General features: G+C 42.7%; 1 protein-coding gene and 1 pseudogene across 2 annotated transcripts; both read right to left on the bottom strand.

The window, feature by feature from the left end:
* Window positions 1-27,813: 27,813 nt before the first annotated feature.
* EGLN3 (egl-9 family hypoxia inducible factor 3) lies at window positions 27,814-57,296 on the bottom strand. Its single transcript, XM_081144534.1, has 5 exons — window positions 56,566-57,296; window positions 33,836-33,955; window positions 32,123-32,259; window positions 30,335-30,408; window positions 27,814-29,488 (listed from the first exon to the last, which is right to left on the bottom strand). The coding sequence occupies exons 1-5, from the start codon at window positions 56,920-56,922 to the stop codon at window positions 29,457-29,459; spliced, it is 720 nt and encodes a 239-aa protein (XP_081000660.1). The 5' UTR covers window positions 56,923-57,296; the 3' UTR covers window positions 27,814-29,456.
* LOC308563803 (intraflagellar transport protein 70B pseudogene) lies at window positions 45,197-52,684 on the bottom strand (annotated as a pseudogene). The gene is made up of 2 exons: window positions 52,502-52,684; window positions 45,197-47,255 (listed from the first exon to the last, which is right to left on the bottom strand). The product of its transcript is annotated as an intraflagellar transport protein 70B pseudogene (transcript).
* Window positions 57,297-72,089: the final 14,793 nt, after the last annotated feature.

Below are 72,089 nucleotides of genomic sequence, written 5' to 3'. Positions count from 1 at the left end.
CTTAACAGAAACTTTGCAGGCCAGAAAGGAGTGGCAAGAAATATTCAAAGTGATGAAAAGTAAGGACCTACAACCAAGATTACTCTACTTAGCAAAGCCAGCACTTAGAATTGAAGGTCAGATAAAGAACTTCACAAGCAAGAAAAAGCTAAAGGAGTTCATCACCACCAGACCAGTACTACATGAAATGTTAAAGGGTCTTATTTAAGAAGAAGAAGGAAAAAAATAGATCAAAAATATGAACAATAAAATCGCAATAAATACCTATCTATCAACAATTAAATCTAAAAATCAAAATAGACAAGGAATCTAATGAAAAAAATAAACTGATGAGTAAAATAGAACCAAAAGCATGGAAACATGGAACAGACTGAAGAATCTCAGAGGGAAGAGGGAGGGAGGCAGGAAGGGATTAACCAAAGACCTTATATGCATCCATTACCCATGGACACAGACAATAGGGTGGTGAAGGCCGGGAGTGGGAAGGGATCTGGGTGGAAGAGGGCAATGGGAGGGGAAGGGGACCATCTATAATACTCTCACCAATAAAGAATTTTTAAAAAAATGAATCCAAGAGCTAGGATATGTGGAGCCTCTCACAGATGCAGAAGCCAGAGCCTTCCAGGTAAAGCACTTCTACGGAGCATCACACAAACCTCTAACAACAGATGAGTCTAAATCTGTTAAGTTGTTTTCACCTATTAAGTGCCTTTTCAAATCTTCCTTCAAAAGTATTAGGAAAATGGAAAATTTCAGCAGTTTATGTCCTTCTAAACATGTTGATTTCCTGTGCTGGAGCTCCTGCCTAGTGCTCTTCATATCCAAGGTTCCCCATGAACTTCTCAGAATCCTGGGGCCACAGAAGAAACCAAGGCCCAGGAAAGTGATGTGACTTGCTCAAGGCAGAACCATGGCTACAAATAGGCTTCCTGTTTCTAGATTCAGTGTTAAGTTCATTTTAGTAATTGGCATCTGGGTTTTGTCCATTTGTGATCCACTGGACTAGGCGACAGCCACATAGAACACCCTCCAGTTCTTAGGTATACATCTCTTGGTCTGTCGGCAGAGCCATTTGTAACAGGATGACTCAGTTCAAACTTGGGTGTAAAAAGAAGTGCAATGTACTACTTTCTTTAAATCCTTCCAAATGCTCTACTACCTGAGCTATTATTCAGTCTCAGTAATTATTGGGGCTTCCTTCCCCACACTCCCACGCCATGGTTGGGCCAAGTGCTTGGGAGTTTTATACACCACCACAGCTTTCCTATTGCCCTGTAGTTATCAACCCACATTGGTTATCTCCACAACTGGAGCATCTTGGATGAGGCTGGAAACTCTCATGCCTGAGACCCAGCCTTCCCAGACTGTCAGCCAAGGTCCTGCAGGCCCCCTGGGACAGTGCCACAAATCACAGCTCCTGTCCTCTCTATCCACTGTACTCATTCACCCGCCAACCGTCTACTGCCCTCTGGGACACCTCACTCCCCAGCACTCCCTTCTCTCCCCTCACCGCTGAGATCCTCAGCATTTTCTTTTCAAGAAGCTTGGCATGTTGAGAAAAAGAGAGGAAGAGGCACTGACTTCAAGCAGCTTCTGCTTTTTGGGCCTGCAAAAACCCCTCAGGCAGAAAATACTAGGAGTCTAGCTACCTAATTAAAATTCAAGAGAAGAAAAAAATACTCAGCAAACGAAATTCAAGTTAGTGTCTCAGAACAGTACTCTGCCTCACCATCATAGGTCATGCTGCCTCCGGCTCCCTGGCGCTAGCATACTAACTTTTTAAAAAAACTAATGGGAAAGAGTTTTAGTTCGATACCCAAGATAATTTGATATAAAGTATGCATTCTTTGTGCGCGCACAGGGACACACACACAATTTTGGAACAATACACTATTTGTGTTTGTATATGTATAAAATATTTAAAGACCTGTTTCAGAGTTCTTTAGAATTGTTTCCCCAAAGTAAAGGTGATGCTATGTTTAAAATACTGCCCATCAAAATATATTCTATGCTATTATTTTATCTCACTCCAGAGAGTTGAGTTGGTTAGGAATATGCACCCCAGTTGCTGTTAGTTAAGCATTTCATCAAAAAAATGTCTATCCCAGAAGTAACTGTTAAAAGCTCTTCAATTATCCCTTTCTCATCAATATTAGACACTTTTCTAACACAATGCATGCTCAAATTGGGTTCTCATTAGTGAAAGAAATAATATCCAACATATGTGCAGTGGCTAAACTATCTTGGAGACATGCCTAACCCTTAAATGAATAGGATTGAAGAATCTGGAACTGTGCTGTCCATTATGGTAGCCACTAGCCACATGGGGCTATTGAGTAATTGTAATATTGCTAGTTCTACATGCTAAGATGATAATATTTTGGAGATCCCAGGTTATATAAACTATATTATTTCAATTATATGTTTTTACTATTTAAATGTGGCTCACATAATATGGCCATTGAACAACAATAGTTTTAAAGACCCTTTAACTGTGAGGACGGTATCCTGGGTTCAATCCCTAAATGGTCTTGGGTCCTGTCACTGGTTCAGTGGATTCTGTGTTCCCAGCAAAACTATCTGACATAGCCAAATCCTACCACTGGAACAGGGACCCATGTGACTCAGGCATCATGCATTGTTGCAGGGGCTAAGGGGATGAAACAGAGGTTGAAGCATTAACCTTCACAGAGCTTACAGTAGAGGTGCTTTTGTATCAATCTACTAAAAAGTGGCCATATGACAAAATTTCATCAGAAAACTTCCTTTCATTACAACCAGGTAGTAAAGTTGCAAAGAAATAGCTAAACTTCGCCTACTCCAGAATATTGCCTCCAGATCAGAGGCTCTGGCTCTGAACCCAGCGCTTTAAAGGGCCCTTGTCTGGACTTTTCCAGGCACATCCCTCTCCCAACACAGCTGTATGTGTCTGAGCCCTACTGCCTGGTGGGGCTCCATGCAGTGCTGCTTCAAGCTGATGGCAGTAGTGATGTAATGTAGGAGCCACAAGATGCATGTCAGTGACCAAAGCATCAAACGCCCCAGGCTGGATTACTGCCTGGTGCAGACCATTGCCCTGGTGACTGATAGGCATGGCTGCAGAATTGTAAATGGGCTGTCTCTTTCCACTAAAATGGGTTGGGACTTGAAGGCCATACATCCGTCTTCCCCATCATACTAAAATAAAGGTGCAGCAATTCCCAGGAATTGTATTTATATTACATATATAAACTGGAAGGTTTATAGTGATCTTTAGTGACATATAAATTATATTTATAATACACAGATTTATTCTATATCCTGTGAGAGACTCTTAATGTAATGACCCCCAATGAATCATGCCTCCTAGTATCTATGCCTTCGCTAGTCCCTTCCCACTTGGTCTGGCCTTGGCAGGACACTTGCTTTGGCCAATGAACATTAGCCAACGTGATGATGCAAACAGAGGCTAGGAAAGTGCTTGCACACTGCAGCTTGCTCTCTTGCTACCTCAAGACCACCATGCTATGAAGAAGCTCAGGTTTTTGGAGAGAAAGGCCTGGATTGTCTTAGCTGCACCCAGCACCTACCTCCTACCTCACCCACCAGTTGAATGAGACTGCACAAGTGAGCCCAGATGAAATTAGCAGAACTTCACAGAATTGTATGAAATAATAAATGTTGTTATTTAAATGTTTAAACATTTTAAAACGTTTTTTAAATGTTTAAAGCCACTGGTTTCAGGGGTGGTTTGTTATGCAACGATAGAAATCTCATATAATCCACGAATTAAAGACATGCATGTTCCCTGCACTGAAAGTTTTCTCTATATCCCACCAGCACCAGCAAAGAACCATGTGAGGTTAGTGTTAAGCATTTATGAATTGATTAACAAAAATGTTACATATAAAAAATCTAGATTTTAATATAAAATGAGGTTGATCATCTTTGCTTGATATAAAAATTTCCTGCTAATATTGAAAATATGATTCTAAGTGTAACACATTTGATTTCTAGAGCTTTCATAACTACTGAAGGAGGTTGCTGTTAGCTAAACTTACAGCCTATATGAACTGCTACACTAAAATATAAAATCTATCAAATGCTAATCCTATTTTTAAAATTTTGTTACCTATAGGAGACAGAAAGCCCTACTTCCTAAAAATCTACAAGCCATCCAAGTCAATTTAATATTTTGTCATAAAAGATAAGATCTACACCTTAGTTAGGGAAGCAAGGCCTCCCATGCACAAAACAGTTAGAAAACTAAGAGTGTATGAGTAAATGCAAAATTAATGAGTGCAGCCATGGTCGGTGTGGCTCAATGGCTAGAGTGTCAGCCCTCACACCAAAGGGTCATGGGTTCAATTCCCAGTCGAGGGCATGTACCTGGGTTGCAGGTTCACTCCCCCTCCCCAGTCGGGGTACCTGCTGGAGACAACCAGTCTATGTGTCTCTCTCATATCGATGTTTCTATCTCTCTCTCTTCCACTCTCTCTGAAAAAGCAATGGAAAAAATGTCCTCAAGTGAGGATTAACAACAACAACAAAAAAGTAAAAAACAAAATTAATGAGAGAAGAAAATAAGTGCTCTGAGACTTTAGAAAAAGGAGAGACTAATCTGGGCTGGAATCTGTAGAAAGAGTCTTAGAGAAAAGACGCTTCGAGTTAAATATGGCAAGCTGAACGCATTCATTCCCTTCTGATGCTGCCTAAAATGACAGTACAGAGAATTTTTAGAGGCATAAAATAAGTACAAAGAAAATAAGAGAAGAGGCAATAGCAACAGAATTTTTGTACAAACTAGGGAAAGTTGAAATGTGAGCTGAGAATGGGAGAAACCCAGAAGCTAACCAGTCCATTTGGCAGGACCACCGCCCTCAAAAACAGACTCAGGGAACCGAAGGCACCAAGTATCTCTGAAAGTAGGGTGTAGCACATAGAGCTGAAGGCAGGCATGCTTTCACCAGCCTGAATGTTGATATAGCAGCAGCCGGCCCCCTCCTCAGTGCTGACCACACGTGGGGGTGTTTTCCTAACCGTCTGGGTCTATAGCTCTGGATGGGGGCAACACCAAGTGCAGCTGAGGTCAGAGGTAGCATTCTGACAACAGGAGTATTATGTGGAAAACTCCACATCAAATCAGAGACCTCAGGTTCCCTTTTTCCTTGTCTCCACCAAGATCACTAGCAGCTGAGTATATATTTTAAGGCAAGAGATTAATGGTACCCTCTGGGGAAAAAAAAACGACCATTCCATAGAATAGGCCCCTAAGGATACTCAGAGCCAAAGAGCCCAGGCTACAAATAGAACTCTGGTCATATCTGATGAACTTTGCTCTTAAATAGGAAGGGATGGCCCAAGAATCACCAGACAGTTCAGGGAAGCTTCTAACATGAAAGAAAAATAGTGAACCAAACAAAGAGACAATGTAGGGAGCTAGTAAAAAAAAAAGTCTAAAATAGTACAGTTAATATCTACAGACAACCTTGGAAAATATTTCACATCCATTATACTATAAACAAGATGCTGGGGTGGGGAGGACATTCAGGGAGAAAGAAGCGAAAATTAAGTAATGGGAGAAAGTTTATAAATCCAAATAGAAAGTTTGGAAGCCAAAGTAGAAACAATGTCCCAGAAAACAGAACAAAATGAAATGAGATGGAAAGTGATAAAAACAAAATTTGAAATTAGTCCTAGAAGCCAATCATTGCAATAAAGAGTTAGAGAAAAGAACGGCGGGGAAGTGATGAAAGGCATAAGAAAGCATTCAATAAATAAAGGCGTTTCCAGACTATAAGTACATCAAACTGTAACAGAATGAATGAAAAAAAAGATATAATATGAAATTTTAGAAAAATGTTAGGCAAAAATTTCCTTTAAAATCTTCCGGAGATGGAAGGGAAGACCAAAATAAAGATTAAAATGGCATATGATATACAGTATATTTAACACTGGAAGTTCAAATAAAAGAGTGCATTTAAAATTCTAAGGAAAAATGACTTCCAGCCTAGAATTCTATACCCAGACTGATAATCAAGTCTGAGGGCAGAATCAAAGTACTGATGAGACAGATGAGATCTCAAAAAGTTGGGCTTCCTTGTAATTTTCTTCAGGAAGGTACTAAAGTCTGTGCTTCAGCAGAACAGAGTAAACCAAGAAAGAAGAAGATGGAAAAATCCAAAGAAGCCCGAGATCCAGCTCAGGGGAGAAGCACAGGGAACACTCAGGTTAGCAGCAAAAGCAGATCCCCTCACCCAAGGATGACCACTGCACTTCTGGCCTGAAGGGCGGCCAGTCCAGACAGGAGCCAAAGGATATGACTTTCAGGAGGTCTGTCTCCAAGAAAAAATAAAAATAAAAAATAAAATTACTTAATATGTTCAGACACATTGAGAGATTTTACCTTCTGTTGGAGTGTTTAGAGGTTCATAGAAAATGAAAAGAAACAATTATTGCCCTGGCCAGTTTGGTTCAGTGATTAGAGCATCAGCCCGCAGACTGAAGGGTCCTGGGTTCAATTCCAGCCAAGGGCACGTACCTCTCTTGCAGGCTTGGCACGTGCAGGAGGCAACCAATTGATGTGTCTCTCTCACATCAATGTTTCTCTCTCTCCCCTTCTCCCTCTGTCTCTCCCTCTGTCTGTCTCTCCCTCTGTCTTTGTCTCTGTCTCTCCCTCTGTCTCTTCCACTCTCTCTGAAAAGCAATGGAAAAAATATCCTTGGGTGAAGATTAAAAAATAAAAGAAGAAAAAAAGTAACAATTATTAACTCAGGGGAAAACAATGAGTTCTATCAGCAAGAAAATGCAATCACAGAACACTGCATGGCTTGGCTCAAATAACATTTCCATAGGCTTATTAATAAAAAACATTGAACACTGGGCTAATCAAAAGTCATGATATAAATTTGTTGAAAGGATGGGAGAAGGGGAAGTGTGAGGTATAATGGTGATGGTTAGTGGGAGGGACATGATGTAATCCTCATTTTTAAAGTATAAAGTCGACAATATTCCTAACTTAAATCAATCAGGAGATAGTAGTATAAGCAGTGATCTAGAAGTATAGAAATAAATATCCAAAGAAAATGTTTCAAAATTCAAAATATAAATTACCTGTTACATGAATGGGGATGGGGGATGGGTGTCTATTTGACTAAAAACTTTATCCATATAATCAATTAAATGTAGTTCTAATTTTTGAAAGAAACTTAAGAGAAACTGAGCAAGCTATGATCCAGCTAGGTGAAGGAAGACAGTACTGCTCAGTCCTGTTACGTTTAAAGTAAAATGCTTGATCACCCAGTGGGAGAGAGAGATCTCAGCTTGGAATGATGCCTATGAAAAAGGAAGACTTCTTTTGTTTGTGGTTTTTTGTTGGCTTTGGGGGGGGGGGTGCCTTAAAGAAGCTGGATTTGAGAAGGCTGGGAGGGGGAAAAGCAGAAAGCAACTCTGGAGAGAAAGAACAGCATGAAAGAAGAGTGGCTCGGCAACGAGCATGGCAAGTGGCCAGACCCTAAGCACCTCAGCCTGGCTAGAGGACCATAGAGTGGGGCAGTAACATTAGAAAGAGGGCGTAGGACCAGATTCCAGCCTGAGGAGCTTGACAACCCTGAGCCTTTTAGCCAGCATCTAATCTGTGGCTCCTGTGCTGGTATCTCAGAGCCACTCACTAACCAGAAAGTCATGAGCCTCTGAAAACAGACTTGCTGACACCGACCTCACTTTCCATCACCCTTACATTTTTGTGGTCTCCCTGTTCCCAAGCTCAGGACTTCATCATGAAACCTCCAAAATTCCAGTAGGATAAATTCTCAGTCCCAAAAAGTCTTCTACACCAAAGTCAGAGCCCTGACAGGGAAGGAGTAGAACCCTGAGGCTTGAGATGAGGCTATCTGGGTAAATACGCTTAGCAACTTTGAACCCTCAAATGTCCCTGAATCCTTTGGGCCTGTAAAGTTTGCTCATTTCCCCTTGTTTGAAGGCAATGCAGAATCTTCAGTGGAGGCAGGTACCTTACAAGACAATGCTTGTCCTCCTCAGGATTTGCTCCCACATCCCATCTCAGACCAAAAACTAGGGTCAAATCTCAGCATGGCCCAACAGCAACAGAACTTCAGATTTGATCACTCAGTTACTATTACGTGACTTCTTTATAAAAGGTATTCAGCTGGGTACTTTGTTTCCACAAAGAGATGTACGAAACCAAGGAAAATAAAGTGTGCTCGTTAATAGCTACAAAGGCAGTTTTGTGATGAGTTCCTTGAAGTTCATAGCATAATGTGATGGAAAATTAAGACAAAGGACAAGATGGAAGTAGTGTTTAACTTTGTGTTGAACAGGTAAGAGGACAGGAGAATCAAGTTCTCTGCTCCCTAAACCAGCTCGTTGGTTTTCAGATACACTCGAGTTGCTAGGTCAAGAGGAGCTAAGAGCAAACCCATCACCACAACTGGATAGACTGTTCAAAAAGACCGATCCAGCTGATAGCAGACCAAGGGTGTCACTGTTATACAAAGTTCAGCACTTCACAAGAGAAAGTCTGGCAGCAAATCAGCTCCTTCCACTGGCGCAGTACCAAAGCCTGCACGGAGCAGCCTCTGAAGTCCTTGGGTTGAGCGGGAAGGCATTCGAGGCAGGAGGTTCGGCACAGGGAGTTGACTGCAGAGGCTGTGCTCCCTTGATTGTGTAGCCTTAGAAAACCGGGCCATTCCGTTACTACTAATAATGTAGGCAGAGGAGCAAAGACGGGGTACACTTTGCTTTTAAAGAAAATTCCCCACAGGAAAGCTGCTTTGCTCGGTGTAGGTAGAAACACAGAGTTGCAAGAACAGTCGCATTCTCTAACCCCTTTATGTCCTAGCTGCCTAGCAACTTTCACAGATGGAGTGTGAAGAGGGAAAATTCTCATGGAGGCCCGGGAACAGGCAGGCACCCTGTCTGCAATGTCACCTCGTAGGAGCTTTAGTGACACAACCTCTGAGGGGCTGCCCCGTGAGAGAGCAGGCTGCCTAGACCAATAAGGTTTGGAAGAATGTTCTTACCTTTTCATGTGTCCTCATGTAGAATCTTTTTTCCAGCTGGTTCCCTGGCTTTCTATTCAGGCTGCAAAGAGGAAGAGGAAAGTTTCTGTATTGCTTGAAGCCAAAGAAATATTACGGTTTAAAAATAAGCAAGAGCATCTGTTTCCACTCCCCTCTCACTCCAGTATCTCAATGTGACAGTCCTTGCTTCTGCCAGTGCTGATCCAGTGACAGGGAGCACAGCTTACTCACTCCACCATGGCTCCTCCAGCTCCTAGAAAGAGCTTCCTAATCTTAACCCAAAATTTGGCTCTCAGGGATTCCGAGAAAACAGTAAGAAAACAAAAGAGGGAAAAGTATACTTGGGTAGAAAATTATCTCCCTGAGCAGACGGGAGAAAACTGCACTAACTACAGAGCAGTATCTAGAGATATTGTGGAGAATTTCTGATTTTCAGGTTGAGTAGACTAAAAAATATAGAAAATTAACACTAACAAAGGTGATTTAATACAGATCTTTATATATACAAATAACTGTATTCTTTAGAAAATAGATCTTCTCAAATGCTTCTGGAACAAAATTTGTTTAGGTATCAGATCACTGAAATCCTTTTAAGACTTATAATATACCATAAAACTGGAAATAAGTAAAAACAAAAACAAATCTGTATACAATAACTATTTGGAGATTTTAACAAAAATAATTAATAAATAATTCTTGATTCAGAAAAAAAATAAACCCTAAATATAGAGACTATTTAGAAATAATGAAAATATTAGTTACTAACAGCATGCATTCTATTATTACTTGCATGTCAAATACTTTTTTAACTACCTTATATTTAATCCTCCTATTAACACTATCAGGTAGATGCTATCATCCCCCCTTTTTCAGGTAAGAAAACTGAGGCCCATAGAGATCAAATAGCTGGCCCAAGGTTATACAGGCAATAAGTGGCAGAGTCAGAATTTGCACCAAGGCAGCTTAGTTCTAAAGCTCACATCTTTAACCACTACACTAGGCAACTTCATATAAAAACCCACAGGAGCCCTACCCAGTTTTGCTCAGTGGTTAGAGCATTGGCCCACAGACTGAAGGGTCCCAGGTTCAATTCTGGCCAAGGGCAAGTACCTCAGTTACAGGCTCAACCCCCGCCAGGGTGCATGCAGGAGGCAACCAATTGATGTATCTCTCTCACATCGATGTTTCTCTCTTCTCCCCCTTCCTCTCTCTCTAAAATCAATAATCATATCCTCGATGAGGATTAAAATACAATACAATACAATACAATACAATACAATACAATACAATACAATACAATACAATACAAACCCACAGGAATTGTCAAAGACATAAAGAGGAAAATTCATACCCTTAATAGCTTTTTATATTTAAAAGAGAAGCTCTGTGAACAACAGATTGCAACATGATGGCAGACTTAGTAAATGATCCTATTGCCTCCTTCCGCACTAAGTGTCTGGGGGTAGGGGGTGGAGGGGATAAAATGGTGATGCCCTGCCCAGGGATTTACCAATGTCTATGTTGATGGTGTTGAGCTGAGATGTGTAGATCCATGTACATACCTAGACACAAGGTAAGAATTGGTAGGAATCATGGCTTTGACTAGCAATGCCATGAGTGTTATAGTATCTGTGCATACTGAGTCAAAATTAAATTCTCTGATTATATCTCTAATGATTTTGACTCCAATAGCTAGTTAAACTGTTGTAAATGGGGAGTTCTAGGATGAAGTGTTCAGAGGCCAGGCTGTGGAATCAGACCTTGGTTTGGAGCTATGGCTTGGCCCCCTGCTAGTTCTATGACCTTGGTGAAGCTACTGAACCTCATTTTCTTCTCACATAAAATGGGGAAAACAATAGCCACCACCACTCTACAATCTTCTGGAGTTGTTGGAAGGACTAACTCTGCAGCACTTACTGTGGTTTCTGGCACAGAACAGCTTTATTCTCTCATTTCACATCGGTTCTATACACATACATCACTGGAACTAAGAAACGGCTGTTAGCCAACAAAAAAATTGAAGAATATCCACCCTCCAAAAGTCAAAAATAAGGAAGAAATAAATTGTCAGAGGAACCTAAAATTTCTGGATAAAGTGTTTAAAAATAAAAGAAAATCAGACATCTTTCTTAAAAGTTACAGGAGCTAACAATGTAGTTAGAAGTAACCAGAACAAAAGGAACTTCAGAGACAATGAACACAGAAGCCACTTTTGTCTCTGAGACAATCTGTTGCTCTCACTAGACTTGAATTTGCATGTGAAAACATCTGCAGGGGACAGAAAATTCACCAAGCATATAAGAACCAGCCCTGGCCACTGCAGCTTAGTTGGTTGAGCAGGGTCCCATGCACCAAAAAGTCCCTGGTACGATTCCCGGTCAGGGCATATGCCCAGTTGTGGGCTCAATCGCCAGCAGGGAGCATGCAGGAGGCAGCCAATTCTCTCTTCCTCTTTCTCTAAAAAAGTCAATAAATATATTTTTCTCTTTTTTTTTCTTTTCTCTTAAATGCATTGGGGTGACACTGGTTAAAATGATCATATAGGTTTCAGGTGTGGGTTTCTATGTTACAAGATCTGTATATTGCACTGTGCACCCACCACCCAAAGTCAAATCTTCTCCCATCACCATATATTAGGCTCCCTTCATCCCCCACCCCCTTCCTTCTGGCAGCCACCACACTGCTGTTTGTGTCCATGAGTTTCAGTTTTTTATCCTACACATGAGTGAAATCATATGGTTCTTAGCTTTTTCTGACTGACTTATTTCACTTAGTGTAATATTCTCAAGGTCTATCCATGTTGTTGCAAATGTCAGTATTTCTTCCTTTCTTATGGCTGAGTAGTGTTCCACTGTATATATGTACCACATCTTCTTTATCCAGTCCTTTATTGCAGGACACTTTGATTGTTTCCATGTCTTGGCCACCATGAATAATGCTGCAATGAACATAGGGGGACATATATCTTTAGGATTACATATTTTTGAGTTTTTTTGGTATATAGCCAGGAGAGGGGTTGCTGGGTCATATGGCAATGAGATCCCACCTCACACCCATTAGAGTGGCTATGATCAACAGGACAAGCAATAACAAGTGTTGGAGAGGCTGTGGAGAAAAGGGAGCCCTCATTCACTGCTGGTGGGAATGTAGGCTGGTGCAACCATTATGGAAAACAGTCTGCCAATTCCTCAAATAAATAAAAACTTTTTAAAAAAAATTTTTTAAAGAAAAATAAACGGAACTTCTAGAATTGAAAAAATGTGATAACCAAAGTTAAGAACTCAGTGGATAAGTTAACAGTAGATCAGGCACATTCATAAATAGGGAAAAAAAATCCAAAGAAGTTATCCTAGATGTAGCCCAGAGAGACCAACACAAAGTACAGAAGAGCTGATAAAAAGTGGGAGTTACAGATATAAAGTCAAGAGTATTCGGTTGGGCTCCCCAAAGAACACAGTGGGACAGAGACCACATATGAAGAGTTAAGGGCTGAGAATTTACCATAACCAATCTAGATTCAAGAAGCTCAATGAACTCCAAAATTCAGAATAAATAAAAATAAGTCGACACCTCAGCAATTCATAATAAAACTACTGGAAACCACAGACAAGGAGGATGCTCACACATGAAAGCTGAGGAAAACCAGCAGATTTTCTTAAGAGTGTCAAGCTGACAGCAACGACAGAAAACAATAGAATGCTCTTTTCTTGTAGTATGTCCACCTAGAATTCCATTCCCAGTGAAAATATTTTTAGAACCAAGGTAAAATACATTTTCAGAAAACAAAATTAGAGTTTGTCATCCAAATACAGGCAACTCTAACAGATGCCCTGCAGGTAGAAGCAAATATAACCCAAAATTGAAGATAGGAGATGTGAGAAGGAGGTGTGAGTCCATCTAAATAAATACTGAGTACATAAACTAGGTCTTGCCAGTTTAAATATAGGAAGGTCATTGCATTTTCCAGAAGGAGGGTAAGTTAACTTTAGACTTTGATACATGGTGTAATTTTTAGGATAACATCTAAAAAGGAATAGAAAAAAGAATGTATAATGCCTAAACTAGTAGGGAAAACAGAATTATAAAAATAACTTTAAGGTGCAAGAAAGGAAAGAGTGCAACAAAACAGGATAAGTACAGAGCACAAAATAAAATGTTAGATTTAAGCCCAAATACAACAGTGATCACTCTTAACTGAAATGCACAAAAGAATGAGGACAGTCTCCGTGAGCTGATGATAGAGGGTGATTTTCAGGATTTATTTTTAAGTGAAAAAGCAAGACACAAAAAATTGTATGTCATCCTTTGTGTAAGAAAATAAAAATAGGAATGCAAACATTTATTTTTGTAAAATTAAACAGAAAGGATAAATGAGAAATAAGATCAGTGGCCTATGTGATGGAGGGGTTGGTATCTGGGTCGAGGAAGGGATAGAGAAGGGAGGGAGACTTCTAAGTGTATCTTTTAATACAGTTTTGGCTTTTGAATCATGTTAATGTTTTATGCATGCAAAAAAATGAAATTCAAACAAGAATGGGGAAAACTTTAAAACTGAATGCAAACAGAGACAAAAGAACCCAACCATAGCTTTGTTCACATTGATACATAATTACACAGAAGGAAAAATTAATCTAAATTTCTGAACACAGTGCTCTGACTATACACCCTCAATGGAATACAGTTTTGTCTAAGAACAAAAAGCAAAACGCAAGAAAACCTTAAACTTGACTTAGTAAGTTTGTTGTCAATGAAGCAATTGTGAAATATTCTGAATTTATTGCAGGACTGAGCAAATATATTGTTAGGACCCCAGGTTCTCACTGTGGGAGAAGAGAGGTACAAATATCAAATGTGAATAGGAGAGAGAAAAATCCTGCAGTGTTAAAATGGAATTAGAGACATCATCAGTATAAACTCAGTATTTCTTAGCTCTTTCCACAGAAAGAACTCGGAAGCAACTACATCTCTGTGCCAAGGAGCACACCTAGCATCCAGATCTTAGTTTCAAATACTATTCTACTCTAGTGGGACACTATGATGTCTTGGAGATATGGCTGATTTCAGGGCTGAGACAGGGAAAATAAAAAGGAAGCCTGGAAGGTTGTGCTGTACCAGAGAGTAAAGAAGTGCTTGCAAACTAATGGGCATAGTAAAAAAGGGCACGGGAGTGCCCAGCCCGTGTGGCTCAGTGGTTGAGCGTCAACCCATGCACCAAGAGGTCACCAGTTCAATTCCCAGTCCGGGTACATGCCCAGGTTTCGGGCCTGATCCCCAGCAGGGGGCATGCAGGAGACAGCCAATCGATGTTTCTCTCTCTCTCTCTCTCTCTCTAAAAAAGAAAAAAAACAAAGAAAACATTTTTTAAAAAAGGACACAAGAGTGTGAAAGCTCACAGTGGCTGTCAGGGATAATTTAAATCTCAAAATGAATAATAACAGGAATAAATTATAACACTAAATAAACAAAATAATTCATGAATCCACCCTGATCTTAAATTTTTATTTTAAAAGGATGGGGCAAGAGAAGAGAGAGGAAAAACTTTCCCTTGGAGTAGAATGACTACTAATAAGTGTAGAAGAAATGACAGAAATAGAAAGTCATTACTTCACAACAGGAAAAATCACCAATGGCTAAATATTGGGTAAGAGATTGCTGAGGAGCAGATTGTGGAGAACTGTGACAGACACCCACCTTAACCAAGTGATCAAAAGTGTCATTAATAATGGGACAAACTGCATCATACACCCCTAATACACCGCAGTTAGGGGAACACAATATAGCCCATCTGTGTAGTACCAAAAAATGTTTACCTGACCTAATCATGAACAGGGAGTCAGACAGTTACAAATAGAGAGATATCCTGCAAACAACTGAGCTGGATTCTTTAAGAAAAAAAAAATCAGGCTGGGGACCTGTCCTACCTTACAGTGAAAACAAAATGCAGTTCATGACCCTTGGTTGGATCCTGGGTGGGAGAATTGTTTTTAAAGACCTTATTGGAACAGTTATGAACTATCAAAATGTGGACAATGTAGTAGATGATAATATTGTATCAATGTTAAAATTTCAGAGTGGACATATGTGAGATCTAATGAACAAAATAAACTGATGAACAAAATAGATCCAGAGACATAGAAGCATGGAACAGACTAAGGAATCTCAGAGGGAAGACAGGGGTGGGGTTGTGTGTGTGTGGGGGGGGGGGGGAACGAGTCTATGATTACATGGTAGTTGCACAACATTGTGTAAATGCACTAAATACCACTAAATTGTATGTTTAAAATAATTGTACGATATGTGAATTTCATCTCAATTTAAAACATTAATTTAATTTAAAAGATCTTTCAAAAATTAAAAAAAGTTTCAGAGTGTAATATTGTGGTAGGAGAATGTTTGTGTTCTTGACATACATGCTCAATCCACCTTCATCCAGTTCAAAAAGATGCATGGCAGGGGTGGTGTTACAGTTGTGAGTATGTGAAAAACAGAGTTTATTCTTTTTTTAAAAAAAAATTTTATTTATTGATTGATTTGAGAGAAAAGGAAGGGAGAGGGGGAGAAGGAGAGAGGGAAGGAGAGACATCAACCTTGGTGTATCAGGACAACACTCTAACCAACTGAGCTACCCAGTCAGGGCCAGAGTTTATTCTTTTATTATTTATTCTTGAAGTATATATTTTTCCATGTGAACTGTAAATGTACTTTTGCCAACCCCAGTATACATATATTTATGAATTTTATGTATATATACATATGCATTTGTATATACACACATTCATAGAGAGAGAATATAGCAGAGTGTTAATATCACTGAGTGTAACTGCTATTTATTATTCTTCCAAATTTCCTGTAGATTTGAAATTGTTCAAAACAAAAAGTTGGGGAAAATTTAACTGAAACTCTTAGTTATTTAAAAGACGAAGATTATTATACTAGATTTTTTTTAAAAAGGAAGTTCCACTATATGCAGTATATAAAAGAGCCGCATACTAAAAGATTGGAAAAAAAGATTTCAAAAAGAGAGCTCAGGTGGCTCTATAAACATTAGACAAGACAAATTTTAACCAGAAGCATTAGCAGAGAGTTCTCTTAATGAGTTTTCAAAAAGTTCAACTCACAAAGGAGGTAATTAAAAGTCCAAAATTGTGTATATCTAATAAAATGGTTTCAATATATAAACCAAAATTGCCATGACTACCAAGAGAAATAGAAAAATCCACATTCATAGTGAGATACTTTACCCTAAATCTCAGTTATTGACAGATCAAGCAGCCAAAGGAGCATTCAAGTGAGTGGAGGAAAACTCCAGACATGCGAGGACCTGAAGTTCAGCACTGTGAACCCCTGAAACACTACAGGATGTTCTCTTGCTAAAGAAAAAATAAATAAATCCAAAAGAAAGACATGAAATACAAAACACAATGACAACCAAGGAGACAAACAGAAAACCTCTAAAAATTCATTAGCAAAGAAAAATGACCCTAGAACTAATAATACCTGAGATTATCTTAATGCGAGAGGTAGATGGAATAGAGGAAGAAGGGACTGTAAACGTGATTATTTTGTGCAGGAGGGAGCTGTGGATTCTGATTAGAGGATAGATACACATACAAAATTTAAGGTTAACCATAAAAACATATAGTATATTGTTTCTAAACCATGAAAGTAAAACAGGAATAGGAACAAAAGCAAACAAAAACTTGATCAAGGACAGGAAAGGAACAAAACAAGAACACAAGAAGCATGGCAGATTATGGCGCGCCAACCCGAACACCACGCTCACTGCAACGGGTGGTTTGTATGAGGGAAAGCAAAGCTGTGGGCTATTTACAAAAGATAAGCCTAAAATAAAACGACACAAAAAGTTGAAAATAAAGGGATAAAAAACCTATACCAGAAAAATGCTAGCTAAAAGGAGATGAGTAGAACACTATCAATCTGAGACAAAACAGAGTTCAAGGTAGCAATCACCAAGAGAAATCAAAGAGGGATATTTTTACTTTTGAAAGTTACGATCCACAAAAATCATTAGAGTCACAAAGAATTGTCCATTATCCCCAGAATTTCAAAGTGCACAAAGCAAAAAGCTTTATATTTTATATTTGTAGAAACATAGAGGAAAACCCGTAACCCTAGTAAGTCTGACACCCTTAGAATCCGCTCCAGTACATCTTCTCCAGGTGTCTCTTGATATATTAGCAAAGTGTTACAATTCGTTCAGTGTGTGAGTTATTTCTTCTCGGGTCACAGTACGTTCCAGTCCTGGAGCTTGCTGAGAATTGACCCTACCTACAGGGCTAATTACTGGTGACAAGGGATGGTTGTGGCAGGTCTCGACAAGCATGAGCATCTCCTTTCAAGGCATCTGCTCCCAAATAAGGTTCTCACAGGGTTTTCAAGCAAAGAAAGGTTTGTCTCTTCTGATATCAGAGATCAAGATACTTCCACCAGGTAGGGAAGCTTGAGGGGAGTTGGGGGGTCTCAAGACTGTTAGTTTTATCAAAATCTAACCACATATTCTCATTCCAACTTTCAGATTCCCTTTCTTTCCCAGTCAATACCTTCAACTTCAATGTAAGAAACCTGGCCACACTGTGAATTTCCCAATCATAATTCAACAACCCACACAAGTAAATTTTGTATCTGATTTCAGCAATATCAGGCCTGTGGCTACTGACATTCTATAGTCAGACCATGGCTTGAGCCGTGTTAAGTGGCCTGAGTGTCATTTTCCCTCTGGGCCCACTCCTCGTACCAATTCTATATCAGTCAAGGTCCAGGTGGGAGATAGAAACTCCGTAGGAATTTCAACGTGGAAGGTTAACAAGCAGGACCATTTACAGGGGGCCGTCACAGATAGATAAAGAGTAAAGAATACCCTAGAGCTGAGAGGAGTAACCACGGAAGGAACAAGCTTGGCAGGTTGACTCCTTCCCCAGGCTGAGATTCACATCCTTCCAGAGGACGAAGCTGCAGCCACTGGATGATGGAGAAGCCCGCTAGGTACCCGGGGATGTGCTCCTCCAAAGCGGGGAGGGGAGGTGGCTGGTCAGGAAGCCTCCCGCTGGGGGCCACAGGCAGAGCCTCTGCATGGGCTGGGGACTGGCAATAAAACTTGCAGAAGGATAAGGCCACTCAGTCCCATAACATATTCACAGGCGACCTTGGGGCAAGCAGAGAGGAGAGCACAGCTAACAGGAAGACCCCCCTTTCCTCCAGCAGCCTCCACTAACGAAATTTAGCATGTGCCCAGTGGCAAAGGAATAATGTTTCCAGTGGCTAGCTTCATTATCAAGGCAATGAAGGGAGGATTTGGAGCCGAGAGGCAGTAAATTGGTAACTGTCTAACTCGTTTGCTTTCCGCTGCACCCCTTTTTCTTTCAACCAGGTCCGCAGCTGTCCGGGGCTCTGTACCTGGAACAGTACCCTACACCCTCCTTCCCAAAGGAACCGAGCCCCGGGCAGTGCCGTCTGAGGAATGCCGCTAGAGCTGCCTGCTAACCTTTATTCCCGGCACGGTAGTCCCAGAATAGACCCCAGGGGAACCCCTGGATACGTGCCACCGTATTGCTCTGAATATTCCTTAGGCAGCTTCAGCAATCACTCCAGTCTACATTAGGCTATGCTGTTGTTATTCATTCTTGCCCATTTACCTGGCAGTGACTCCTGAAGCCACAAATGGCCAGGCAGCTCTCTCAACATCCAAATTCAATAAATGTGCATTTGTCATTTGGGCACTAAAACCTGAGTTAGCAGAGCCCAGATTCACGTGGACAGGAAACGAATGCCGTGTGAGTTATATGATCATTAAAGGGAGTCGAGGCAACCGAGGCAGAGAAAACAGAGGCCCAGACATCTTACAGAGGTTACGCAGTCAGAAGCAGTTCAACTGAAATTCAAAACCGGACCCGACTCCAAAGTCCATGTTGCTTCCTATAAACCAGGTGCCTCCCTACCATCTGCCAAGCTGCTCTGAAGTCCTGGTGATGAAGTGTCACACGCCAAGCAGCCAGTGCTCTCAGCACCTAAGAGAATCACCCACATCTCACAGACACACAGCACCCTAGTTGTGTTTAGCGGCCCACAACATTCTCTGCCTGTTATACTGTTTAACAGCCCCAAAGCAACACCATTTACCCGTGTGTTCAAAGTGTCTCACCTGTGTAGCTAGAATTTCCTGCCCTGATCTCAGCCTTTTCCAAGCTTGAAGATACTACAACGAGAACTAGCTCCTGGGTCCAGACCTTCGGCAGTGTATCACCCCGTGGGCAGGGGCACAGTCTGGTTCAACTGTGGTCTTGCAGAAAAACAGCATAACTGGTGGGGAGGAACTCAGGCTTCTGGGGGAGGAATGGCCGCCCTTTAAGGGCACCTCCCAGCCTGGCCTTGGCCATTTAGTCGCAGGAGCAACAGCTGTGAAGGAGCTCACAGCTGTTGGTTACCTGCCACGAACGCCTCTCCTTCGAGAGGTGGTGGGGCATGGCTAGCACAGCCTTGAAACAGCTTGACTTCACAAAGATGCTACCTCTGTGGCACACTAAGGAGGGAGGGAGCAACACGTGGCTGGGATCTGGGGAAACTACTAACTAGTACCTACAATAAATAGAGTAGTATTTTTCCTAAGAAGCCCTTGGCCGTAATCTAATAGGAAAAAAATGACCATGATATAATTACTCTCCTTGAAGCTGAAACTTCATAATAACATTACGTTCATTTGTATAGGTCGCCCCCACGAGCAGGCTCCGATGTGGGTTTTAGACATGATCTAATCTGTACAGCTCAAGGGCTCAGTCCGGTCGGGCATTGCTCATCCCCTCCCTCCGTTTTCTCAGCGAGGCAGAACCCACCTGGGTAAATGTGACACGAGAACAGGTGCCTTTGGCAGCTGCCACCAGCAGGGTGCCACCCCCTGCACCCTTCCGTCCAAGCTGGACCCCCTCCTGCCCTGCTTTCTCCGCTGCCTGGACTGACTTCCTGTGTTTCACGTTCCTTCTCGGAGCCGGGATAGCAGTAAAGCTGACGCACAGTCAGTGCACATGTGAGGAGGCACACAGGCAGCCTACCGCTATTTAAGTACATTTTTAGTAAAACACAGCTTTCACCTTTTGGGTTTTTTTGTGTGTTGGGTTTTTTTTCCACCTTTTGTTAAGTGAGACTAATTGCAATTACTTCACTTCACTTTTTAACGAGGACCAGAAGACTGAAGGTGACCCCGTGTGACCTGGAGGGGCCAGCCCCACCCACATGCCCTTGGGACAGAAACAGCTCTAACAGCCCTAACAGCCCCGTGGGAAACTAGGTGATGCGCTGCCCTCCCCTCCCCCATCCAAACACGGCTCAGCACCTGGCCACAGGGCCGTCAGCCCGGACTTTGGGTCTGGCCTAAAAGATAAACTTCACAAATCATATTCTTTTCTTGGGAATTAGAAAACTGAAAACAGCTGAAATATCACGTCACTGGAAAATGACATAGAGCGTCACATAACTAGGGGATCGTGGTCCAAAAGAAACCCTTCAGCCAGGAGCAGGAGCAGAGCAGGAGAGAGGTGGGCGGCCGCCTGGAGAGTTTCCTCAGTCCCTCGCTGCTGCCCTCTCGGTTTCCGTTGCTAGTTCGGTGAGGTGTCCCCTGTTCTTGGCCATGACATTTCCTCTTGAATCCAGACACTACAAGAGCACTAACTAGGATGAGCATGGTGGCTGGCCAGGTAGCAGCAGAGCTCGGAGCAAATTCCCGTCCTCCAAACCAAAACCGGTATGTCTGTCTCAAAAGCAGGGGCGGCTATGAAAATCCTTAACAGTTGTGTGGCAGAGGGCCTACTCGTCACAATGGAGGTCTGTCCTGTCAGAGGCTAGCAGGTGGCTGGCGGCTTAAGAAAGTCATGGCAGTTGCAGGAAGGCCATCAAGAATGGCTTCACTGCCCTGGCAGCTGTGGGTCAGTGGTTAGAGCATCGGACCATGCACTAAAGTGGCATGGGTCCTATTCCCAGTCAAGGGCATGTACCTGGGTTGCAGGTTCACTCTCCGCCCCTGTTCGGGGTGTGTGGGGAGGCAACCAGTCAATCAGTCAATATGTCTCTCTCACATCGATGTTTCTGGCGCGCTCTCTCTGCCCTCCCTCCCTCCCTTCCACTCTCTCTGAAAAGCAATGGAAAAAATATCCTCAGATGAGGGTTAACAAAAAAAGAGAAAGGTTTCACGTCCTTCCCTAAATAAGACTAGGCCACAAAAGCTCACTGTAAATGACCAAGTGTGATCCAGTCTTTAAATTGCTCTGACTGAGACTTGGCTCCTCAAGCCTCCCTCCCTGGTCAGTGGTGCCTGTCAGGAGTGGAGTGGGGCTCTTCTGAAAGACCAGGGAAATCGCCCTGGTCTGGCACACACACCAAATCCTTGGGTGGAACTAAAGCAGTCATTTCAAATTTTGGTTGCTCTGCATCCACATAAGTTAGAATGAGTCAGGGTGTGCTCATTAAAGCAGTGAGAAAATCTCTCTGAAGTTCTTGGGGGAGATTTTGTAGGTCCCTGTAGATGAAGAACTGCAGTGCTTGTGACCATTGTAAGCAACACAGGCCGCCACACCCCACTAGAGCAGGAGGATCACTCATTCCTCAGGCAACCCCTGTTGAGCTCTTAGGTATCATCAGGGTCCCACAGGTTCAGTGCAAAGGCCCCAGCTCCTGTTTGGACATTCAAAAATGTCCAAACATTTTTGCACACCCCAAATAAAATTCATAGAAACAAGTACCCCTTGCAAATTTTTAAGCTGATATCTAAATATTTCATCGTAAGCTTAAACATTTGCAAAGAATACAACTTCCAGTTAAATATCAACATTTTAAAATTAAACTTCCATTACTCTCTTCAATATAAAAGTAAAACTGGAGAGTGAGATAGAATATGACTGGAGGATAAGAGAGGGGAAATCTTTGAGGAGCTGAGATCTAAGCGACCCATAATCATCCTTGCAAAGCAGTAAGAGAAAAACACTTTAGGCCCAGGGAACAAGTGTAAAGGCCTTGAGGCAGGAAAAACAGAAAAATGCGAGATTAGTGGAAATGTAGCAAACAAGGGAGAGCAGTAAAAGATAAGCTGTGAGGGGTAGGAGGGTCTGGGTCATGTAGAACTGGGGAGGTCATTTGTGTTGACTGCCTTCTTTATGACCCTCCACTTTCCAGCTCTATGCCCCCCGCACTAAGCCATGGGAGCCTGACCTTTGTCTCTGTCAAGGGGCTCAGTTGACTGGCGATTTCTAGATGTACTTAGCCAAGGGTACACTCCAGCTGGTCTGAAGAGGGAAAAGCAGGAGGGTGGGGGGTTTTTCCCCTGGCTCCCTTCTTGCAGGGCCCCATAGGTTCAGTGCAAAGGCCCCTCGACCCAGCCTCAGTTCCCGGTTAAGCTTCTTTGCCCTCCTTTCCTGCTCCCCTTCATGCCTGGGGTGTTACTGCACTACCTCTTGTGGTTTCCCTATACTCTCCCAACCTTGGTAAAAAGTCCCTTTATTTAACTGTCCTCCAATTACCTTAATTTGTATGTATCATCTGTTTCATCCAGGGATCCTGGCTGGTACATGATAAAGTGCTTACATCTTAGTGGTAATGCTCTTAGATCCTTCGATATTAGTCTGCCTGTGAAGTGACATCATAGCCCTCGTTTTTGCTTTTTAGCTTTTGTTTCCAAGTGCCTATTCCAGTATTATAGGAAATTCATAGCAACTATACACAGGATGCGTGACAGAGCTAAGTGATACTTGAGAGACGACTGCTCCACTGAGAACCACATGCAGTTGGAGGCCATGAAGTTCAAGTCTCGAGCACGTTCCCATGCACAACTCTCTCTGGGGAATGCAGCCAGTCACTGCAAACTCCATTCTCCTCTCAGGTTAAAAACTTTCTCTTCACCCTAGTGTTAGTTGGAAAACTTTCAGCCATAACCATATTTAGTCATATTTGGGGAGGGGGCGTGTCAGGGCAAAGGCAAAAAAGAAAGAAAAAAATGTATATGTACTTAACTGTAGCTGGGATCAACTTACTCCTAACATACTCGTCTGGGAAAGCCTCAGTCAGAGGTCACATGACAAACAAAACAAAACAAAACCCTTTCCCTTCACTTGGGTGGACGCTGGCTGCTTTCATTCATCTCAATCCAAGAATCATCGTGTCAAGTCATGGCTCAGTCACACTGTGGGAGCCCTAAGAGGCTGCAAAGCCACTGCTGGTGGGAGACTCAGTCCCTTCTAATCACTGCAAGCCACAGCTGTCTTGTTTTTTTTAAAGCATGTTTCCTTCATCAAGATAAGATAAATTTACAGACAAAAGGAAATTAACAGATAGCCCAGAGGGGAAGGAGAAGATAAGAGTGAATTGCCCAATTTAAAACAGGAAGGAACATGGGCAGGGGAGAAAGTTTCCCTGACCTCAGAAGCCCGGGCAGGTTCCCAGCACCCTGAGCAGCTGCTCCGGACAGAAAACCCTGGCTCAATATACTGTAGCCGGATGTTCTGCTCACACCTTCTGAGGGAAGCCAGGAAAGGCAGAGAAAAAAGGCAGAAAAGGCTCACGAAAATAAGAAGCAGAGAGGAAAGGATGCGGAGGCTGGTTAAAAATAAAATGTATCAGATGAGAATTAAGTCCTGAGAATGTTATCTCTCCCCACAGGAGGGTGGAAAAAAAACAGGCATGTCACGGAGAAGGCAGGCCACAGGACGAACCAGCATAAAAATAGGAGGAAATGACCAAGCGAACGTGCAACGGGCAGGGCGGGGCCTTTCTCAAGGTGCTAACTTTCCAGGATTAGGCTCATAACCAAGGGGCTGTTTTTGGTAGAAAGAGACATTTTTCCCCTCTATACATTTTTCAAACTGTTTGCTTTTGGTTTTCCATGTGCATGTATTACCATTTTGAGAAAAATAAGGGTCTTTGGAAAAGATTCTTGGGAATTCCTACTTCCCAGCATTTTTATGGCAGGTAAGCTGGTCCCCAGTGAATTCTTTAAAATGCAGACAGTGGGCAGCTACTTCGCTGCTGCTCGCTACTGTTCCCCTCATCCTCACGGACAGCTACCCACCCCCAACACACCCCCCCCCCCGGCCACCCCCAACAGCTTTTCTGAGATCTGACCTGAGTTTGGGCTGCTCCCAAAGCTCTCTTCAAAACAGGCCCACCACACCCAGACCCTGTTTTAACTCGTTTCCCTGGAAGCTCAGGAATGATAAATGAAATGCTCCTTCCATTCCTCAGTCCCAAGTCACCTTTTACATCTACATCTGCCGGGCATCCACCATAAGGGAAGGGATATGCCATTTCCCCTAAGTAGGCACAAAACAAAGACTATTTGTTAAATTAATTTTTAATGACCCAGTGTTTATCTGCTCCTAAAATAATGGATTTCTCTCCACAACTGCTCCTTAAATTCATATGCATAATTGTGACAATAAAACACAACAGTTCTGAGATGTGTCTCTAACTTTAAAAAATGAATCACAAAATGGTCTTTATAAATTTTCTGAAAAACCTCAGCACTCAGGAGCATGAGCAGAAAACTAAAAGCTGACTTTTCTAAGTGCTAAGTTTATCAAAGGTCAAACAAACAGGATTCAAGAAAGAAATCTGGTGCTTTTTCAACTCTCAGTCTTTCGTAGTATTTAAGCAAAAACACTGCTTTTTTTAAAGAAATTAAAGTGACATCCTTCTACACACCACCTTAAAAAGATTAGGTAGAGATCACCCAAGTGCTTTTGAGAATTAAAAATGTTTGTAAATCTCCACTAAATATCACTCAGAGGTGATGAAAGTATTCCCTGAGATGACAGGACCTTCCTCGGTCTCTTCCCTTAGTTTCCATTTATCAGGTATTTTCATTTGTCAGTAACAGAGCTCCACTGACATCTCAGCTCTACCTCAAGCCCAAACTGGAATGTTAGGTGTATCAAGAAATGTTTCCTTTCCTCTCCTCGGACTGCATCTGATACCATTGTAATTAACCTAGTTATTAATAACAGGAAAGGAACAAAGGGAAGGCCAAATATTGTAGGCCTGTCCTTTGGGCAGCTTTGTTTAGCACTCCCCAGGGGGCCACAGGTCTATTGGCCACGATCACTGGGGGAAAGGGCTAGACAAGGGGAGAAGAGACACATGCCCAGTAAAGCCTGGATGAAATAGAGAAGATACTTATCAGTCACACCTGGGCACTGGGCATTGGCCAGAGTAGACGTGGCCACTGCAAGCTCAGGAAGATTTGAGATACTTAAGCTTCTAAACAAAGGAGCGAGCTCGCGTGCATTCGCCCGCACGGCTCACAGCCACGTGGATCCCACACACAATGGACTAATGGGTTGCAACTAGCCTAATGCTAAACCGGACCCAATTCCAACATGGAACGGAAACTCTGGACACTGGCTTTGCTTCTAGCTCTACTGAATCCCCGGCTGTACTTTTTCCAGGACTGGATTAAAACAAATGGGATTTTGGAAACCCAGGGATGTAAGTCCACACAAATAAAAATCGCTCATCCTCCTGTGCGTGTCTCAGAAAATTCTTTTTCTCGAGATATTGTAAGGACCCTACCCCCAGTACTCAGTGAGGAAAGGAAGACCCCACTTCCACCAACGATACAACAATAGCCTATACACTGTCTAACTGTCCTAATGCACTGTGGCCTGCTGGGAGGTCTCCAAACTGCACCCAGGAAATCCAAATCTGTTTTCACTTCCAGGTGGCCCACACTGCTTAACTCTGTCAAATTGGTGACAGCACACCCCATACAGCTCATGCCCAGCATTAGCCCAAGAGGCCAATGTGGGACATATACCCAAAGTTCCTCCACAGTCCTGTTATGCAGGCAGGAAAGATCCCATTGCAAAGTCAAGAGAGAATTCACAGGTGAACTTGGTGTTTTCTGCTCATATGGTTTATGTTGAAAAACTGACCTTCCTTTAGGATGTCGGGCATGAGACCCTTGTTGATAATCAAAACATTATATAAAAATATCAACTGGCAAGCATTTATTTAATGCTCCCTCTCCCCCAATTCCACTCATTCCTACTCTTTTGTTTGGCATCTCCTCTGCGGGTAGGAGACACCAAAGACAATAAGGAGGAGTTGGAAGTCTTAAGTCAAATCCTGGTGTGTTACCTCATCACCGTGTAACCTCTGACAAGCCACCTAACCACTCAGAGTACAGTTCCTTATCTGTAAAGTGGATGAGCTGTCTCAGAGGCTGCAAAGAATAAATGTGAGAGCACGCATGGCATAGAGGTATTCTCTGAGTACTTAAACGTCATCTTACCAATTGTTTTACATCATGACTCCTTAGCTGCTGAACTTGACCTTGCAAATGTAAAGGAGATAGGCCATGGTAAATTCAGCCTCTCAAAGGGCCTAACCTATCGACGTGGTGCAACAGCAGCATATTTTAAAAAATCACATTTGGACAGTAGATTGGGTCTTTAATATAAGGCAGCGTATATTATCCAACAGACTTCAACTCTAGCCAGCTTCATTTTGAAAAGAACTATTTATTTCCACTGTTTTGACAATTGTCTCTAACCACCTAGCTAATCAGTATTCTTGTCATGCCATTCAAAAGATTCAAGACTGAAGCGAAGTCAATTTTGTACTCTTTTCATTTGAAATAACTTTACCAAGAACATCCCTTGTGCTTGTCCTCATAGTTATCAAATATAAAAGTACCTGACATGTCCAGAATCCTATTTTACACAAACTGCTGACCCAGCATGGCATTTCTCTTCATTGCTTTCTGAAACACAGGAAATTTGAAGACTGAATGGCCAAAATAAATTAGGATGACCCAGTCTCTAAAAAACCTGAGTTAAAGAAGTAAAAAACAAAATCATGTCTGAATGGATAATTCGTGATTCAGACAGCCTAGCATTTAATTGGTATTAACTACTCTACTGAGGATCTATTTAATGCACTTAGGTAAGACCTCTTATTTCCACGAAATTGGATCTTTGGTTCAAAATTTAATCTCCTGCCAAGGACTCTGCACTATATAGGTGATGTAACACTGAGGTAGGCTCTTAATATTTCATTGCCAGGAATATAAAGGAAATTGATTAGATTATTTGCCAAATAATATAGCTTTAACAAGGCTAAGTCCTCTCCTAAGTGGGCTGTCAAAGAGGGAAGCTAAATAGCAGACACTATTATAGTTGTATTTTCCAGGTTAATCTTCCAGAACTCAAATTCAGCCATGAAAAAAATCAGTGCATTAAAAGTTGATTTGATATATAGTTTATTAGTTTATCAGACCTTTATTTGGAAGGAGTAAGCAAGGCCTAAGAGGTCCGATATTTTCGCAAGTCAAAATATTGACCAAAATAAAAGATACAAGACATATACTGGAACATGATATTCCTTCAGAATATTCTCACTGTCATTCTCATGACATTAGTAATCATGGGAAAAAAATCTTAGTTACAATTTTATAGAATATAAATTCCTAAGAAACAGCCTTCTTTTTCTCTCTCTTAATGACGTTTTTCAAAATTGTTCCGAAGGAGGAATGTGCTTTGCCCTGTCTGAATCTATTCATGTAAGTTACTCCTGCAGTCCCAGGATACCAAAGGGCAGAATTCTCTGTTCAACTTTCAGGTTCATAGTGGTCAATGACCTGTTCAAACTGGTAAGCAAATATGAAATGACACGATGACCAAAGCTTTCTAAAACTCTTAGCCTAAATTTATAAGCCCACAATGAGAGATGTGTGTACAAAAATTCTAGCCAGTCCTTCCTGCCAAAGATGAAGGAAATTAATCAAACCATTGACACATGCCATGGTAGGAGAGCAAGTTTATTCAAAAGTATTCACTGAGCCCTTACTGTGTGTCAGGCACTATTTTAGGTGCTGGGAATACATCCCATTGATTAAAAACATACAAAAATCCCTGTCTTTTTTGTGTTTACACTCTAGAAGATACAAGATAATAAACACATAAATAAGAAAATTAAACAATAAGTTAGAAGGTGATAAGTACTATTTTAAAAAAAAAAAAAAAGAGCAGTTATGAGAAAGAAGACATATCTTTGCTAGAAATTTCCTAAAACCAGAAAAGGAAGAAATAAGCTTCTTTCTTGCAAAGTCTATAAATGACCAAAGAAAATATTCCTGGCTCTTTAAAGTTCATGGGATTTTCAAAGAAGTAATCAAGGGATTTAAAAAATATAAAAATGGAACTGGAAAGTAGGAAGAGTAACTTTCATAAAGCAGGCACTCATACGGAGTTTGTGAGGAATCTGTGCTTACTGCAGCAGTAGAGGCCTTCACAGTTCTAGCAAATTCCATGATTCTGGCCCCACTGCCAATTACTGTGGATCCGGAGAGTCAATTCTGTTCAAAAAGGCAACTCAGGACAGAAAACATGAAAGAACTCAAACAGCTTCTCAGGATTTTTTGCTTTATTTTCATTTCCTTTTTTAAATACAGCACCCTATTTTTTAAAATTATTTTCTTATTTTGTTAAAGAAGGAAAACAGAAAAATGAGAATGTCCACATTTCCAACTCCATTTCTCTCTCAAAATGTTCAGGACGCACACATGTTTGTTGTATATGAGAACACTCAGGTCTTTCCACACCAGTATCCGAGGTTACCAACTCTAAACTAACAGGTAAACTTTTTTCCCTTTGCTTTAAATTCAAATTCCATTAAAACAAAGCAACCAAACAGTTAATGTCTAGTTTTTGCCTCTGAGGAACTAGGTTCCCCAAGTAAGAAGTGAAAACAGAAAATAAATGGTGTTGTTATTTTTGATCAGAAAGTCATATATGCTCAGTAAAATGGGGCAGAGGCCAAAAGTCCAGGTTAAAGGACCAGGAAAAAGGAGTGTCTACCCACAGGACACTTATAAATGGATGACTGTGACAGCAGCCCTTTCTAGAGGTAAGAATGTCACTGGGTTGTGATAATTCTCCAGAAACTCCAACAGCCCTGGATTAAAAACATCTGGAAATTGTTCAGATGACACAGATTCCTGTTTCTTGCTGTCAAGGTTTCAGTGACGCCTCTCTGTGGCACCTGTCACCACTGTTTCTTCTTTGTAAGCCGCCTCCTTTCAAATCAGGAAGTGTACATAAAGTGCAAATAAGATTTACTACCTCGCCCACGCTTCTGGGCTCTCATTTTGATAAACAGTATTAACAAATCTAGCAGTTAAACCGCTGGCCGGAGGGGTGGTCTGCAGGGATTTTCGGAGTTAGATAATGAGTTCATCTGGCAAAGAAAAGTGTCTGAAGGTGGATGCAGTCTTGGCAAGAAAACACAAAGTACCATTCGCAAGACAGGGATGTGAACGATGCAAGCAGCAGGGGGGTGGCGCGTCACCAATTCACCGAAGTGGCCTTCTCTGGGTTGCGACTCTTAAAGAGAATGCAGGGACTGTTGCGAAAATGAATGAGGCCAGCGGATTTTGGAGCACCGTCAGTCTTCAGTGAGGGCAGACTCCGTTTTCCCTGGATTGGGGACAGAAAAGAAAATGAAGAGGGTAAGGAGCCAGATCTGATGAGTTTAATATCACAAATGTCATCCAAAAAGCCTCTAGTAAGTACTTCCCATCTTATGGAACAAAACTGAACAGTGCCTCCTGATAGGACTTAGCAAAATGTTTTTTCTTAGGTGTTTGATAGGCCTATAATCCAAATGGGTCACGAGTTAGACAATGTTACATATGTAAGAAAACTGCAAGATTTCTTAAGATTAATTTTTCTTGGTTAATATGCCAAAGAGCATTGTGATTCTTCAAGAAAGGGATACAGTATGTAATGTTTCCCATATTTTGAGGGACAGAAATTTACCTTCTCTTAAACCACATTGGCAACATGTTTTGGAAAATGCTGCTTTACAATACTAGCTGGAGGGGACAGGGGTGTTATTAAGTCATATTCAGTTTATATTATATGAGCCCAGTTTTTATGTTGGGAGTGACAGTCTCACACCAATATAATAAATTAACTGTCCTAGCTGGGTTCCATTGTGTTTCCTTTACAAACCAAAATCATGGGCAACATTTAATGTTATGTTGGATGGGTGAATATTAATAATAAAAACTTAACAATTTCTATCTATTATAAACTCTCATGCAATCAGTGGCATTCACAAAGGATGTCCTTTGCATTTTTCTGATTTTCCCAGCAGAGCTAAGGCTAAGGTTTCAGGATTAAGCCCATCAAGATGTCATTATATATGAAGCTAAGCCATAGCTGAGAATGAATAGAGTAGATGAGAATAATTTTAAAAATATTGAATAAAAGTCAGGGATTGACTTGATCAAAAGTCACAGAAAATTATCAAACACATACTAGTTAAATTTCTGAACTTCTTTTTGGCTTCTGCTCTTTCATCAGCATCAAAGTACCAAACAGTCATGGCGTATCTGTGAAAGATAAGCAATATAAGAAAAGAGGTTTAAAAATACTACCAAAAAATAAAAAATTCATACTACAAATCTCCCTTCAGAGTCATTTGTAAAGCCAGCATTTAAAGTTTTCCCTATTATTAGAAGTCCATACCAATTTTAATTTAAAATAAACTTCTCTGGTTTCAATTCTATTTAAATGTAATAAAACATGTATGGAATTCCAAGTATGTACCAGGCATTAATGTGGGCAATGGCAGTTCAGATGATCATGTGAATATCTGCCTTTTCCTCACGGGGCTCAGCCTCTAGCGGGGGAGACAGGCAATTTAACAAATAATGTAACGGCTGTGTAACGATCTACACGGAAAGGACTAGAAGGGAATCATTCTGCTAAAGACTGGGAGACCCAACTTGGTGGGGAGAGCACAGAGAAGGGGAGGTGATGCTTTGAAGAATAGCTTATTTAAATCACAGGACACCTGAAACTCTTGGCTTGCTTTCTTTAGTTTTGGACACCGAGGCAAAGATGCAACGGAATAATGATGCCCTCAAGCTTTCTACTGTGTTCTCATTAATCAGCTTTATCCCATCTATGGGCTAGACTGGAATAGGAATCATTTCATGCATGAGTTTTCGAAGTTTCATTTTATAACTATTATTAGCTACTCAAATTTCTATAGCACTTGATTTTTTTCCAGGGCATCCCATCAACATTCACTAATGTTTCCTGTGACTCCGGCCATCAAGGAACTGTGGGATAACGAAGGAATTCTGGCACAAACGACAGGGTCCAATTATTGTACCCCATTAAACAAGACACGAGCAGGCTTTGGTGGTAGAATTAGTTACCTGCTCACCTGGGGCACATTCCAATTTGACATTTAATATGTGGCTCTGTGTGGGGCTCAGATCTGTGATTTCTGGAGGGGACACATAAATCTTAAGAACTTTACACGTGTGAATTTAATTCAATGAATTTAATTTAATTAGGCTTGTTAAGGGTTAGTCAATATCCTTCTACCCGTGTTCTCACCCCTTGCCCCCAGTTGCTACTCCCAATTCAGGCTGCACCCCACAGCACTCCAGTACTACCCGGTTTCCAACTTTGGCCATAAAACAACGGCAAATAAAAGGCAGAACCCAAAATTAAGATTATCATCAAGCATTTCTAGATTAATACTAAACAACACTAAGTTGTTCAGTTACTCTGGAAATCTTCCCATGGATGATCTAAGGACACGATTCTTTTAAATCCAATTGCTGGGATATGGTCAGTAGAGTGAGCCCAAACCAATTTTATGCTAAGGAAAGGGAAAGAACAATAAAAGCCTAAACAATTCCTCTTCTTTTTCTCAAGATTCTTTCTCTGCTTTCAACTGGCGACCATAAGCTCCCCCGGAGCCGACCAGCCAGAGCTCCTGGTGTGTAACAGCCAACCTTCTTGGGGGCTCCCTCAACATTAGGTGTGTGAAAGGAGGGGGAGGAAGGAGGGAGGGAAGCGGGAAACTCTGGGAAATGCAGAATCCAATAGGCTCACCTAATGCGAAACAATCTGCAAATAGTTCAAACTGATGTTAGGGTTCGTATGCTAAAGAAGCCAAAGCTTCTCTAAGAAAAATGAAAATGGACTCCAAACAGGTTTGCTATCAGCTCGGGTGTGGTTACTCCCTCCGAGGCACAGGACACAAGCTTAGGGAATTCTCTGAGGAGTCGCGGCCCTGGCTGGTACCTGGTTGCATAGGAAGGCTGCACCTCATGCGGGTTCCTGCGGTCCGACCAGAAGAACAAGAGTCTGTCAAAAATGGGCTCCACATCCGCCACAAACGATTTCCCTTCTGGAAATATCCGCAGCACCCCGCCGTGCAGCTGAGGGCCACAGAGAAGGCAGGTTGGTTAATGGCCTCACACAGTTAATCAGCAATGATATTCAAGACTTGTCTAAAAACAAAGCCATCCTCCAACCTCCGCTCCAAGCACATATTACTCCCAAATTTTTACTTCAGCTTCATACTTTGTATTAAATTCTATTTCAAACGTGGCTAGAACTACTTCCTAATTCACCTCATGCCAAAGGAAGCCTCCCCACCCCCACGACCATGAAGCCCATGGACACGAAATGGAGCTCTATCAGGTCCAATCACACAGAATCACCAATATTCGACAGATTTTGACCTACAAAAACCCCCAGCAATTTCATGATTCAATCTAATACTAACAGTTTCTTAGGCTAATCATCCCATATGATGATTATTCCCCTTCAGTTAGAATTTACAGCTTTCCTCTGAACCCCACTAACTCCTGTGTGACCTTGTGAGTTGGAAGTGAGATGCTCTTTTTTCTGAACTCTCAGACAGCCTTATCTGTACCTTTTATTACACGTACCTCTCTTTTCATTGAATTTCTTTTTCATTTTACGTGTACGCCCAATCTGTCCTACTAGCATAACCACAGCAGGATAGAATTCAGGCCTCACACATCAGTGTTTCCCCACAGCACAATGCCTGCACTAGCAGGCACTCAACTATTTGTTGAATGATTTCACATTTTGCAATGTATTATCACTGACCTGACAACTTTACTCGCTTGCCTATAACACCACCTTTCAAGTTTTTAAAGAACTAAGGGATAAATTCTAGTCATGTTACCAAATAGGGAGAAGACACGAGCCTAGCCACTGACACACTGGTTTCCCAGGTTTAGTTTCCCTGACCCCAGATAAAGCACCCCAGCCCAATGGCAGCCAGCATCTGCCCTAATGAACAGGAAATGGAGATGCAGAAGGTTCAAAAGCCAAATAAGCTTGCAAAGTTCTGACTTCTCAGACTCCTAAATCATCCTTAACTTTCAGAAAGCATACAGATTCCAGACAAATGTTTGTAAGTGTGGGACTAGACTTCATATCTCTATCTATCTATATGTTCAGAAATATAAAAATAAACCATAAAGCCTTTGGCATTCAGAAACCATAGTAAGCCATGGCAGGCAGCCACCAATGAGATATATCACCCCGAGAGAGAGGGCTGTGTGGGAAACCTCACTCAGGGATGGTTTTATATCCTATGGTTCTATTTTTGTGGAATTCTCTCCATGTTATGCTGGAAGGGAAAGGTGTATATCTTATATCTTATTCAGCACTGAGAGTCATAGCAGCTCTGGATCACACTAAAAAAGTCAACCCCTAAAATAACAAATCACCTTCTCTTCATCAACCGCTCCTGCCATAACCTAATAATGACCCCACCTACCCCCATCAAATTAACTTCATATCCATTATTTTCATCTCATCAACTTTAGCACTAATACCATGGCGGGGAGGGGGGTATATATGAAATAGAAAAGATTCATCAGTGGGAATTACGAGCTCCAGACTCTCCTTTAAGTCACCTGGCTTCTCTTCCTTTAGTTTCTAACCCCACACTCGACTCCCATCATTCCAAAGTACCTTGGAATCCCAATTCTTGTTCAGATAGTAGATGCAGGTGATGCAGCGGCCATCACCGTTGGGGTTGTCTACATGTCGAACATAACCTGTTCCATTTCCCGGGTAGCAAGCCACCATTGCCTACGAAGAAATCCCGAGAAAGACGGTTAACAAAGCTGAGACAATCTTCTCCCACTCGTGAACAGCTGAGCAGTATAGTCTCTTTGGGCGCTACGTAACATTTACAGGCAGCTGCTGGCTTCTCAATTGCATGTACAGTACACAGATTTGGACTCTTCAACATCCAAGATTTAACGGCCAAGTCATACCTACCGTTCTGCCCAGTAGAAAGTGTTTGAACAATATTCCCATGGTTGTAGAACATTTTAGACAGTAACCCATATTCATCTCATTAGGGTGCCCGCTCTTCTTCAATCCTTTTTAAAATAGCAGGTTCTGGGTTCCCACCCTAGACCCACAAAATCAAAATCACAAGGTACGGAATTCGGGGATTATGCCTGTTTCACAAGTGCCCCTGAATCACAGAATTACCCGCTGTCTTAGAACTAGCGAGCAACATATTTGCACCTACAAAGAGGCAGAACCCAACCTCCAAGGAGGCAAAGGTCAGGCTGACTCAATAAAATGCTTAGGAAAGCGGGAAGAGGGCAGGTCCATGGGGAGCCAGTGTCCTCACTTGTCAGCAGAGAACCAGTCAGGCCTGGTCCATAGGAAAAGCCACGGACAGATCTTACGTTTCTCAATTGTCTTCTTCCTACTGAAAGTGATCAAATCAGATGATAGCCTGAAGTTCTTTTCTTTTTGCCAGGTGCTCCCCATAGCAACCAAGCGTGGGAACAATGCCAACAGCCACACAAAAATTCTACTGACAGTTACTAGTAAGTTACAAGACATTCTACTGAGAATTTATATTAAGAGGCTAACAAACCTCTAATTGTCCCATGGAAAAATTATAGCAAGGAATAGAAAAGCATAGGCAAAGTGCAAAAAGCTAGTTCTTTTCATGGACACTGCCATATTTCTAAAACACTTTTATAGAGTTGAGATATATGCAGAGAAGATCCTGGAACTGGCAACATAAGATGAGGGAGGGATATTTTTCCTGTTTTGGTCACTGATGCATTCTTAGTGCCTAGAACACTGCCTGACACATAAAAGGTGTCTGTTTAAAATCTGATATAAATAAATGAATGAATTAGTAAATGACCCTTTCCTCTAAAGAGTATGTTTGCATTCTACCTAGATCATTATAGACTTCTGTCATTTTAAAAACCTATCTTCCAACACGCACGTAGCAATCCAGTTCCTACGTTCTCTTCTAAATGGCAGGATTGTTCTGTTAGTAAAATAATCGGTTGGGTAGAGGCCCAAACTAATGCACTAGTGTAGTGCAATGAATCAAATTCAATGCTATGGGTGTCAAGTCACTCCCGGTGGTAACATAAAGACATGAACTGGGCAGGTAGCTTCAAAGGCTTCACGCACATTGCATACTGACTTCATAAAAAACCATACCTCTAGAACAATAACAAGGCTGAATGGCAACCTGGCTTTACAGTGATCTTAAAGCTTAAATCACTATATCTATCAAACTTTATATCCCTATGCAGCTAGCAATCCCCATACCCTGCCCTTTGAACATCTAAAATGTCAATGCAATGTCACCTTAGGGGTAAAGTTAGGCTGTTAGCTTGAACATCTTTCAGAATGGAAAGGTGTTCAGAATGGAAGGTGGAATTTTGAGGCTACTGCAATCAAGATTTAACAAATGATGGTACCACCAAGCAAAGAATGGCTTGGGGAAAGGTGACCGGTAGCAAACAGAAACAATGGGCCTAGCAAGGGAAGAAAAGATAAATGAAGTCACCCATACTGACTAGGGAATTACCCATCCCTGGAAGCAGCTATTAGGATTATAAGGGACACCCCTGAGCCAATAAGGAAAGTCATTTAAACCACAAATAATTATAGGCTGGATTCCCTACCACCTCAGCCTCTCCCCGCTGTGAAGCCCTGAAAAGAAAAAGCACGCCATCAATACTACATCAACTTAGATTCTCGAACAGCTCAACTCTAGGGAAGAGGTCAGTGGTCTGGATGCCCGCCATCTAATTCACACTGGATGCAACTAATCATGTGATCCCAGGCTTGGTTTCTTTTCTATAAAGAAGAGCTTGGGTTACATGGCCTCTGACAGTCCAAGATCTAAGACTCGATCTAAGCATCAACACCCCAAAAAGCAAGAGGGAGTCCTTCGGAGCATTATGAAGTGCATATCTGCACAGGGCTCAGCTTAGATTCAAATATTGAAAAAATAAATATTAACTCACAGAAGTACATCCTTTACGAATTTCTGCACCTGTAAAACGCACACAGAGAAAGAGCTAGCACATTCCAGGGGACTTACCAGTTGGACAAAACCTCTAAGTGTCAGCAAAGTATCTGATTGCTCAAAGGAGAGGAACAGAGAGGATTTCTCTGGCCAGAGTGAATCTTCACCCTTTCTCCTGGTTCCTGAAGCCACTGCATCAAGTTAGAAACAATGCAAGGAAATCACTGTGGGCCTCAGTGGGCCTGTTGAAACTCCATACCGTCAATTTTATCAGTGTTTTCTGGACAACAGCCATAGGACATGGGCCTTGGCTTGGGCACATTCCCAGCTATTTGCTGGTCTTTGGCACATTATAAAACAAGGAGGCTTAGCACGTGCTCAGATGCAAGGATCACGACATTAACGAGTCACTCATTTCTGTGCCAATTTGTGCACGAGGCAAGGAACAAACCCTGGAAACTGATTGGGTCAATTGAGTTGCTATCTAAACCTCATCAAGCCCTGAAAGGGATTTAGGTTGTATAAAGGGGGAGAGTGCTTCAGAACAACAGGGCCAAAACACTTTAATTATAATGTGACAAATAGGCCAAGCAATGACACTGACACAGATCAGGAAGATGTCTCATTTATTAAAGACTTTGTATTTGCCAAAACTTCCTGACTGGATTAATATTTGAAACGTCAGTGTAATCTACAAAAGCGTATACAACATAGTCTTACAGTTCTATTGTTGGATGTGCGCATAAATCCACATGTCCCCTTATGCATTCACCATTCCTTCCTCTGACCCCAGTGTGGACCCCCTCCCACCATCCTCGGAGGCCTCTCCACAGCTCTGTAGCCAAAGGAAAATGAGCCGAGGGATGAATCCCTCCCTGGCTCCCAGGCTGGCTCCAGACCAAAGAAATGTACTCTAGACACTGAGGCGGCCACGTTCAGGCAGGAAATGTGTATGTATTCTTTGAAGATGTACACATATATATAAACTTGAACAGCCAAATACAAGTAACAAAATGTGCTCCCCAAATGCTACAAGCGGAAAAGAAAACAGTTGTTCTATTAGGGTTATCGGTAAGCTGACTTCATAAAAAAATAGATCTCATCAATCCCAAAGGTAAAGTTGAAAAATGCAAGTCCAGGATTTCCATTCCAATGCCTAGAGTGTTCTTGATTGAAACCAACTACAGCTTGATTGCACGAAAAAAACCATTTCAAAAAATTGGCATCGGTGACCTCCACTGTCCATTCAGCACTGATGATCATTTTAGACCCCTGAGTAGCAAGAGGGTGTATCTTCTCCACCCCAGCCTCCAGTTAGGCTCACTACTTCTCTAATACCAATCAACAACACAGATTTTTATAGAAATGTATTTTACATCACTCATGACATTGGAGTCAGATTCAGTAGTTTGATGTGATCTTGAAAAAGTTATAGTAAAGTGGCATTTTACATAAATTTTAGATCAGCGAATTGAAATTATTAATCAATCTCACTTTATTTGCAAAATTTGTAATAAATGGGAATCCATTTTTTAAAATGTGTCAAAACATAGCATAATTTCAAAGCTGGCTGGCTGAGTGACCTTTAAACTGGTGCTTTGGTCCACTGCCAAATGCTAACACCCATCTAACTGCTATGCAGAAATACCAGCCAATCTTTGTAAGGATTTGTTTTGAATTATGAATGGTCTTGAACACAGCATACTTTGAATAAAATGCAACCTAAGTACAAAATAACCTATATATAACCTCTTTATATCTGTTTTCTCATCTGTAAAATGGGTTTATGAGGACTGAAGAAGATACTCCTAATGCTACTTAATGTTAGCTATATTTCAAGCTGATAATATACATGTTTCTGTTCCCCTCAACTGGGGTTTCAGCATGTCTTCCCCATCAGGGATCTGATTCTACTTAAGGGCTTCGTAGCTTCAAATCCAGGGCTGGCAAACTCAAATAGATTTTGGAGCTTGTGAGTAACATAAATAATTGAAGCCAATCATGTATATATGTATGTGCCAGAACTCTGGGGTGCATGCTGTGTTACCTACACCAGGGAATTTCCCCTCATTTGCAATGAGGGCCCAGTATTACAAAATCCTCAGGTTTTAGGCTAGTAGCAGACAACCAAACTGGATTTGTGGATAAATGCTCCTGAATATTTTTATGCCAATTTTTAAATTAGGGCCACAAAAATATATATCATCCTATATTTTGAGATCACTGTCTGAGATCTCCTAAGAAATCGAGCCACCCTGCATTAGCTCCTGGGCTATAAGTGGGCACCTTCCCTTCTCTCTTCACCTGATTCAGAGGTTTGCTGTTCAAAGGCACAGCCTCACCCTTCAGTGCCATCCACATTCCACATGCCTCCTCCATACCTCCCTCCCCTCAAGTCCCTCCCCGTGTCCAAAGTGAAGGGGACCCAGGATCCTTCCTTCTCCACCAAAAGGCACTAACTACATGGAGAATTACATGTGGAAAGAGTTGAGAAGAAACACACAAAACTATGCACCTTCTTTAGCTTGTAAAACCAGCCAAGCAACTCATCGTAGTGGAGCACGTAATAGCTGAAGTTTTCTGGCCAGAAATGGATCTAATTTATATTTGGATGACAAAAGCCTAGGTGACAAACTTGCCAATGTTTCTAGTCAGCTGCGGGTGGAGGTGCTAAAGGTCATACTCCTGGGGTCATTTTTCTGGATGCTTTGTGTTCAGCACATATTTTAACACATACATTTCATGTGGACAGTGAGCAGGGCAGCCGTGTGGTTGTACACTTTATGTCCTATATTCATAAAGGAAAGGCGCCTGAAGGGGCCCCATTGCTAATTCACTGGGGGAGAGAGGGCTGTTAACAATTCAAACAAAGGCATGGCATGTGCTAGGAGCAGCTCTAAAACTGAAATTTCCCTATTTTAAAAGAAAACCAAAAATAAAAAAATCTTGACGTATTCAAAGTGCTATATGCAGGCACACCACAGAAAGGCTGGCGTGAGAGAAAAACTGGAAGACGCATGATCTTTGCAAGTTTTGCTCTCTAAAACAACCTAAAGATAAACTAAGCCTAAATGTCATTTTCCATTCTTCTCCATTTGGCTGTGACAAGGTGTGAGAGAAGAGAACCCCAAAACTCCTCTGCAAGGGGAAGCAACTTAAATCCAGGGGCCGCGGAAAGCAAACTGGGGTTACTGCGAGTCTTCTCCCGTCCTCCTCGTTCAAAGACACCTCATGGGACCCACCGCTGTCACTTAAATTACATTACTACAGTACAACATTCACAAGGCATCTTCACAAGATAATGACAACTCTTTCCCCAAGAGTTTCAAGAAAATGTCATTAAACAGTTCACATCGCTGCCAGTCCCCTCCTTTGTAGGAAGCTGAACAAAAAAGTAATCTCTCAGGAGGGTAACAAACAACGCATCGGCTTAAAAAGTGCATTAGGATCTTTTATACTCATGCTAACGTCATCCAGATTGGCATAAAGAAATTAGCTGTACATAATGTAGGCGCTTTTTTGCAAACTGTCATTAGTTATCTCGGCATCTTGTTTGTCAGCTATCTTGTTGGTTAGGAGAGGCCTAGCTATTTCCTTCCTCCTAGCGCCTCCAGTTAAAGATTAATGTAACAAAATGAGGAGGAAATGGGAAATATGCTCTCGACGGGCACAACATGAGCTGCGCCCAGTCCCCACGTTCCCCTTGCCAACGTTTCAGCACCTGGCCGGACAGCTCCGGAGATTCAGACAGCAGTCCAGTGTCTGCCAGGTAAGCACAGCAGGTGCCTGAATAACCTCGTTTTGTGATAACATTGATGAGATGCCGCAGGAACGTAAAAATGTGTTTATATTAATGAGCCTATGGTAAAATTGGTTTCATTATACATAGTTTCGTTTAAAGCCGCAGAACCTATTGAAGACATTAAGGACTTACTGTAATCCTTTCAATAAACCTTAAGTGACGCATTGAAATATTTTCTACTGTTTTGTTTCGACACTGAGAACTACCCCTGCCTTACCATCCACCCTAAAAACTCCTCTGAACCTACACACCCAGAACACTGCTTGACACACATAACCTCACCTCCAATTTAGAGCAATAATCATCATGACCCCATACCTGAATTTTATTGTAATGCAGCAACTTCAGTAATTCTGAAAATGAAAAGTGAGGCGTTATAACCAACTTCCAGTGGCTCTGGGGAGATGGGTCTCCCAGCCCCTCCTGGTCGGGCCAGAGCATCCTGAGCAGGGAATGTACTATCTTCACTTGAAACCTGTCCCCAGGTAGCCCTTCTCACCAGTGCCCTTGTTGGACTCTCCTATGAACTCAGTCCTAGATTCAGGATCATCTGAGCAACCATCAACAATTGCCAAGACTCCAGAACCTTCTATTTAGTTCTCCTAGCTCAGTGAAAATAGTGCCATGAGATTTTTACATTAAAGAGCTGGGCCCCCACCCCCACCCCACCCCTGGAAATGTGCGCACATACACACAGGATCTCAGAGGACTCACAGCCTGCAAAGTCTAGCTGTTCTAGATCAAGATTCTATTCCAGGGGATCCTGCACTTTGTGCATGAACTTAAGTGAATCGCCTTTCCCCAAGAAGTCACTGAAGCTCCCTGAGAGGCCAGGAATTTAAGAGACTATTCTCATTCCTCCCTGAATTGTGGTTAATTCCTCCTCTTGGAGGGGATTCAGCCAAAGCCCTGCAATTAAGCACAGTAAATAGGCCGAGGAACATCCACATATCAATACAGGCTGCTTGGGTTTGGGAAGGCAGCCCTTCCCCAGGCGGCCTGGCTCTCGGCCAGCAGGGTGACTGCTGAGTGACAGGGCTACGTGCGCTGCGTGAGGGTGGCAGCCAGCCCACACCCGAGCACAGCGCCAGGGACCGCAGAGAGAACAAGCACAGGAGAGCAATCCTCCTCCCCCTGTCACTACCCCAGCCACCAGAGAAATGTTTTGAGTAAGGACTTCCTTACAATTATGAAATCAGTAAAAGTCAGCCAGGCTCAGAGTTAAGGACATTAAGAGGGGCATTTAACCACACCCATTCTGAGACCTCTCCCAAAATCGGGTCAGCTGCCATTTCCTGAGGACCCATGTAGCCAGGTGGCACTTTAGGGTGGCACTTTACACGTATCATCTCATTTAATTTCCTGGTTTTTTGGGGGGGGAGGGAGCAGCAGTCATCTGCATGAGTCACACTGCACACTTCTCAGAAGTCATTAACCCTGAAAGTGATCATATGGACCTAGAAGTTATCTTTCTATAGAAAAACAAATTCATGAGTAATTCTTGAGGCTACATGAGGATAGGGAGTCAGTCACAATATTTAACTTCCTTTGATGTGAGAAAGCCTTATCTGAAAAATAAAACTTTACCTGTAGCTCTCTAAAGGCTCCAAGTGTAACAGAAAGAATGTTTGTGACTATAGGATTCTCAGAATATGGTTGTCTTTAAATTCACATCTGAAACAAATCCTAAAATATTTTAGGGAATCTGATAACTTAAATATAAATGGTAAGACAAGATTTTATTAATGGGTAATCTACAAAAAATACAGTTACCAATCAAAAGATGTCCTGAAATATGCCTGGAAGCAATATTTTTAAGAGAAACCAGGAAAACACTTTACCTGCAATTCTCAATGGATTTAAGACTATTAACTTGAACACTGCAACTACGCTAGAAAAAATAAGGTAAAGAACTTTCTAGAAAATCAAATCTTATATTTATATTTGCATTTCAGCACTTGGAAAAATATATCTGCTGAATGAAAGAAATGACACACAGAAAATCAGTTAGAATTAGAACTGATGAAATTCAGTAGGCATATTTATTTATTGAACAAACATTTGTATAGTGCTTACTCCGTGCCTGCCACTGGTCTATGTGCTTCACAAAAGCACTTCACATTCAGTATCCATTGTAACCCCAGGGGGTAGGAACCATTACTGCCTCCACTTTACAGATGAGGAAACTGAGGCAGAGGGAAGTTAGGTAACTTGTCTTTTCTAACAGTCAGTCTGGCTGCAGAGTGGGAGGACTTAATAAACAAGTCATACTCTATTAGGGAGGCTTATCTAATCTCTAACATTAACCAATTCATCCCATTTTTGAGGGAACTAAGATCTTTAGTTCTACTTGAAGTATTTGACTCCCTCTCACCCTAGCCTATCATCCTTTCCATAATGATAGAAAATCACAAAATTAAAAAAAATAACAAAAATATGGAAAATGAGTGTGCTTGGAATTGAGTCTGTGAACTAAAAGCTCGGGGGGCAAGGGTTGGGGGGGTAGCAAAAGCAAAAAGCAAAGGAAATTGACACTGAATCCTGTGGCAAAGCACTAGTTGTCCAAGTTGTCTTTGCTTCGTTTACTTACACTGCAGAGCAAGAGCTATCCCACTGTGTACTCTCTGTAGCCCCTGCAGGGCCCATATTTACTTCACACACATTTGGTCAAGTCCGCTCAAGTCTTATCCCCAGGCTGCTCTGCCCCCACCAGGTTCAATGGAAGGAAAGCAGCCTCTCTAGGACATTTCTTTATTAGCTCAGGTCAACAGCAGACAAGGATTTCAGACTCTTTTCAAGGTCAGAAGATAAATTACCAATTAAGAAAAAAATTTAACCCAGCCTGTGTGGCTCAGTGGTTGAGCATGGACCCATGAACCCAGAGGTCATGGTTCGATTCCCATTCAGGGCGCATGCCCAGGTTGTGGGCTCGAGCCCCAGTAGGGGGTGTGCAGGAGGCAGCTGATCAATGACTCATCACTGATGTTTCTATCTCCCTTTCCCTCTCCCTTCCTCTCTCTGAAATCAATAAAAACATTATTTTTAAAAAAAATTTTAAGTAAATACAAAAGTGTGCTTCCCTTGGAAAGACAAGGGATGGGATAAATTTTCCTCATTCCTGTACAAAACTTGTTTAGTAGACATCTTAACTCTCTACTACCATATTAATTAGCATTCACTGAATACAGAACTTGCTAAAATTACATTAATTAGAATACAATGGATACAGACCCACTGTGGCTTTCAGGAGGGGTGAGATCCAGAAGGCCTCTTAGAGGGGTACAAAGTCAAAAGATCTCCTGAGAGAAACATATAAAGTATTCTGGAGAGCAGTGAGGGGACTAGAAATAAAGATGTGCCTTGCCTCTGAGTTTTGGGGGCAGGGATGGTTAATTTAAATGTCCCCATGTTCCTCCAAGATAGATACAAACTCCATTTTACAAACATAGAAACTGAGAGTCAGACACAAAAAATAATTTGAGGGACATTATAGACTTAAGCATGGTCTCTCCACCACTAAAAGCTGCTTCTAAAATATCAGGAAAGAATTGTTACCTGGCCCTGGATGGTGTGGCTCAGTGGGTTGGGGTGTTGTCCTGTGTGCCGAAGGGTTGTGGGTTTGATTCCCGGTTAGGGCACATACCTAGGTTGTGGGTTCAATCCCAGTCAGGGCACATAGGGAAGGCAACCAATCAATGCTGTCCCCCAAATTGATGTTTCTCTTTCTCTCCCTCTCTCTCTCTCTCACCAATAAGCATACCCTTGGGTGAGAATTAAAAAAAAATTTGTTAACTCAAATAGGTGCTACTATTTCTTTCCAGAGTGACCATGACTGAAATTGTCTTCCTTCAAGATAATGCAACAAAGGATTCTCAGGTGATTCTTGTGGCTTTCCAAATAAAGGCTCAAATCCTTAACAGGGAAGTCAAAGTCCTCCATGCAGAAGTAGGAAAAGGTAAGTGATACTTTTCAACCTCTTCCTAGCCATTACTTTGATTCATTTGTCAGCCCCCACCCCACCCCTCAGCTTTCTGGGGCCTCCCGAAGGCGGCCGTCTTCCCCAGGAGGACCAGAAACCACCTTCAGCTTCTGTGTAGTGTTCACAGTTAGCACGTACTAGATGCTCAATGCAGAGAGAATCATTTGCTCACAGGACTCTATTTTCCAGTTTGTGTTCACTCAGAATCACTGCATCTCTTCCTGGTGCCTTCAGCCCACACTCCTTGCAGGGCTGTTAGATACGCATAGAGAAGCAATACTCTTCAGTCATTAGCAAAGACTTTACCCCTCCACTCAAGGCAACAGGAGAGAATCAGTTCCAAATTCCACTCCAATTCTGGTTCTGGAAAATTAACTTTATTGATATGAAACTAGAACAAATTGTGTGTTTGTGTACACTTAACACATTAATGTGGGGTAGTGTTTTTCAACAACAACAAAAAATCCCAAATGAACTAAAAACACATGCATTTTTTAGTTTCGGCAATAAATAAGCTCAACCCTGATCAACTAACTGAACTCTGATTTTCTCTGCAGTAGACAAACTGTAGGAAGACACAGCACCATCCCCATTTAGCTCCTCTTATTAATTTTACTCGGTGGTTCTCAAACGTTAACATGGAGGAGAACCACCTGGAGGACTTGTGAGTTTCTGTTTCACTGGATTTGGGGAGAAGCCCAAGAATGTGAATTTACAGCAAGTTTCCAGGTCATGCTGACAACCACACTTTGAGAACCACGGCTATTTTGTGGCAAAACCAAGAGTTCTGGGGCAATGCCTCACCTTAAATGATAAAAGGTAAAGGGGAATGAGTCAGCTGCAATATTAATTTGGGGAACAGGTGGGTAGAGCAGGAAGGGAGAGGAATTCCTAGGGCAGCTTCTGGCACAGGCTCAGCAGTGTGACTCCTCAGGCTGGCAGGAAACATTCTGATTGTGCCTCTGTCACATTTCTGAGGATTACTGTCATGGCTATCATCCTCCCTGGGGTGTGACTGTTGGTAGAGTCAGCCTCTTTGGGAATCTAATGAGAGGCACTGAAAGCACCTATTTGCCCTCTCAGATGAAAATTTAGTCTTACTTCCTCTTCTTTTTAATCAAATTATTTTTATTATATTTGTAAAGTGTACAAAGTTCAACATGTAATGACGTAAAGATGCCAATGGCTAAATACAAATAAAACAGTACAAAATAAAGCTATTATGATATAAGCCATTATCCGACATGACTACACATTCCATCCTATAATCTCATAAATCAAAGCTTTTAACTGTGTGGATTCATACAGTACTGTATTCTTTCCAATATGCATTCTTTCTTCCTCTAGGGGTTGTTCAACCATGAAAGGCACGTTCCTGCCGTAAAGTTCACAGTGTTCTAGAAACTGGACACATTCTTGAGAAACACTATCACGAAGCATGATTGTGTGCTTTGACATGTTCTCTAATAAGGACAAGAAGCATCTTTTGGCATAATACCAGGTATCACTTCCCAGGTTTTTATTATACGGTTCCAAGCTTTTGATAACTCGAGAAATCCCAAAGTCATAATTTCCTTTGGCACAGTAAAGTGCCCCTATCACCAAGTTCACAGTGCAGAAATGGTAAGTTTTCTTATCCGGGTCATCATAGGGGAGCTGCTCTTCCTCTTTGTCAATCTCCCTCATTAACGCTTCAGCTTCTTTATTTTGACTTGTCATAATATGTGAAACACAGAGCTTAGCCAATACAACAGCGCTACATTCAGGATGTTGTTATAATGCTTCTTGACTATGGGCTCATAAAAACCAATGGCTTCTTTGTATTTGTTTTCCTGCCTGAACAGAACATGAGCCACATTCAACTTCCACACATTATGGTCACTGCAGAATTCCACAGATCTGCAAAAGATGTTTTCTACCAGTGAATAATTTTCAAGGTTCCAGTAGATTTTTGCCTGAGCCACCAATACGGAATATACTTCTCCTTCAGGATGTCATCATGTTCATTCACTGCCTTCTTGAGAGCTTCATCACCTCCATTGTGTCTTGCTTCCTGTACTTGCATGGTGAGTTTCCAAAGCTGCTCCGTCAGCATCCCTGCTAGTCCATCAAGCTTAATAAAAACTTCTTCAGGAGCTGTCTGGCAAGTGATCATGGCATCCAAGAAGTCACAGAGATAGGGTGTGAGGAACTCGTAAGTCAAGTTGGCATTCTCAGCCAGGACATCTGCTGCTAGATCAACATACTCATATTTTCAGTAGAGCAGCAACAGGTTGCCAAAGGTCTCTGCAGGAAAGGGGTTCTGTTGGCGCAAAAACTGTAGCTTTGCAAACCCTTCTGCAGGCCTGGCACCCATGTTCATTAGCGCCTGGTTGTGCAGGGTCACAGGGTCTGACTCTTCCTCTGCCCTAGGTGGCAGGTCAGTGAGGGTTTCCTGGGATGCCTTACAGTTGCTCAGCTGGTGTTCCATGGCTGCCTTGAGGTTGAAGGCTCCCACCAGCGCAGTCTAGCGCTGGACTAAAGTGTTGCCAACACTGGGAACATCAAAGACCATCAACGCCCTCCGTGGTCACGCCCACCCTGAGCTCTGGGTGCTGGCGATGGCACGCTCAACAATGTCAGCGATATGCTTCAGAACAGAGGCACGCTGCCAGCGGCTGCACTGGGCCAAAGCCAGATAGTAAGGAAGGTCCGGCCAGTGGCCCGAGGCCTACAGGGCTAGAAGAGCTTGGAACATGCAGCTTGACACCGGCCCTCCTTGGAGCGCAAGCAGCCCGGGGGGACCTCACCCCGACTTCTCCCCCTTCCCCACTCAGTAGCTGCTCCCCCGGGCTCCTGGCCCCGGGAAGATCGCCCTCGCTGTACTTCACAGCAGCCTGCGGACCGACGGCCCGGCTGGGATAGCTGAGGTCGTCCGAGAGGAGGAAGGCGGCCCGGTGGCCTCCGGATAAAGGCAGGCCTTGTGCAGGGCCTGGGCCGCATGGAGGCGGTACTGCCCCGCCGTGCGGCTGGCTCGCTGCTCCTGCGAGCTCCTGCGGGGGCAGCAGCAGCCCGGCCGCGCCAGGCCAGGCCCGCGGCCGCGCCGCCTCTGCAGCGGGAGCCCGAGGAGCCCGCGGGTCCCGAGGAGCCCGTGGATCCCGAGGATCCCGAGGAGCCCGCGAGCCACCGCGGCGAGCTCCCGGCGGGGACCTGCGCAGCACCCGGCGCCGCCATGGCCTCGGTGGCGGTGCGTCCCGGTTACCCAGGCAACAAAACAACCGGAACCGGAAACCCGTAAAGAATGTTTTGGGGGTTTTTTGTTGTGGTGCTTTTCCGCGTTCCCGAATTTACGAAGTTACGTTTCGCGAAGTTACGTTTCGCGAAGTTACGTTTCGCGAAGTTACGTTTCGCGAAGTTACGAAGTTACGTTTCCCGAAGTTACGAAGTTACGTTTGGCGAAGTTACGTTTCGCGGAAGGACCGTATTAGGACCGGAAAGAAGTCACTAATGCGAGAGTCTCCATATTTGGTCTCACCCCCGAAGGCCAAGAACGTGAGTGCGGTTCGTTCGGGAGGGGAGAGGAACCGCCTCCAAGGAAGTCCTAGTCTCACTTTCCATTTAATTCCTTATAATCCTGGACGTACGTATTTATTACTGTATCCATATAATAAAAGTCAGGCTCAGAGAACGGGCTCGCCCAAGATCACAATGAGACGAAATAAAATGCAAAAGGTCCATCCTAGGGAGCAGTAGTAGGTCCCGACTAAATTAACTTAAAATATAAATATAAAAGTCAAACGCTTCTCTAAAGAAGCGGACATTGCGGTTCTGCGATGCCGCCCTCCAGGCGCTGCGCGGGGCCCAGACGCCAGGCCTCCGGCCTCGTGGTCCACGGGCTTCTCGCGCTTCTCGGAACCGGACCCGCACGAACGAGCTGCCAGGTCCGGGGGGCTCTCCGGGGCCAAGCATGGAATTCCAGGGCCGAGGGAAAAGCCTCACAAAGCTACAGTCCCTCGTAGCATGTTAATGTAATAAAATATTTAAACACTTTGACATAAAATTAGGGACCATGCCGCAAAGCCTTTTTTTTTTCTTTTTGACATCTGACGTCCTTTGAAATCAAAGTTCCTTTTGAACATGAAATTAAGTCAACAAGCACCTATGAATTATAAAGGGCTGCTCAAGGCACTAAAAGTATATATTAAGCTTAATAATGTCTGCCTTAAAGGAATTTGTAAGTAAATGTGGGACTGGGGTAAGCAGCCAAAGAAATAAATGCCCAGGGGCAGCCTGGACTGAGCCACCCACAGAATTCTAGGGAGCAGAAGGGAGGACTTCATGGAGAAGGAAGGCACGGAGATGGATTTTGAAGAGAAGACCATGGGAAAGCTCAGTATGCCTGGCAAATCAGCTCCTGGCATTTCAGGGGTTGGGAGAGAAGGAAAGCGGTGAGCAGGAGATTAAGTGCAGAAAGGTCAGTGGGGTCACGGGGGTCACATGGGGTCAGATGTGGAGGGCCTCAAATGGCACACTAGGAAGCGCACAGCATGTGCAGTAGACAATGGGGACAAAGCAAGGTTGGGAGTTTTAAGCATGGAGACCGCAGGATGAGAGATGGGTTTGGGGCTATTTATACTCCGACAAAAGCACATGAAAATGGATTACAGGGAGAATGAAAACAAAAGGGAGGTGATTTATGATTAAACTAAGTCTCTTCAAAATACTTTCCTCCTCGAGGATTTCTACTATGAAAGCAAAACAAAATTTAGTTTAAAAAAGAGACAGAACTTGAGGTTCCATAGTAAATCTAAAATACAAAGAAATGAAAAAGCCAACTAGCACAAAGTAGGCCAAACTTTGACCATTAATATTGCACGTTCCTGCCCGAATCTGCAATATTTTGTGTTGTAAAAAGGTTTTATTTATCTACTCCAATCACTCAAATTAACCTGCAAAACAACATGAATAGGAAAAAAGCCATCCAAAAAACAAACAAAACAAAACAAGAAGACTCACTGTCAATTTTGTGTGGGGTATTGAGATTTCTGAGTAATAGTCCCTCAGGTTTGACTAGATAGATGAGAACTGTGAATGGGAAATGGAGGGAGGGGCACAGGGAGATTCTTGTTGTGTCTGGAGAACACAGAGCAAGCTCCAAAAGATGTTCAGACTGTTTAAAACAGTGTATCTTTACTACTTCCAAGCAATACTCAAATAGACGAGTGCTGTCCTAAACACCTCAGAACAACTTCAAGTTCCCCTAGAGAATCAAAAATAGATGTCACTGACGCCTGGAACTGAGCTTTTCATTTTGTCTTCTTCCCACTGGCAAATAAGACTACTGTCGTATTTTTTATTCTTTGTATTTTGAAATTATTTCATATGATAATAGTATTTTGGCCTCATTTTGGAAGGAAAACAATATTTAATGAAATTGATACATTTACTCCAGAAATTGAGAAATGTTGATCATTGTATCGCCTAAAGAATCAAAAACTGTCTTGACTTAAGGAGGTATTGACATTGTACTGACCATGAAGGACCCTCAGTAAGTAGGTACAGAATGAATCCAGCACAAGATCTGAAAGCCTGCATTATACAACTGCAAACCCACATGTCGGTAAGGCTGGCACTGGTTTGGGGCAGGGGATGAAAAATAGAATAGTCACTACCAGCTCACCAAAAACAAAAATAGGAACTCATCCACAAATCCCAATATCAAAAGCAGACACAAAATTAAAGTAAGTGCCATACTGGTTTAAGATAGAAATAATCGAGGGAAGCGGGGTACAAATTCTAAGTATTGTGAACCAAGCTAACTAATCTCACTTGGCAAATGGAAACATAGCTCTGAATCTGAGCCAAATCAACGGCTCCTGGTAATCTGCCAAAGCCGAATTCCTTAGTCTGGCATCATAAAATGACTCGTCTGTCGCATTTACAATTCCAGGGCCTCTGGATTCAGCTACCCGCTGGGCACCCCTGGCAGTCTCCCAGCAGAATAATTCTGAACTATCGTTACTGTCAGAACATGTGCATTGACAAACACTACAGAAAAATGACACCCATTTCTTGGAGCAATACTAGTTAACAGCTACAAAGTGCTGCTATAAAGGAATTATCAAGTCTGTTGCTGTAATAAGTAACAAAGAATTAATAACCTTCTCCATAGTGTGAACCTGCAAGCTGCTCCTTAGTATTCAGTAGGCACAGGTCAAAATGTGACTTAATTTACCTGAGGCTGCAAAAATGAGTCAAAAGCAGAGAGGTCTTGCCAAACTGAGCACAGAGGCAGCCACAGGTGAGATGCACCTCTGAGCTTTCTAATGAAATGCAGGACGCTGGGGTGCTCAGAGATGTTTCTCAGAGGTGCTCTGCTCATTTGGGACAAACCCCACCTCCACCTGTAAGCATCATCAGCGAAGTCTTCCAAACGTTACAGCTTTCAGAATGGAGCTGTAACATGCAAGGCTGCTTGTTATTTATAAAACCTGACATTTTTCTAGCCAGAGTCAGGAATCGGGAAAGACTTTACAAAATTGCTTTGGGCTGAGTGACGTCAGAAAAGGAAATAATTCATGACACCCAAAAGTCGAATGCACAAACAGACTTATATAATTCCATGAAAGGATGTTTGTCAATTTTAAATTAGAATTATATTTGAAATTCTCAAATAAAACACTGATGCAGCTGAATTAACCTACCGACCCCATCTCCCACTCCACCTGACTTACGGAGTGACCCCAGCCAGGCTAGCCCCTATTAAAGCACCTTTGCTTAGGCCCAAGACCCACCCCAATCCCTTCTCAAGAGCTTGTGCAAGAACTCATCTCTTCAGATATAAAAACTGCGGAACGATTCAGCTGTAAAATCTGTATCATTAAAGTCCTGTACAGTTCTGGTCACTAATTTTGATCACTTAATTTTAAATAGGAAAATTGGAGAAAGCCTGAAGAAGAGAAACAAAAATGCCTCATCAGTGTAAAAGTGCACTGTTTAATTGAAAAGAGAAAAAGAGAAAGCAAAGTTGGTGACAACTATTTCACTACGCTCAACTTGCAACTTCTTTAGGTGGTTTTATAATCACTTTTCACTTCCCTTCCCCCATCCACTTACAGGTTTCCCACAGTACAAGACGTTTAACAGTTTGTCAATGAATAAATTAAATCAATACCCCCTGACTTCCCACTGCACTGCAAGTAGATAAAGTTGTGGTTGAGTGGCCAGTGGCCCAAAATTGAACAAAAGAAATTATAAAGTAGACGCACACACAAACATACGCACACCACACCTATCTTCTTTTCTTTGTTCCCATGTATTATTCAACAAAACAGACAAAAAACGTTATGAAACCACCCAATGGAGAAACTGGCTTCACTGTCACTAAGGCTGTATTCTGTAAATTATTTTCTTGGATTAATTTCCTTCCTCCAAGAGCTAAGATATTTTTAAATACAAAACCTTTTATAGGAATCCCTCACAACCTTGCAGAAAAATGTTCCAGTGTTTCAAACTCAGTGCCTCCTCCCTCTAAAATACCTTATTCACAGACAGATTTTTAAGATGTTAATTGCAGAGACACTGTTTATGGTGTCTAGTCCTCAAACCCCATGCTTTAAGAACTGCACTTCCCATAGGTCCAGGCATCCACATTTGTGATATATGATTCCCCATGCCCACTATCACCCCCAACCCAGGCTGACGGGTCCCCTGAGCCAAGGCAAGACCATCAAACTTTCTCCAAGGCAATGAAAAGAAGATTCTAGAATGTTAGTCAAGTGTCTGTTGATCTCAAACTGAGGCTGAGGTGGCCACTGTGGGGGAGCCATTTTGAGCCACATGCATGGAAAAGCAGAAAAAGCTGGACAGAAAGTAGAGAGAGAAGAAATAAAGGGCAGGAGCAGAGAAGCAAAGACGGAGGCCATAAAGCGCCAGAGGAAGAACTAACACGCCAGCTGTCCTGGGTGTTAAGGACTTTCTGGTTCGTAGTTGATTGGCTCCAGTCTTCTGTGAACCGTGACTGCATTTCCGGCACTTGGGTCCTGAGAGAGATCCTGATCTTCGAAGTACATTATCTCATTTTTGCTTAAAGCAGTTTGCAACCTTGAAAAGCTCCACCGAGTAATGGATATTCCTGACATCACATGAGAAGGGTAGGCCAAAACTGTTACTGCTAAACAGCAAAGGAACAAGCCCACCACTTCACATTTTCTTTTATTCATAACTTATTGCTGTTTCATCACTTCTCTGCATTGCTTCCAGGGGAGGACTCATCTCTCTGTTCACAATACAACCTCCATAATCCCATCATCCAGAACTACTCTAGCCAGGGATCCGAACAAGCAACCTTGTTAACAAATCCTCTCCTCTCCCTGCCAGTAACAGTAGGAAAAGGTTAGCATGGCCTTCCATTTTCTTCCTCAAATGTACTTAGCTGACCCACTTCAATGTTTGGGTTTTGTCTTTTTTCTCTTTTTAGACTTGAGAATTAATGGAGTATGAACTAGAGGATCCTGCAATTCAAAAGTCAAAGTGAATGTTAAGGCCCATGAGGCAGGGATCAGGCCGGCTCACCTCTGCCCCACGCCCCTCGCGGTAGCCGTGCTGAGTGAGCACTTGCTGCATAACTGAAAGGATGCAAAGTTGGAGCATCACAGTCAGGAACACAAACTCTGGAGGCGGACAGAACTGGGTCAGAATCCCAAATCTTCCCCTTTCAGCCTTATAACACTTATGAAGGCTCGGAATTCTAAGCATTTTACGTGCATTACCTTATTTAATGCTCCCTCCCTGCAAAGCTTTAAGGTATTATAATCCCTCATTTTACACTTGGTGAAAACTGAGCAACTCACCTAAGGCTACAAGGTCAGCAACCCCCAGCCTAAGCCCCTAACTTCTTTTTATTTTTTTTTTTATTGACTTTATTGGGGTGACACTGGTTAATAAAATTATATAGATTTCAAGCGTACATTTCTGTAATACATCATCTGTAAATTGTACTGTGTGTTCACCACCCCAAGTCAAATCTCCTTCTATCACCATTTATCCCCCCTTTACACTCTTCTACCTCTCCCCACCCCCCTGCCCCTCTGGGAATCCCATGCTATCGTCTGTGTCTGTGAGTTTTTCCCCTAACTTTTATGATAAACTGCTTCTTACCACTGACTTTGTGACCTTGTGCAAATGATTTAATCACTCAATTTGCTGAAGACTGTGGTTCTGAAGACTAAGTCAGACGGTGTTTGTAAAGTGCTTATTAGTAAAGTGCCAGACAGAGCAAACTACTCATTAAAATGTAGTTATTATTATTAGTAACTCACTAGCGAGTCTCTGGTGAGATGCTTCAAGCAGAAGCACATTCGGTTCTATAAATTACACGTTCGCTGGAAAATAGCCATTTTCTAGGCAGCCAAAGCAAAATGAGTAAATTATAACCAGTATTTATCTTGGATATGGTCTAAATTCTCCAAAAGGAAGTAACAGGTAAATCTTTTGATAGCCTGAAAGCAGTGATCGTGCTTGCAGTTAGGGGGCACCATACTTCTGTACCGCATTATAGGAAACCACGCCCCCAGAGTCTTGGGCACCCTAGGACTTTTCTCCAGCAAAGTGGAGGTAGATAAATTCTGGCCTGTAATAACTTTTTTGGCAGGGAGGAGGGAACCTTTTAATATTTATTTCCATATTCTTCCACAATTTCAATTTCAATTCCAGTATACGTTCCTATTTTATTCCCAATGCCTTTGCTATTGCTTTATTGACATAAAGGGCATTATTACATTATTCAATGACCTTTAAAAATCCAGGGGGAAAAAGGTATTTAATTAGGAGCAATACACTAATAAGCATAACCTCAAGAAATTTAAAGTACCTGTAAAACAACTGGTCAAAAATAAACGTAGGTATTGGCATATGTTGAAAATGGAGTATGGGAGCTCATTATATTAGCCTCCCTAAATTAATATATGTTTGAAAATATTCACAATAAAAAATTACAAATAATTTTTAAAAATAAATCTGCATGTTCTGCTTTTTAAAAATTCCGTTTTTCTGGAAACCTGCTTGAAGATGCAGCAAGAAAACTGAGTCTGTATCACTACTCTGGGAAGCAGCACGAAGTCAGGTACTCAGCTGAAGGAAGAGAAGGAAATAGGTCAGGTTCGGGTGAAGCTAATATAAATCATGTAGAAATGGAATGTGCTTCTGCAATGCTTTAATAATGAACTTCAAACAAGAGACCCAAGGCCATAGGCATTACTAAGGAGACCTCTTTTCTTTGTTTATTCTCATCCGAGGATATTTTTTCTACTGCTTTTTGGAGAGAGTGGAAAGGTGGGAGGGGGGGGGAGAGAGAGAGAAAGAGAAACATGGATGTGTCCTGTCAACTGGTTGCCTCCCACTTTCGCGCCGACCAGGGACTGGGATCGAGCCTGCAACTAAGGTCCACGCCCTTGGCTGCAATCGAACCCGGGACCCTGGGGTCCGCGGACCGACGCTCCAACCACTGAGCCAAACTGGCTAGGGCTTAAGGAGACTTCTTTATACAAGCAAATCAAACTTACAAAAAAAAATTACTATGACAATTGTTTGCTCAAGCCTGGTTTGCATTTGGTTCTAATTGGTCAGGACTATCCCAACCTAGAGGTGATTTTTCTAAAGGGAAGGAATGAACAGCTCTGTGCCAAAACAGCCAAAGGAAGGCCAGAAATCTACGTATGGACAGATAGACATCTCTTCAGTGGACAACAGAGGAATTTTCTCTTTCCAGTTCACAGTCACATTCTGTTAACTGAAAGCGTTAACTGAAAAGTTTCTTGTTCTACCCAGATGATAATCCATAATTGAAAAATCATATCTATAGATCTTTTTATCATTAGCCAGACATACACAGTGCTTTTCATTCAGTTTGTGGAGTTAAATTCTAGCCTAAAACCTTACCACTGTTCATTAAGTCAAAGCTAAATAAAAATATTTAACATTCAAACATGTTAGTGACCTCTTTCTGCCAATTAATTCTGACCTCCCTCAGAGCAAATTCTGTTCCTAGAATGCAGGGGATGGGGGTGGGGGATTGGGATTCCTAATACCTAAGTGTAAAAGAAAGTTTTAAAAACTGGTAAAAAGCCATCTGCTCTTCCAAGTTGAAGCTACAAGCACCTCTGCAATACTGAGGCTAGCCATTCCCTTCCCCTCCCCACCCTGCTCTCTGATGGGCAAGGTGCAAAAATAAGGCTGATGGAGACAAACAGCTTTCTTATCCACCACCTAAATGATGGAAGAAGAGTACAGAAACAGTAATGTCAATCTTCTACTGAGTACAGCTAACTCTGAATTTTCCCCAATTCAAAGTAAAAGTTAGAAAGCAACATTTTCTTCTAAGATTTACTTTTTGCGTGCAATTAATAACGATGCTTTCAGATATTCTATTCAGGTCATTCTAGCTTGAAAGGTGTACAGCAATCTATTTCTCCTCTACTCCATTCACCCACTCCAACCCCTTCATTTCTACACATTTCCAGTCTTCACCACTTGCCCTATATAAAGAGCGTTCCTCTCAGCTTATGAGACAAATGAGACAACAATGTTATGTTATCACAGGATCAATCTTAAGATGAGAAATACTACCTATATGGTTAAAGAATGGTACATAGGTGAATGTTCACCTTCCTTCTCACTCTAGTATGTTTTGCCTTGTGCTAAAGTAAAAGTTTTCTACAAGTTCTGAGTGCCCCTTGTCCAGTCCACAATAAAAGAAATGCAGATCACTCAGAACTGCCACTGGAAAACAGGCTGGACTATCATTTGTAGAAAAGACTGAGTAGCTAGACTATCTCTAAGTAATGTACATGGTACTACACATTCCCATATTTCTGCCAATCTACTTGGAAATGTTCCCAAGATAAATTTCTACCCAGGGAGTCACTTCTGGCTGTGAACAAAAACATAATTTATTTCCAGAGGTACTTAACTACCCTCTCCTGATCACTTAACTGGTGGTTTTGAGTAGGTTTTTTCTATCAACTGAAAGTTAGAAAAGGGAAGGTGGTGGTGTGGGCTCAGCACCAGGAAAGCATTTTCACAATCAAGCAGATGATCCAAGAGTCCTGGGTGCAACAAGCCAAGGGCAGCACTCAAACGTGAAGAGGAGCTTTGCTCTTTCACTGGGCAACCGCTTCCCACACCTGCCAAGCTCCACAAACCAAATGCCACATTGCAAAATCACAACCGTCTCCAGAATTCTTTAAAAGTGCTTTCACACGAATCCCCTTTGAAATCAATGAAGGGCAAATATTAGCTGACTTTAAAGCAGACATTTAAGATCATAAGTTCACGTGTGTCTCGGAATCATACACCACCTGTCCCTCGTGTGGACCTTTGAGAACCTCCGTGTCTTACAACCAGACCAAAAAGCCCCAGCTTGCCGGCTTGTACCCCCCACCCCTTGAGCCATTACTTCAAAGTTATCAGAAGGTCATAATTATACACCCAAGTCCCTCAGCACGGGTTTTCCCTGGGGCTGGGGAAACCAGTTCTTCCTCGCTTCTCGGTTAAAATCTAAAGTTCGCTTGTAGCCCTGCGAAGGCGACAGACCACGGACTCGGACTGCCCCCGGCCCCGGGGCGCCCGACGCGTCCTACCTTGGACCTCTCCTTGACGTAGTATTTGCCCAGCCGGCTCCCGCAGTACAGCACCAGCCTGTCGATGAGGGACAGGAGGAAGCTGATGGCCTCGCAGCCCTCCTCGTTGCCCCCGATCCACGCGATCTGGTCGCCCCTCAGGTGGCGCTTGGAGACGCCGGCGCGCGGCCCCGCCAGCTGGCCGTCGCGCAGGACCCCGTTGCTGTGCAGCTGCTTGACGCGCTCCAGGACGCAGTCGCCCACCACCTCGCCCAGGAAGTTGTCCAGGTAGCAGAAGCCGACCTCGTGCAGGCAGGGCACGATGTACTCCAGGGCGATCTTCTCCAGATCCAGCCGCATGACGTGTCCCAGGGGCATCTCGCCCGCAGAGCCGAGCTCGGGGACCCCCAGCGCGCACCGACCCCGCGACCTGCGCGCGCGCAGCCGAGGCGCGGGCGGCGTGGCCCCGGGCTCAGCTACCTGCGGCTGCCGGGCCGAGCCACCGCCGCGCGAGGGCACAGGAAAGTTGCTCGCAACTCTGGGAAGAAGGGATCCCGCTCAGGGACCAGAGGGAGTTGTGGGAAGTTCCACGAACCAGCACCGGACTGACCCAGTGAGGGGTCGGAGGGCGCGTTTTGGAGCCGCCGGAGCGACCAATGGTGCGGCGGCGGCCCCCAGACTAGGAAAAGGCTGAGGTCCAGCGCGGCCGCCGGCCAACTCCGCGCGTCACGGGCCCCGCCCAGCTCCGCCCCGGGACCGCCTCCGGGGCAGCCCCTCCCCCGCCGGTCACCCCGCCTGGTCGACCGCTCCCCAGACCTTGGTGGTGGTTCGTGACTAGGGGAGGAGCTGGCGAACGGACGGGATTTTTAGAATGCTATCGATTTGCATATGTTTTGCATAAAACCCAAGAGCGAACTTGAAAACCTGACTCCCAGCTCTGCAAATATAAATGGAATTAATAGCACAGTTTACTGCCACATTCTTTTGAACAAAATAATAAACCCAGGAACAAATGATACGTATATTAAATAGTGATCTCTTTCTAGCTTTCCCTGATGCCTTCCCTTATTCCCCCCTGTTCCTATGTTGTTTGCCCCAGGTCAGCTTGTTCAAGCCACTGAGCGCCTGAAAGGACTCCAGTTTTAACTAAAATTAGCAAACATTTCCCTAACTCCTATTAAGCTCAAGACCCTCCGTACTCAGTGAAGGAGGGTGTGCACAGGGAAGAAATGCTGGGTCATAATCTGATTGAGCCCTGAAAATACTGTATTTTGCTTTTGCTGGGTGTTTGCATCGACTTATCTTTCAAGCTTACTAAAATACGGTGTTCTGAAAGCCTGCCTTCAAAATTAATCACGTGCTGGTGTCAGAGCCAGTTTTGGTGTGTCTCCTAAAAGACAGGCCGTGTTCTCATCTCGCTTTTCCCACAGGACGCTGCACTTACATGGGAGGGATAGACACCACCTAGAAGATTTTTTAGTTACCCAAACGTAAACTGACTGCTTTATGGATGTTTTTTTATTTTCTACTGAACACCAGAGATCAAAATCAGGAAACAAAGATTCATGAGTTGCATGCAAAGCCATTTTCATATTTTTAATTTTACATTAGTTTGCACTCAGGCTCTTCATTTTAGTTGAACAGAAGAATGTACAGGTTTTACAGGTATTGTTTATTTTGTACACAATCCCCTGCAGCTCTTTCACTTTTCTTCTCCTTCCAATAGCCCTCTCCTCTCTGCATCTGAGGGGAGAAATATGAAAGGAAGAACGGAATGAAGTCCAGGCCAAAAACAAAGAGTAGAATAGGAAAGGGCTGCTGCTGCTGCTGCCTGGTGGAAAGAAGCGGACAGAAGGAATGTTCAAGAGGAACGGCCAATGGGAAACTGGTGGAACTTCTAGTTATATTGAGAGAGGTTCTCTGCCGAGGCAGTGAGTAGTTGGCACCATTGGTATGACCTTTCAGCAGGAGGTGCACCAGCTAAGGTAAAGGCTCGTCTTGGCCAGCATCAAGGAGCTGTTTAAATTCCCTCAGCTGCTCCGTGACGCCAGGAGCCCACATCCTTGTACCTCCAGCAGTTAGTAGCTAGTAAGTGTCTACTAATGTGGGCCTGGGTAGGCTGTGACTTCTGGTTTGTTCAGCTTTGGGGACTGTTGTAGATATCCAGAATTTAAAAAGAGGGGAAATGACTGATAAACCTTTCCGATGGCTGAAATATTTCTAGGTGAAGGCTCTTTGTAGAGACACCTGAGACACCTAGATATTATTAGGAGGGGATTTACAAAGGACCAGAAATCTGCAGTAGCAGGTAATGGAAGTGTGTGTGTGTTACTCGCCGTTGAGACAGCTCTGGCTCCTGGAGACGCTATGAATTAGTGATGTTCACAATGTCCCGTCCTCAACAACCTGTGGACTCAAGTAGTGATGAGTGAAATACAGAAAAATTACATACCCATCTCCCAGAATGAACATGTTGACCCAAGACTTTAAATCCCAGAACTGGTAAATTTGGCTTACTATTCAAATAACATTTCAATAATTTTAAAGTTCTATCTATTCTAGTTGTACTTAGAGCAGTAGCCCATAAGCAAGTTCTGATGACTGATAGCCTTAAGCTGTTCTAGATTATTTTGGTTGCAAAGCACAGGCAGTTCGGAAGGGTATTTAATCACTTGCCACCCTGCTTGGCAAGGGCACCGATTAATCAATCAAGGGCCTCCCAATCAACTTGGGGCTGCCAGCACTGCGCTTGGCTGAGGAGCCTGAGATGCCGTGACTGGCAAAAAGCACAGTGTGTGATTACATGGAGGGTGCAGACAGGCTGGAGCCGTGCGCGGGCTCTGAGCCTAAGCGTCAGAGTGGCAAACCCCAAGCTAATTGCTAAAGTGCATTTGTTTTAGTTATTTGCCCATTAATTTGTGTCATTGTAATAATGAATATGAAAATACTTTTCATATTAATAACTAAAACAAATTAATTTCCCTGTAATTTAATTACAACATTCATTGTCTTCCAGTATACATCTGCAGTACAGATGCAGTCATTTTCAAGCATGTGGATGAGACGGAGAAAAGAAGGGTGTTGAATTTCTTTGCCTTGGAATTTGAAATGAGAGGGATCCTCCTAATCACCTAGTCCAATTTCATTTTCTTACAGATAAGGAAACCAGGGCCCAGAGGGGACATTAGATAACTTTCTCAGAAAAGGTCTCTGGTGAGTGGAAGAGGGAGTCTGGAATGCTCTGTTTTCTCAGCTAGAACAAAGACAGCACTCACCCTGGTCCTGTTTATGTATGTATGTTTTTTTATGATGCAAGGTTTACAAAACATAAAATAAACCCTTATAAACTGAACCATTCAGTGGCATTTAGTACATTCACAGTGTTGTGTAACCACTGCCGCTCTCTAGCTCCAAAACATGTTTACCACTCGAAAAGAAAACCCCTCTACCCATTAAGCAGTTGCTCCCCAGTTCCCCAGCCCCGAAAAACCACCAGCCTGCTATGGATTTACCAATTCTGGATATTCCCTGTAAGTAGAATCATAGGATATGTGACCTTTTGTGTCCGGCTTCTTTCACTTAGTAAAATGTTCCCCAGGTTCATGCACGATAGATACCATGCACCAGCATTTTGTTCCCGTGTATGGCTGAGTAATATTCCATTGTACGGATAGACCACATTTGTTCACTCATAAACTAGTGGACGTTTGGTTGCTCCCACCTTTTGCTTATTGAGTACTGTACCTGCTTTCAGTTCTTTGGGGTATAGACCTAGGAGTGGAATTGCTGGGTCATATGGTAATTTTAACATTTTGAGGAGCTGCCGATCTCTTTTCCAAAGGGCTGTGTCATTTTACATTCCCACCAATAATATGGGAGCATTCCATCACATTCTTTTTTGATCTTTTAATTATTTTTTTTAATCCTTGCCTGAGGATATTTTTTTGTTGATTTTCAGAGAGAGTGGAAGGGGGAGAGAGAGAGAAACATCAATGTGAGAGAGACACATTGACTGGTGCCTCCCATATACACCCCGACTCGGGCTGGGGATGGAGCCTGCAACCGAGGTATTGCCCCTTGACCTAGGGCTGACATTCTAACCACAGAGCCACACCTGGCCTGGGCCACATTCTTTTATCTTTCTCACAGAAACTATATTTCTTCTGCCCCTTCAACGTCCTGCGGTGCTTAAGGCTCCCTCCCTGAGTGTTCTTTTTTGTGTTTTTGCCACACCATATCAATACATCGAATGACTTCAATGTGGGCAAGGGCTACCTTATTTATTAAGTTATCAAACACTGTTGGAACACCATATTCCAGGCACTGTGCTAAAAGTGTTACAAACATTACTTCGATTAATTCGTATAATACCATCAAGAAATAGGTACTATTAATATTCCCCATTGTGACAATAAAAAAATAAGTCATAACGAGAGAGGCTAAGGAAGTTGTCCAAGGTCACACAGTGAGAAAGTAAAACAATGATGTCCAAAATCTGAGAGATTCCAATGCAGTAAAATCAGGGGAAGAAATTATTTTGAGCCACTTGCTTGGCATGGCAACATTTTTGCCCTTAAGTACTTTATTTTGTATCCAAAATGTGTTTATTGGGATGGTTCCCCATTGATCTTGCTTCAGGGTGCTTTCAGGGCTGCTTCCTTCTGAAGGAGGCTCCTCTGTCAGCCCTGCTTTTCCTCCTGGAGGCTGGCAGGACAGGGGAGCAGCCAACACACAAAACTACCGTTTGGCATGGCTAAGGCGGTGGTGCTTTTATAGCATCCTGGGCATGTCACACACATGAAGTAGGAACTGGGGATCTGCACCAGGCGCTTCTTCTCGTCTTTCCTCTTCTCTCCCAGAGAGGGCTGAAGGAGATTCTTAGTGAGAGGCATGTTGTCGTGGAGAGGCTGTCACCCGGGAACTGGCCTTCAGTACTCTTTTTTGTTATAACTCTTAATTATAATGCTGTCACCTGCAATGACAATTTTGGTTATCAGTTTCCCTACTGGTACTTGGTGAAGAAGGGAGATAAGAGAAACTCACCACAAATTACTTAGAGGACTACATTAAGAGGGGTCCTCCAAACCACAGGTTAGGAATCGGTCCTTGCTCCATTCCAATTACGGCCCAGTGTTTCCAGGAATCGCACATTCCAGTGCTGTGCAGTCTGTTGAGACTGGCCCCTGGTAATGAGCCGCCCTCAGTCCACTGGGTTGCATGGCTCACCCCCTCAGGACACAAGAAGTGCATTTAATGTAAATAGAGCTGGTGGAGCAAGAGGAGAGTGCCTGAAGGGAATTTATGCTTGAGCTCCCGGCTGTGGATTGGGTTCAGAGTAAGATGCCTTTGATTACATCCCATTCTCTCTGGAGTCCAGCCATTCTCCTTCTTTCCAAGTCTAAGGGGAAAAGAAGTGACTTTCTATATAGGTTCTTAATTATTTCTAAGCACATGGACAAGTTTAAGCCTCTCCTGTTACCTCTTTGATAATTTTGGCCATGTATAGATTCTGGGAAGTGTGGCATATCAGGAACTTCATTAATACTTTCTAATTCAACTCTTGTTTAAACTGAAAATGTCCAAAAAGCATTTGCTCTGGCTAAAAACATGGCAAAGAAAACATGGTATCAATTGTAAAAATAGAGCAGTGTTAAGGTTATATTAATATGGAGCATTTTAAAGGAAAGTTTATGCTTAATTTTATAAAACACTTTACAAAAGTGTTTCCATTCATTAGAATTTCACATTTTAGTGTGTCTTATTTAAAGTAACCTTTTTAATTTTAGAATTGTTTTAAATTTACAGGAAAGTGATTTCACAAGAGTTCCCATAAACCCCACACCCAGTTTCCCCTATTGATATATGACATTAGTATGGTACATACGTCACAGTTTATGAACGAATATTGATATATTATTAACTAAAGTCCTTATTGTATTCAGATCTCCTTTGTTTTTACCTAATGACCTTTTTCTTTCCCAGGACCCTAGTGAAACTGCACTGTGGTTGAAATTAGTTCACCGTGCTTTCGGGAAAGTGTACGCCAAGTCAGTCTTTTCAGCCCTTTAGGTCCTGGAGAAACTTCTAGAGATTCCCCAGGGTAAGAAGGATTGGATACTGACAGAACATGGCTTCTTCCATTCCTAACAGCCCATTGCAATGGCTGAGGCTTAGTGGCAACTTTGGGAGGCCCTCTTTGCACAGCCAGGAGTCTCCAGGATTCAGGTTCTGATCCCTCTTTGCCCACCTCTGGCCTGTGCTGGGAAGAGAGTCCTAAAGGCTCCAGTGCCTTGGGGTTCACCGTTCCAACAAACCTCAGTTTTGTTCACACATTTATCTCCTCCCAAGCTCCAAGGAAGGAGCTTGATTGGTCTGAGGCAATGGGTCCATCAGAATCACCTGGCAAGCTTATTAGAACACAAATTGTTGACCCCACCCCGAGTTTCTGAATCAGTAGGTCTGGGTGGTGCCTGATAATTTGCATTTCTGACAGGTTCCCAGGAGCTGCTTCTGCTGGTAGGGGGAGGAGGGAGTATATTCTGAGGTCCATTTTCTAAGCCAATTACTATTATCCTGGTGACTGTCAGTCTAGCAATAGGCAGGTCACCTAAACTAGCCTAATCAGTGGTTCTCTGCCCTGGCTATATATTAGAATCACTTGGGAGCTTCTAAAAGCTACCTCCAGCTGGGCCCCACCCCAGACTAAGAAATTAATTTTATAAAGACAAGGCCCAGGTGTCCTGGCTGGTGTGGCTCAGGTGGTTGGAGTGTCGCCTCGTGCACCAAAAGGTGGCAGGTTTGATTCCCAGTCAGGTCACGTACCCAGGTTTCAGGTTCAGTCCTCGGTGAGGGTGCGTATGGGATGCAACCAATCAATGTGTCTCTCTCACATCAGTGTTTCTCTGTCTCTCTGTCTCTCTTTCTGTCTCTCTCCCTTCCTCTCTCAAGTCAATTTTAAAAAAATTTAAAGATAAGGCCTAGGTATCAACAGTTAAAAAATAAAATAGCAAATAAATAAATAAACAAAATAAAATAATAGTAATAAATAAATAATTCAAAAAGCACTCCTGGTGATTTTAATGTACAACGGTATTGAAATCACCGGTCTGCTTGAGCTAAAAAGAACTGATATTGAAGGGAGAGGTCTCTATTTTTCTTTCCTGCTGAACATGGAAAAAGGAAACAGGCAGTTCTGTGGCCTCTGGCAGCCATCTAGTCACAATGAAGGGAGCCAGTCTTGGGATGAAGCCAACACGCAGAAAGGCAGGCGGGACAGAGTGTTGAAAGGACTTGGGACCTTGGTGACATCACTGAGCAGCTTATCTCACTATTCAGGGAGCCCGTCCTACCTCTGGACTTCCAGTTATGTGAGATAATACATTTCTTCATTTTTAAAGCCAATTGAAGTCACAGTTTTCAGCTACTAGTCGTCAAAAACATTCTAGCAAGATAACACCAGAGAAACAGTCTCCAAGTGGCCTGAATAATGGGTCTACTCTTAAAAACACCTTGTCTCCCTGTTACCCTTTCTGCACTCTCCAAAGGATCAGCTTTCTCATCAGAAGTCTAACTCCATGAAGACAGACAGACAGGACAGCAGGACGCTTCCAGTACAGTTTGCAGCTGACGCTCCTCTCCAGCTCAGTCTGCGTGCACATTTCCAGCTCAGGAATTCTACAGTTTTCTGCTCCCCCAAAAAGGAAGTAAACAGGATAGAAAAAGACCTGGCATTTTACCTTATGTTTAAAGTAGTCAGTTTTCTCTTTCTGCATCAGCAAATAATTTCATAGTCAAACTATAGGTTATGATTATATTCTTTATAAACTATTGTCTTAAATTGTAAATTTGTTTTCAAGCAATAATTCCCTTTTTATATTTATAATAGGAAAATGTTGGTAGAACATAAATATTCAACGCTGGGAACTAGTTGGAACAAAATAAATGTCCAGCAAGTGTTTTATTGCAAAATTTAGTACAATGGGTTACAAAACCAAATCTAGAGTAAGAGAGAGAGACTCCAAGATGTTATTAATGATTGTTTCTGGGTAAGTGGGAATATGGCAGTTTTTAATGTCCCGTTTGTATGTATTTTCTAATTATTCTCTAGTGGTTACATATTGCCTTTGTAGGAAAAAAAGGGAATGTATGTTTTTAAAGAACGTGGGATTCATTGGCTTGTTGGCCTGAGCACCATTCCCTCATTGTGTGCACTGTTGGAGGTGGCGGGGATCCTGCGACTTGTATTTCCCAGACTCCTTGGCCAGCTGGCCCAGTTAGATGCTGCCAATGGGAAGCTCTGGTGGGAACTGGATGAAATGAGGGAGAGACCCTTTTTTAAAGCTTCTGGAAATGGCTGCGGCAGCAAACAGCAGCTGTGGACTCCAGGAGCCTTCAGCAGTTCCAGCAAGAGCACCAGTGGTTGGGGCCATCGCCAGTTCCAGCAGCAGCAGCTCCACATAGTGCCAGATGCCAGACACGCCTGGGATCTGATAGCATCACCACTGCTTTTTTCCCCCTTCAGCCTTAGGAGTGGTCCTGCCTTCCTTCAGACATGCTCCTCTCTAGGTTACACCTTCCCCTTTCTGTTTCTCCAAACTTTCCAACAGTTTTGTCATTACTAGTAGTCAAAAACATTCTAACAGATAACCTCATTTTCTTAGGATAAATTCCCTCTGTTTGAAATATCTAGAATGGTTTCTGTTTTCCCAACTGGACACTAACTGATATGCCTACGTACTGTCAGTTCCTACGTGGAATTCACTGACAATTCCTCTCAATTCTACGCCCTACTGTAGTTCCACCCTTTTCCCTTCTCCTGTCCCCATGGCCACCACCACCTCTGACCACCATCACCTCCCACATGGATTACTGCAACAGCCTTTTCTCAAGTCTCCCTACTTTTGCACTTGCCCCACATCAATCCATTATCTACACAGAAGCCAGATCAATCTTCCTTAGACATAAATAATATCGCATTGCTCTCCTTTGTGAAACCTCTGCACTCCAAACTCATTAACATGGCCCATGAGGTGCCAGGGACCAGCTCACCACTGTGCCTCATCTTCTGTCTTCTTCATTCACTGGGACCCCGTCACACCACTTTTCTTTCAGTTCTTGAGACAGGCCAAGCTCTCTCCTACCTCAGTGATGTTGCATGTGGCACCTTCACCTTGGAAACACTTTTCCTTCCCTTTAAAAAGTAGCTTCTTCTCATCATTTCTTGCAGGTTATTTCTTCAAAAAAGCCCTCCTTACCACCCTGCCAAAAGTGGGCATTGCCTATCTCCACTTCTCGTTTATTTCCTTCTCAGTGCCTATCAAAACTTGCCCTTTTTGGTTTTATTTAAATAAGTTTGTCTTATGTCTATTTCTCCCAGAAGTCTGAGGGCAGGAACATGTTCATAGTATTTCCAGTGCCCAGCACAGTTCCTGACACAAATCAGATGTTCACTATACACGGAAATCAAGAAAATCAGATTTATTCTGATAAATTCTTGACTGTTAGATGTTTAAATTATGTTTCCCTAGAGAACAAGCCAAAAGTTAATGCAAATCTAAAAAGTAGAAAGAAAAAAAATAAACATTTTAGAAAAACAGACCAAATTGATGAAAGATAAAGAGCTGAAAAAATCTTCCCACGACATAGTAGCAAAACGTTCTCCCAAATCTGATTTTCCCAGTTCTTCTGTTGACAAACTTGCCTTTACCTAAATGGATTTAACTCCATCAGCTGAAACTGATTCAGATATCCAAGCTGGGTTCTGAGTCACTTTAAGGCTGTGTGGGGCAAGCAGAGAATCTCACTTACGATTGGATCTCGTTCTTGAACACTTTTAGCTCTTGACTTCTTATATCCTTCAGTTAAGTATTCATTCGTTGAGTCAGTCAGTCAACAAATGTTTTCTTGCATGCTTTCCATGTGTCAGGCACTATACTAGGTACACATAAATAAGCACAATGATTTTCAGGTGTAAGAAAATACAACAGTGCAATGTGGTAAGTGGTAGAGAGGCAATGTCAAGTCCCTGGTTGGAGAAACCTTGCCTGAGAAGGCAACCCTTGTCCTGAGGCCACGGTGACTAGAAAGGAGCCAGTAGGGCCACATTGATACTTTAAAGGCCTTAAACAGGATACGATTGTAATGTACTCCCTCCTCTCCACCCACCCCCAGTTGATTCAAAATAGAAAACACCAACAAAGGCTTAAAATAAGTGCCCCCACCCATGACAACTACTTTAATATTTTGGGGAAAATAATCTAAAATCAAATTTGCTCCAAAAGATTTTCTCATTGTCAGGGCTTTTTCTTTGCTGGTTCTCCAAATATACGTTTCATTCATTTACTCAGTTATTTAGTACTTGGAGCCAGCTATGCAAAAGTGTGAGGAAAGAGCATTCTAGAAAGAGGCAAGAACAAATGCAAAGACTCTGACATGAGAACTTGGCACATACAGCCCGTGGGCCAAATACAGTTTTATTGGAACACGGTCATGCCCATTGTTTGCATGTAGTCTGTGGCTTCTTTCACACTTGCATAGACCTGAGTGGCTGTCTCCTTTCGCTTGGTTCTAGCACAGCTCATCATTACAGTGCAACAGTGCAGGTCAGGCAAAGCCAAAATACCTATGTGGCCCATTACAGAAAAAGTTTGCTGATCCCTGGGTTTTATTTATTTACTTTTATTTATGAAATAAGATCAAAAGCTGTTGTGGACTTTTCAGCTGTGGAGGGAGCACAATTTTATTTTACTTTTTAAAAAGATGATGCGGGAAAAGAACAAACTTTACCCTCAAGGTCCTTCTGGCTGGTCTAAAAATCAAATAGACATGAGACAGGTTAGCAAGAGAAAATAACCAAATTTAATACATATATATGTATAAGAATCCCACATACATGAGAGAGTCAGAGACCCCACATGCCCAAAAGGTTCAGAGATAGAATGGGGGGTGGAGGTAATAAGACATCCTGAGCTAGGGATGAGGTAATGCACCTTGATGGTTCAAAGGGTCATTGCAGGGTGATAAGAAGAGCAGATGTTTAGTAAATAAAAGTTTTCCCTGTCAAATGGGTGGGTCCAAAAGGTTGTTGCAGATACTGTCTTATTATGGGCAAGGTCCCTCATTCAAGTTCTTTTAGGTAGTTAAAAGGAGGGGCAGAATTTTCTCTTGAGCCTGTGCTAAAGTTGCCTTTAGCTTAAGCCAATCTGCATACCACTATGGAATGGCTTGGGGTGCCTCATTCTGGGCCTCCACAGTGACCTTTGCAGCTGTGTAGAGAATGGCTGGGAGGAGAATGGCATGCCAGAGAACAGGTAGAAGCTCTGATGGGAGTTGGGGTGAGACACTGGGGCTTGCACTTGCGTGGGAGCAGTAAGCATCAAGTCTCCTAAAGGGCCACCTCTTCTGTAGTTTCAACAACACGGGCTTACTTTTCTCCTAAAGGGGCTTTAGGTGTCCTTCTGCGCAGTGTCCAGCTCTGTTCAGTAGAAAGAAATGCCTTTGAGCCTTTTTATCCAATTGATCATCATATCTGAGAGGCCTTTGATGTGCTTCTGCCCAACTGCAAGCCTTAGCAGGAACTCCTGGAAGTTTGGGGAACAAAAAAGGGGGCTATGCAATAAATCTGACCAGCTCAGTGACAGAAAGTAGCCTCACAGGGTGATCAGATCATAAATTCCTAACTGGGCAGATCATGGTGGGTAGTGACGGCCCAGGCCTAAGAACTTTCCTGGTAGAAGGTTTCTCTTTGCCTTCAGCAAGCCCTGTCTCTCTTGCGCATCTGGGTTAACACACCTTTGAAATGCCAGACGGCAGGGAAGTGTAACCACCCTCAAGGGAGCACACTATCTTGTTGCCCATATACCGTCCTTATTTACTATGAAAGTTAAAGGTTAACTACCCTATAATCTAATCTTAGAAATTCCCCCCACCCCCTTGATTTCTCCAGCCTCCTCAATCTCCCTCCAATGGATTTCATGTACTCTTCCTTATGTTCCTTCATTTAATTCCAAATGTATAAAATAACTGCAAAACTGCCATCCTCTGGAGTACCTTCTCGGGCCATTGAGATGCTGCTTCCAGGCATGTCCTCACTTTGGATCACATAAACTCTTATAAAATATTCCATAGGTCTGGACATTGTTACCTTGACAGTTTGCTATCCCATTTAGTTGCCAGCCATCAGAACCCTAAGTTACACATAATGCCAAGGTCATTCTCCAGCTTCTCTTGGTGACAAGCTGGTGGGAACCTGGGGAGTTTAAAGGCAGAGTTCTGGTGCAGTAGCCCCTCTGCCCCTTATCACAGGGCAGAGTCTTCTGGACTTGGTTCATGTGCCTACCTGTGTGGGCTTCCCTGCTCAAGAGCTGAGACTTTATCCAAAACAGGCCTGTGTCACATTACAGTAAACCCTTGATTTTATGGACCTCAATTTAACAGACTTTGAATATAATGAACAAAATTTCCTGTCCATATGTCATATGTGAAAATTAACACTCTGTTAATTTTTAAATGCTTTAAACCAAGATTTGCTTATATTTAAATTAACAGGTTAATTTTTCGTTATGAATTCACTCTTATTTTTAACAAATTTTATCGAATAGGCCATATGTTAGAAAAAATACTGTAGTAATTTTGCCGGCATAAATAAATATTACATATCTACAACTATGATATACATATTTAAACCCAGGAGTCACTGCTGGCAAACAATGTTCTGGGAATGATTGGCATGTGGTCACACCGCAGCGCTTGCGATAATTGGTTCTGTTGTCTAGTGGTGTGACTTTCTGCAGCAGTTTTAACTCAAGAGAGGTTCCCACATGCACTAAGCCACACCCCAGCCGTGTGCATTTGTTTACTCACAGTGCCTGGTGAATGCCCGGCATATACTGAATACTAGGCCTATTCAGTATAAATTTTTTTTTTTTAATTTTTTTAATTTTTTTTTTAAATATACCTTTATTGATTTCAGAGAGAAGAAAGGAGAGGGAGAGAGAGAGATAAAAACATCAATGATGAGAAAGTCATTGATCAAGCCTGCAACCTGGGCCTGTGCGCTGACTGGGAATCGAACCCCGATCTCCTGGATCCTAGGTCGATGCTCAACCGCTGAGCCATGCCCAGCCGGGCTAAATTTAAAATTACTGTAATACATATAGAAAACTTCTGTGAAATTAAACTTTCCAAACATGCTTAATTTTAACTACACAAACGTGTCTACATAAGTGAAAACAGGTAAACTAACTAATTTGTCAAGTTTTTAACATATGCATTAGGAAAACCTACTTTGTTATATAAGGGGCTTTCAGCTTTAATAGACACCCCCTCACCTGAACTAGCCCGTCACATCGAGGTTTTACTGAAGTGTGACCCACAGCAGCTGGGCCTCCTTCCCTAACTGGAGCGCTGCGAGCCCGCCACCTGGCCCAGGGCCGCCTGGCTGCCCTCTGCACCCGCTTTCTTCCCCAGCACTGGCTCCTGGGAGGGGGAGAAGGGGCTGTGGACGGTGACGGAGGCTGCAGTTCCTCACAAAATTTCCTCCACTGATGGAGAACGGCTGGCTTTTACCATATCTCTTTTGTTCGCTCTCTCTGTATAACTGTATACACAGTTCAGTTCAATTATTTTACAATGAATTGCTTTCCTCTAGTCATTGTGGCTTTGAGTTGGAATCTTCAGTGTGGCACTGCCCGAAGTAACCTCGTTTTATAAGTCTGAGGGCAAATCAGGTGAAGATGGGACCTGAGAGTCACCACAAAATAATGCTAATAATAAAAAGAAAGCTTTATGCAGTGTTTTTAGCTATTTTTTTAAAAAGGAAAGAAGGAAGGAAGATTTAGGAGAATAAATAGAATATGGAGGAGCTACTCCTCAGTCTGCCCCCTATTTTTTAAAGTTCCCTACCTCCTTTACTTTTTAAAAAACCTATGGTTAAAATATATATGTGTGTAAAACTTCATTTCATTTTTATTTTTAATATAACTTTATTGATTTCAGAGAGAAGGGAGAGGGAGAGAGAGAGAAACATCAATGATGAGAGTCATTGATCAGCTGCCTCCAGCACGCCCCCTACGGGGGATCGAGCTGGCAACCCGGGCATGTGCCCTGACGGGGAATTGAACCGCGATCTCCTGGTTCATAGGTCGATGCTCAACCACTGAGCCACGCTGGCCGGGCATAACTTCACTTCTTGATTTATGTGCCAGTAACCTTTCCTGCCAACCTGGTTTACTCTGCACCCTCCTCAAAATTTCTCCCCACCCCCAGAAGCTGCATGTGTTTGTCTGACAACCTGCAAAAAGGAGACAAACAGAAGGTAAATGAATGCCCAGCTAACTTTTAAAAGATAAGAACTGCAGAGGCTGCATGCCTCCAAAAAGACCGATCAGCTTAGAGAATGATCTGGGAACATCAGTATCTTGCCATGTTCTTGTTAAACATGACACAGCTGTGTTTCAAATCAGAGGTCAGAAATAGCAGGGGAAGAAACAGCTTTGAAGTTAGGGTGGTCGGTCTGAGCTCCTTCAGCACCTCAAAGGTTGAGAGGGCTAGGCTGACCGAGGCAGAGGGTGCCATGAAATGGACGAAGGGCACACGGACCTAGCTGCAGAGGTTGTTAGTCTTTAAGAGGAGAGTGGTTTGGGAGCCTTAAGGAGAAGGTGTGGGGATGGGGAGCTGTGCAGGATTGGGGGTTTCTGGGTTGAGCACAGAGTGGTGTGAATCTCAAAGGGGTGGCGCATATTAAAATCACCTGTGGAGCTTTTCCAAACTCTCAAATGTGACTCATCCCTGTCCCCCATCCCACTCACCCCTCACATCTCCACCTCCCCTCACTGGAGTATGAACCTCTGCTACTAACAGGAATGTGTCCATCTCCCAGGTGTATTGAGGCCCAGAGTGCCCGCAGATTTTGTGAAGCCCGAAGCTGATACAATTGTAGGAGTCCTCTTTAAGGAAAGATTACAAAATAGCAAATATAAAATGCCTGCAACTCAATACAACATGCACTGAAAGCACTCCAGTGCCACAAAGAAATCTGCCTCATTTTTCCTAGTAACTGGCACTACTTTATTGTGTGAAGGCACTCTAATTTATTTATCTATTCCCCTCCTGATACCCGTATACTGTTTCCAGATGCTTGCTATTATATAAAACACTGACAAGAGTACCCTTGTACATATATCAATTCCCACCCTTGAGAGCATATCTGTAGGGCAAATTTCTAGAAGTAAAAATCACCGGGTGAAAGTGTTTGTGTTTGTAATTTTGATAAATATTATCCAATTACTCTCTATAGAAATTGTTCCAGGTTATCCTCTTAGCAGGATATGAGGGTACCTGATTCCCATACCTTGCTGATACCATATTATTGCTTTATCTTTGTTAATCTGATAGATGAAACATTCTCTCCCCCACCCCCCATAGGTGAGTTTAAGTGCTTTTTCGTATGTTTGAACAGCATATGTGGGTTGCTTTTAGGTAAACTGCTCATATCCTTTGCCCATTTTTTTTTCACATTAGACCAATAACCCAACTGGTGTTTTTCT

Source organism: Miniopterus schreibersii (genome assembly GCF_964146895.1).
Source record: "Miniopterus schreibersii genome assembly, chromosome: 1".
Taxonomy (NCBI): domain Eukaryota; kingdom Metazoa; phylum Chordata; class Mammalia; order Chiroptera; family Miniopteridae; genus Miniopterus; species Miniopterus schreibersii.
Note: the sequence above shows the minus strand (reverse complement) of the source record. Positions and strands in the feature narration are given on the sequence as shown.

What these genes read in the sequence shown, in the direction of transcription:
- EGLN3 (XM_081144534.1), bottom strand. Translation starts at nt 56,922, where the DNA reads ATGCCCCTGGGACACGTCATGCGGCTGGATCTGGAGAAGATCGCCCTG. An exon ending in ACGTCAAGGAGAGGTCCAAG is followed by an intron (nt 33,956 to 56,565) that starts GTAGGACGCGTC and finishes ATTTCTTCGTAG; the next exon opens with GCAATGGTGGCTTGCTACCC. An exon ending in ACAAGAATTGGGATTCCAAG is followed by an intron (nt 32,260 to 33,835) that starts GTACTTTGGAAT and finishes TGTGGCCCTCAG; the next exon opens with CTGCACGGCGGGGTGCTGCG.